At 31.7% G+C, this 71,241-nt stretch overlaps 8 protein-coding genes across 12 annotated transcripts; 3 read left to right on the forward strand and 5 right to left on the reverse strand.

The window, feature by feature from the left end:
* Positions 1-8,272: 8,272 nt before the first annotated feature.
* Positions 8,273-10,736, forward strand: LOC112706785 (F-box/kelch-repeat protein At5g60570). The gene is made up of 3 exons (XM_025758256.3): positions 8,273-8,630; positions 8,853-8,967; positions 9,204-10,736. The coding sequence occupies exon 3, from the start codon at positions 9,280-9,282 to the stop codon at positions 10,429-10,431; it is 1,152 nt and encodes a 383-aa protein (XP_025614041.1). The 5' UTR covers positions 8,273-8,630; positions 8,853-8,967; positions 9,204-9,279; the 3' UTR covers positions 10,432-10,736.
* A 5,671-nt stretch (positions 10,737-16,407) lies between these two features.
* Positions 16,408-19,409, forward strand: LOC112706787 (uncharacterized). Of its 2 annotated transcripts, none has more exons than XM_025758259.3 (8): positions 16,408-16,855; positions 17,021-17,611; positions 17,724-17,886; positions 17,980-18,280; positions 18,360-18,432; positions 18,526-18,616; positions 18,708-18,787; positions 18,890-19,409. In XM_025758259.3, exons 1-8 carry the CDS (start codon positions 16,778-16,780, stop codon positions 19,073-19,075), a joined length of 1,563 nt encoding a protein of 520 aa, XP_025614044.1. In that variant the 5' UTR covers positions 16,408-16,777; the 3' UTR covers positions 19,076-19,409. The 2 variants fall into 2 exon arrangements, with proteins under 2 accessions (XP_025614044.1, XP_025614043.1); XM_025758258.3 differs by having other exon boundaries at positions 16,437-16,855; positions 18,875-19,409.
* A 1,741-nt stretch (positions 19,410-21,150) lies between these two features.
* LOC112706788 (4-hydroxy-3-methylbut-2-en-1-yl diphosphate synthase (ferredoxin), chloroplastic) lies at positions 21,151-27,590 on the forward strand. Of its 2 annotated transcripts, none has more exons than XM_025758262.3 (20): positions 21,151-22,281; positions 22,544-22,790; positions 23,070-23,227; positions 23,390-23,496; positions 23,599-23,699; positions 23,803-23,879; positions 24,069-24,188; positions 24,288-24,518; positions 24,621-24,737; positions 24,840-24,914; positions 25,043-25,120; positions 25,204-25,263; positions 25,380-25,442; positions 25,570-25,714; positions 25,925-26,063; positions 26,254-26,331; positions 26,411-26,570; positions 26,659-26,757; positions 26,893-26,997; positions 27,123-27,590. In XM_025758262.3, the coding sequence occupies exons 2-20, from the start codon at positions 22,574-22,576 to the stop codon at positions 27,222-27,224; spliced, it is 2,232 nt and encodes a 743-aa protein (XP_025614047.1). In that variant the 5' UTR covers positions 21,151-22,281; positions 22,544-22,573; the 3' UTR covers positions 27,225-27,590. The 2 variants fall into 2 exon arrangements, with proteins under 2 accessions (XP_025614047.1, XP_025614045.1); XM_025758260.3 differs by having other exon boundaries at positions 21,867-22,378.
* Positions 27,591-29,283: 1,693 nt separating this feature from the next.
* On the reverse strand, positions 29,284-30,590 carry LOC112706789 (uncharacterized). The gene has a single exon (XM_025758263.3). It carries the CDS (start codon positions 30,139-30,141, stop codon positions 29,578-29,580), a length of 564 nt encoding a protein of 187 aa, XP_025614048.1. The 5' UTR covers positions 30,142-30,590; the 3' UTR covers positions 29,284-29,577.
* Positions 30,591-31,615: 1,025 nt separating this feature from the next.
* Positions 31,616-35,560, reverse strand: LOC112706790 (protein disulfide isomerase-like 1-4). The gene is made up of 12 exons (XM_025758264.3): positions 34,704-35,560; positions 34,390-34,519; positions 33,885-34,050; positions 33,681-33,799; positions 33,485-33,565; positions 33,142-33,228; positions 32,954-33,028; positions 32,731-32,799; positions 32,562-32,642; positions 32,346-32,480; positions 32,143-32,199; positions 31,616-32,035 (listed from the first exon to the last, which is right to left on the reverse strand). Exons 1-12 carry the CDS (start codon positions 35,267-35,269, stop codon positions 31,844-31,846), a joined length of 1,758 nt encoding a protein of 585 aa, XP_025614049.1. The 5' UTR covers positions 35,270-35,560; the 3' UTR covers positions 31,616-31,843.
* Positions 35,561-36,608: 1,048 nt separating this feature from the next.
* LOC112706791 (probable serine/threonine-protein kinase PBL28) lies at positions 36,609-39,796 on the reverse strand. 3 transcript variants are annotated; one of them, XM_072200979.1, is made up of 10 exons: positions 39,570-39,796; positions 39,159-39,291; positions 38,794-38,919; positions 38,355-38,588; positions 38,041-38,276; positions 37,835-37,961; positions 37,675-37,746; positions 37,418-37,598; positions 37,196-37,328; positions 36,609-37,114 (listed from the first exon to the last, which is right to left on the reverse strand). In XM_072200979.1, exons 2-10 carry the CDS (start codon positions 39,229-39,231, stop codon positions 36,863-36,865), a joined length of 1,434 nt encoding a protein of 477 aa, XP_072057080.1. In that variant the 5' UTR covers positions 39,232-39,291; positions 39,570-39,796; the 3' UTR covers positions 36,609-36,862. The 3 variants fall into 3 exon arrangements, with proteins under 3 accessions (XP_072057080.1, XP_025614051.1, XP_025614052.1); XM_025758266.3 differs by having other exon boundaries at positions 38,773-38,919; XM_025758267.3 differs by lacking the exon at positions 39,570-39,796 and having other exon boundaries at positions 39,159-39,470.
* A 15,745-nt stretch (positions 39,797-55,541) lies between these two features.
* On the reverse strand, positions 55,542-59,122 carry LOC112706792 (aquaporin PIP2-7). Its single transcript, XM_025758269.2, has 3 exons — positions 57,253-59,122; positions 56,670-57,106; positions 55,542-56,062 (listed from the first exon to the last, which is right to left on the reverse strand). Exons 1-3 carry the CDS (start codon positions 57,569-57,571, stop codon positions 55,949-55,951), a joined length of 870 nt encoding a protein of 289 aa, XP_025614054.1. The 5' UTR covers positions 57,572-59,122; the 3' UTR covers positions 55,542-55,948.
* A 3,294-nt stretch (positions 59,123-62,416) lies between these two features.
* On the reverse strand, positions 62,417-63,669 carry LOC112706793 (large ribosomal subunit protein uL11). Its single transcript, XM_025758271.3, has one exon. It carries the CDS (start codon positions 63,120-63,122, stop codon positions 62,622-62,624), a length of 501 nt encoding a protein of 166 aa, XP_025614056.1. The 5' UTR covers positions 63,123-63,669; the 3' UTR covers positions 62,417-62,621.
* Positions 63,670-71,241: the final 7,572 nt, after the last annotated feature.

A 71,241-nucleotide genomic window follows, 5' to 3' on the forward strand; every position in this document is an offset into this window, starting at 1 on the left:
TTTAGGGCGGCGGGTGTTTGTGGTAAGCTTTTGGATATTTTTGAGAAGACTCCTCTCAGCTCTTTGGGGTTTTCCTTGAAGGTTGAGGAGCTGGAGGGGAGGCTTCTTTCTTATCAGGAGCAAGAGAGGGAGTTGAAGGAGGAGGTCGCCAAGCTGAGGGCGGAGAGAGATAGCCTTCGGGAAAAGGAGAGTAAGCTTCTGGCCCAATGCAACATGGAGGCGAGTTTGCGGAAGACAGCACAGGAGAGTTATCAGAGTTTATTTCAAGATCTTGTGTCTGTGAAGAAGGATTTGCTGAACTCTCGAAATGCGTATGCCGAGTTGGAGGACTCTATTGCTGATGGTGCCGAGGAGTCTTTGAGGATTTTCCTGGAGCAAGTCAGAGTTATTGCTCCCAACTTGGATCTTTCTCCTTTACATCCTGACAAAGTTGTTATTGATGGTGCTATTGTGGATCCTCCTGCCCCCGTAATCATTTCCGAGTCAGAATTAAAGACTCGGGGGCAGAGGATTATTGAGTCCCCTCCTCGTTCCAAGGACGCTTCGAGTTCTTCAGTTATTCCTCCGACTTCCTCTTCATCTCCTGTGGATGCCTCTCTTCCCGGTCCTGGTGGCGCTCCTCCTGATTCTGGTAGTGGTGACCCATCTACTCTTCTGCAGAAATAACTTTTCATGGCTATATGGGGGCTCGGCCTGTGAGTCCCCCCTTTTTTAAACTCTTTATATGTTGTTGGTAGTGTTTGGACAATTTTTGGCCTTTTAAGGCCGTAAACAAAATATTTTAGAATGTGCCCTTTTTTTAATAAGGGTTTTTAATTAACAAAATAAATACCCTTTTTTGGATAAGGGTTTAAGTTACCTTATGCGTGTATGCTTTTCTGATTTTGATTTTTCGAAGTTCCCTTGATCTTTTTTCCGAAAACCTTTCCCATTGGCTTGTCTGTTTTTCTAGGCCTTTTTGTTTAAGGACTTTTAGACAGCCTTTAAACTTTTTCCTAGGTTTTTCAATCTCTTTTTTGTTTATTCCTTATGCTCAATTATGTTTTATTGAGTTCTTACGACTTAGGTTATTTTTGCGATGCGTTTTTTTTTCTTTTTCTGCTCGGTTCTTCACTCCGACTTTTGAGTCGAAGTGTTTTCGAGCTTCTCTACTCGGAGTTTTGTTTTCGACTTATGAGTCGAGTTTTTCCCGAGCTGTATACGATCGGCTTATATAACCTCTTTACGCCGACTTGTACCTCGTCGTTTTATCCTAACGACCATCTAGGTCGGTTCATGGAATTTTCACGGTTTGTCGAGCTTAAGTCGGCGCGTTTCGTAGAAAGACTTAGAAAATAGAAAGGAGTTTATAAGAGATATTGTAGATGAAAAAAGATCTTTATTATTGGGGAGGTACTTTCTTGCTACTAAGGGTTTTAATAACCTATTTTCCCTTAGCCTCTACTATGATGCCTCGTTAAAAACCCTTCTCCAGAAAAAACCCTTTAATTTTGGAAAAAAATCATGAAGTTGGGAAAAGAGTACATCAGGGAGTAGAGTTCGCTTTTAACTGTAGTACCTTTTCATATTACAAGCATGCCACGACCTTGGGAACTCAGTGTCGTTCAGGTCGGCTATTTTATAATAACCTTTTCCTAAAACTTCATTGACTTTGTAAGGTCCCTTCCAATTTGTGGCGAGCTTTCCTTCTCCTGATTTGTTGACTCCAATGTCGTTTCTGATTAAGACCAAGTCATCCGGGGCAAATGTTCTTCGAATGCCTTTTTTGTTGTACCTTGTAGTCATCCTTTGTTTCAATGCTGCTTCTCTTATCTGGGCATTTTCTTAGACTTCGGGGAGCAAGTCGAGCTCCTCTTTGTGCCCCCGTATGTTTCCGACCTCGTCATGGAGAATTACCCTTGGGCTTTGCTCATTGATTTCTATTGGTATCATGGCTTCTACACCATAGACTAGTTGGAAGGGTGTTTCTCCCGTGGCGGATTGGGGGGTTGTCCTGTAAGCCCATAGCACTTGAGGGAGCTCCTCAGCCCAAGCTCCTTTTGCTTCTTGCAATCTCTTCTTTAGCCCTATCAGTATGACTTTGTTGGCTGCCTTGGCTTGCCCATTGGCTTATGGGTGCTCCACCGAGGTGAACTGATGTTTGATTTTCATACTGGCTACTAAGCTTCTGATGGTAGCATCGGTGAATTGGGTTCCATTATCTGTAGTGATGGAATAAGGTATCCCATATCTTGTGATGATATTTTTGTAGAGGAATCTCTGACTTCTTTGAGCGGTGATGGTGGCCAATGGTTCTGCTTCTATCCACTTTGTGAAGTAATCTATTCCCACGATCAGGTATTTGACTTGTCCTGGCGCTTGGGGAAAAGGACCTAACAAATCCATTCCCCATTTTGCAAAAGGCCATGGAGAAGTGATACTGATGAGCTCTTCTGGTGGAGCCACGTGGAAATTTGCATGCATCTGACATGGTTGACATTTTTTCACAAATTCTGTGGCATCTTTCTGCAAGGTCGGCCAGTAGAATCCAGCTCGGATTACTTTTCTGGCTAGTGACCTTGCTCCGAGATGGTTTCCGCAGATCCCGCTATGTACTTCCTCCAATACCTCGGGGGTTCTTGAGGTCGGTACATACTTTAACAATGGTGTCGATATCCCCATTCTGTAGAGGATATTTCTCACCAAGGTGTAGTGTTGTGCTTCCCTTCAGATCTTTTTAGCTTCTTTTTCCTCTTTAGGGAGGATGTCGAATTTCATGTATTCGACTAAGGGGTTCATCCATCCGAGGTTTAAACCGACTACCTCAAGTACTTCTTGTTTGTCTTCTATTTTTGCTACTGAGGGTTCCTAGAGGGTTTCTTGAATCAGGTTTCTATTGTTCCCTCCTGGTTTGGTACTTGCTAACTTGGACAGGGCGTATGTCCTCGCTGAAAGGATCCTCCCCACCCAGGGACGGCTCTTCTTGTTCGTCACGGGAGTTGCGACTTTTGAGGGAGGATTCCAACTTTAAGAGTTTTCTTTCTAACTCTTTTTGTCGTTCCATCTCCTCTTTTAGCCTCTTTTCAGTTTTCTTTTGCCGCTCTCGCTCTTGCTCTAGCTGTTCCAGGCGGCTGTGGACTAATCCCATGAGTTCAGTTACATGGAATGGTCCTTCTTTTTTTGACTCGCGCCCTTCTGAGGAGTTTACCTTCGGGTTCTTTACTCCGGAGGTGCCTTCTCTGTGCTGATTGTCAATTTCCTGGTAGAGGGTGAGATCCACATCGTTATTGCCTGTGTCCAGATTCTCTTACTCGGAATCTGTCTCCACATGACCTTCTTCATGGGATCTGTCCGCCATCGGTGGATGATCTCTCGGGTCCCCGGCAACGGCGCCAATGTTACGGTGGGTAACCGGAGATTAATAGAATGGATGGTGTTGGCTGGTCCAAATGTATGAAGGAGGAGGACTCCGAATGGATCTGCAACTCGGGAGGCTCCGTCCGACTTGTTTATGCGAGGAGAGGGGTGTGGTACCTGCAAAGACACTCCGATGCCTAAGTTAGCATGAGTTTGAGTAGGTCTAGAGAGTATTGGACTTAGAGATACCTGAGGGGTGTCAGTGTATTTATAGTGGTGAGCCAATAACCACCGTTGGAGTAGTGCCATATCTTTAGGGTGTTAACCGTCCCATTATCTTAGGGAGGTTAAGATATGGCTTGATGAAGCAGTTAGAGAGATTTTAGGGGCGGTTACTCATTTGAATGAGTGTTTATCTGCCAGCTAATCTCGTGCCCGACTTCTTTAAGCCAAGTCATAGTCAACACCGACTTCTTATCACGAAAGTCGGTACTCAGCAAGGCTCAATTCTTTGGACTAAACCTTTCTTTTGGACCTGGACCTTTACTATTGGGTCAGGATATGAACATTAATATTATGTTAAATATTTGTAATGAGCCTTCCATTATATAAATTTTATTCATGTAATATGTTGTTTTTATAAACATATTATTTTATTTTAAAATTTTATCTTACAATATTCGTCTATTTTTTTAAATAGAATTTTTGTATGAGTTAACAACCAAATTAATAATATTTTTAAAATAAACATAACCCTTTACTTTTAAATATCGCATATAAATTAAAGGAACAAATGCGTTTTAACTTTAAATATATATTTTAAAATGAATAATATTGTAGAATAAAAAATACTAGTTATATATATCTCGATAAATGTCAACAAAATCTATTTTTATCTTTATATTTATATAGAGTCGCCTAATTACACATTTAAATATTTTTTATCTAAGTTCAACTAAGTTGGTCCAAACTCAACAAAAACTATTTTTATCACACCAACATGTATCATACGTGTGTTTTAATAACGTACTTCTTTTTCGTCTTCTTCTTCTCTTTCTATTTTTCTATTTTCTCCTCTTCCTCCTCCTCCTTTTTCTCCTCCTCATTCTTTTAAACTTGTGTACATAAGTTCTTTTTCATCCTCCTCCTCCTCCTCCTTCTCTTTCGTTATCATAATCACCAACAACACCAACATTTTGCTAACAAAAACCAACATTTTGAATTAAATTTGAATTTACATAATGGATAATGTTCAATTCATTTAGTATTATATGGTGGTTTCGTTTTGATAATATTTTCGGTTCATTCTAAACGTAAGTGTTTCTGAATTCGAATTTATATAATGGACAAATGTTCGGTTCATTTGGTATTATACAATAGTTTTACTTTAATAATATTTTTGATTAATTTTAAACGCAGGTGTTTCTGATTTCGAATTTATATAAAAAATAACATAAATATCCAATAAAAATGAAGAAAAGAACAATGTTTATGAAATAATAGTTAGTTTTATATTATGATAACGGTAGAATAAACTTACCTACATATTCTCTCATCTTATACTGCAATTAAAACCATGCATCGCTTGAAGAATAAGAAGCAAGTAGTTGGGAGACAAAATTTTGATTGGTGATATTAATTATAGTTATAGTTATTATTAGTGTGTATAACTTGTTGTGCAGAAACTAATATTATTGACAGGTCATTTAATTTGGTAGCAGTTTTCTACACATTTATTCTCAATTTTTATTTTAAGTTTCCTTGAAATTTGTGGAATTCAGAGTATGGTTGGATGAGATTCATATATGGTGTTTGGTTCATTTGGTATTATACAATGGTTTCGTTTTAATAATATTTTTGGTTCATTTGCAGTTCAAGTGTGTTATCGATGAATAATTTGTCCTAATGGCTTTCATCAAGACAAATTGAACAGAATGGAATGAATTCTAATACAATTGAATAAGGTGATAATAAATAATTTGACTCTTTTTTGCTAAAAAAAGACTCGATCATTAACAAAAGCACATCAAATTCATTTTTGGATCCAAATAAATCTCAATTAAACTAAGAAATAAACCAAAATTACTTAAAAAATAAAAAATTTCGTCAATATTTATCAGCAGTATCAAGTGAACCTCAATTAACAGACAAATAAACTGAAATAAATTAAGAAATGAACCGAAATTATTTAATGATGAGAAAATTAGAACTAATAAAGATGTTCGTAAAATATTGGTATTATTGGCGACGATAACAAAAAAGAAAAAAACGCAATATTGAAAAAAGAAGGAGGAGGAGGAAGAGGAAGAAAATAGAAAAAGAGAAGAAGAAGGAAAAAAATGCGTAATTTAAAAAATTGTTATAACAATTTAGTTAAACTTAGTTAAGTATTTTATTTAAATGTTAAAGCTTTATTCTTATAGATAACGAGATTCAACAACATGATATAACCTGTTGCAAAACCAAAAATAAACTAAATATCTTTTTCCTAACACTTGGATTACTGTTTTTTTTTTTTGCATAAAATCACATCGTTAACGAATTATCTAATTGAGTTACCTAGAAAATAATATAATGAAAGGAGAGATACACATATTCTACTATCATATTTTCATTTATATGATTATATCCCAACCAATAAAAATTGAATATGTATTAATTTAAAATTTTTAACAAATATCTAATGTTTACTAATGAAACATAAAAAGCATGATAATAAAACATCGTTAACAAATATCTAATTTTATTAGTGAAACATAAAAAGGCATGGTAATAAAGAGTTAATTTGGATGCGTTTTATATTATACAATTATATTCATTTTTTTATGATTATTTATATTATTAATATAAAAAATAATTATTTTTATTAATATAATATTACATAAAAAATATTTTATATTTACAATATATCAAAATTAAACAGATAATTTGTATGTATATGATTGGGCAAAAGCAAACGATATTGGTTGACATTATGAGTGCGTTAGTTTACTTACATTGAGTCATAGATTGTCCTACGAAGTACAAAACTAAGTTATGTCAGTGAAAGGACTCATGTATGTTAAGTGAATAAACAATCTGTTTAACCACTACAATCCCTGACCGTTGACCAACCACATTTTTGTTACTCTTCAACGACACGTGTCATCCAAATCCATTAACAGTTTCACACCTTCCAATTTTATCACCTTTATTTTTTTTATCTTTATTAAATTTTTTTTTAAAAAGCAATAACAAATCAAACCCACTAATGTAGTAGCCACTTCGATTTCCACTGTTGACCTGGTCGGATTTCAAACAACTTCAGAAGGTAGTTAACCCGGTCAAAGAAGATAAAATCTGTCAAAACTGGCATACTACGTGAACCAAATTGCATTCTTTTTATTTTTTTCTAAAAAAAAATCTCATATATTATTATAATTTATTTGATAAGTGCACGGTCTAAATTATTATAAGCTGATATATTTATATATATGCCTGTGCTAATTTAATAGATTTTGTGGTTAATTTGACCTTGTTGAACAAAACCTGACCATCATATATCCTTCCCATTGAACAGTTAAAATAAAATATTTTACCCTAAAAAATTATAGTAAATTCCTCTTCTTTAATTTGAGATATTATATAAACATAAGTATAGCATCTCATGTAATGTTTAAATTCTCAGAGCAAAGATAGGTTTTACTTTAATTTATTCAAGATGTATACATGCTAACATATTTATATATGTATGGGTTTCATTAATTTTATGTGAATGTGGCTATAAAGTCTCCCTTTTTTTTACACTATATATATTTGGGTAGGCAAAAGATTAAAAGTTTGGTTGAAAGAAAGAAATTAACTTTCATTTACTGTTGATATAAAAAAATTATTAACCATACCCATTTTCATTTATAACACTATTAAAATAATGAGTGGTAAAGTCAATAGCTTACTAATATATTACAAATACTTTTTTCTTTCTACACGTATACTCAATAATAATTAATTTAAATAAGAATTTGGCTAAACAATTATTATATCCTTATAAACATGTTAAGATTATTAATTTAAAAAGATTTTATGAAAAATACATAAATTTTAAAGGATAAAATATTTTTTTGTTTTTGAAGTTTGTTAAAAATTTTAAAAACACTCTTAAATTTTATTTTATTCTAAAAATTTTTTATTTGCATCAAATTTATTCCTAAAAGTTAATTTTTCAAAAAAAATTACGAGCAAGTCGGCAATAATTTTCAACACAAGCAAATTAGACATAGTTATCAATTTATTATGCATTACTGTTGAATTGGTTCTGAATTATTTGAAAATTTAGTTATTAGGGATATATTTGATACAAATAAAAACTTTAATTTCTCGAACAAATTTAAAATAAAATAAAATTTAAAAATATTTTTAAATTTTTTGATAAATTTTAAGAATAAAAAATATATTATCTAATTTTAAATTTTTAATATATTATCATATATTTATTAAAAAAATTAATTATTTTATACTAATATTAATGTATGTCTTAAAGACATATTTTAGCTAAACTCTTTAAGTTAATAATGGCAAAGAAAGTTTTGTTTGTTAGACATCCATTTACTTCAATATCTTATTAACTTAATTCTAGAAATAATTACTTAGGAATAATTTATTCTCATAGTTGTTACAAGAGTCATAAGATATTCATGAGTACAACTTGACAAGGTGTTCTCAAAAATTAATTACCCATGTTTAAATATGACAGAGATATTATAAATATAGTTTAGTATTATTGAGAATATTAAAAAAATACTAAATTGTTCTAATTATTATAAACAAAAAAGTTTTTCCCCAAAAAAAGAAAAATAAAAATAAAAAGCCCTACGAATAATAATATTCATAAATTGACCATTCCAATGCCAACCCATATTATTCCTTTAAATTTTGAAAGGAACACCCCTCAAGGCATATTTTAATTAAATTTGAGAATTCCATAATTGAATTGAATAACAGTACAACACTAATAAAAGAACAAAGTTGGAAAACATAACAGAAGTGAAAATGAAATTAGACGATAATGGAAGGACAGAATAGCAAAATAAGAAGATTTGGAAATTAAAAGTGTAAGTTATGTTTATTTATTTATTTATAAGTCACAACTCACATAAACACATTAAGACTCAATTTTTTTTCCTTCGCTGTCCAAAGTCGCAAGTTATCTTTGTCTTTCAGCCTTTCACCTCCGCTTCCGCCTCCGCCCCTTTCCGGCCACTTGCTTTGACGCCTTCTCCGTTCAATTCTGTCTGAGATCTTCTCTTTTCTTCCAGGTACATAACTCTTCTGACACATTTTTATTTTCACTTATTCCATTTTTCTCAAATCAAATTCCTTTTTTTTTATTTGGATCCGAATCTTGTCGCTGCTCCTTGAATTGGATCAGAGCATACCCTTTTGCTCAAATTCGGTTTTTTCATCATTTTTTTTTTCTGTTCCGAGAAAAGTTTACTCCTTTTTCTTCTGTTCATTTCTTATCCTGCTGAATTTTGCAGGTGATTCTGTTTCCATAGCGGCAAATCAGTCAAGCAAGTTCTGCTAGGAGTTCTTGTTGCTGCTTTTGTGTTATTTTCCAGACTTTCAAATCAAATCTCAGCCCTGATTCATTAGGTATTGCTGTTGAGCTTTATTTACATATTTCTATCAGAGATTTATTGTTTTTTCAGTTTTATGTACAAATTGGGAGGAGTACCTAAAAAGGGTGGTTTTTCTTTTCCATTATTATACAAGTATATAAGGGTATAACGGATTCTAAAAGTGAAGTTCCTAATTGATAGAAATAGTGAATGAATAGAAAGAGATTGGTTGCATGCTAATACTAGAATGGTTTTATTTTATGGGTACAGGCTGCAGCATATGAAGAAAGTCTATTTGTGAAATAAGGGTATTCTTGTTGGGATACACTGAAGAAGATTCCTTGATATGACAAAGAAGAGTCGTGTGGATTTCTCTTTACATGAAGATGGAAAGAAAGTGAAACTCAGCACAAGAGAAGGAGTGAATGATGGTTCTTCAAGACATGGGCTAAATGATTCACTTCTTCCTGGTCTTATTGATGATGTTGCATTGAATTGTCTTGCTTGGATTAGTAGATCGGCTTATGCTTCGCTATCGTGTATAAATAAGAGGTACAAGAAGCTGATTAGTAGTGGGTACCTATATGGGTTGAGGAAGGAATTGGGGGCTGTTGAGCATTCGGTTTATTTGGTTTGTGATCCAAGAGGATGGGAGGCCTTTGACCCCAATGTAAATAGATGGATTTCATTGCCTAGGATACCTTGTGATGAATGTTTTAACCATGCGGATAAGGAGTCGTTGGCTGTGGGATGTGAATTGTTGGTTTTCGGCAGGGAATTGATGGAGTTTGCTATTTGGAAATATAGCTTGGTTTTACAAGGTTGGGTGAAGTGCCAAGGGATGAACCGCCCTCGCTGCTTGTTTGGATCTGGCAGTGCTGGTTCCATTGCTATTGTTGCGGGGGGAAGTGATAAAAATGGTAATGTTCTGAAATCGGCAGAATTGTATGACTCTTCAACAGGAACTTGGGAACTGTTGCCAAACATGCACACAGCTCGTAGATTATGCTCTGGATTTTTTATGGATGGCAAATTTTATGTGATTGGCGGGATGTCAAGTCCAACTGTTTCATTAAGCTGTGGGGAGGAATATGATCTTAAGACAAGAAGTTGGCGGAAAATAGAGGGTATGTATCCTTATGTTAATGGGGCTGCTCAAGCGCCTCCTCTTGTGGCAGTTGTTGATAACCAGTTGTATGCAGTTGAGCATCTAACTAACATGGTGAAGAAATATGACAAGGAAAAGAACACCTGGGATGAATTGGGAAGGCTTCCGGTCCGGGCTGATTCTTCTAATGGTTGGGGACTGGCTTTCAAGGCTTGTGGAGATAAACTTCTGGTTGTGGGTGGACAAAGGGGTCCAGAAGGGGAAGCTGTTGTGTTGAATTCATGGTGTCCTAAGTCAGGGGTCGTGAATGGCACCATCGATTGGCAGATACTCGGTGTAAAGGAGCATGTTGGGGTTTTCGTGTATAATTGTGCTGTAATGGGTTGTTGAGATACTTTTAGATTAACTCAACTGAAGACAAATATGCTGGTATATTCAATCTGACAGAGCCTTGAAGGGTGGTTCCATGTGTTCAATCAATGTGGGATAGCTTTTCCTGCTTGAGAAATGAGAAGTTTGTTTCTTTCATTTTTAACATGGTTTATTTGAATGTATTTTTCACTGTCATGATCCATAATTTCAAATTGCTTTTGAGGTTAGGCTTTTACACAGATAAGTTCTGTTATCTTTTTTTCTTAGCCAACTATGTAAACCAATAAATCAAGTATTTTAATTGTTCAATGCTTTGATGCTCATTGTTTGTTCACAATGCTTCTTCAGTCCAAAAGTGTATCCTATGTATTGATTTGTGTCCACTATTCATGCCTAGAGTGTTGTGGAAAGGGTACCATAGGTGATAGGTGTATGAAGTAGATAATGTAAACAAGGTTGGAAATGTTAGATCTTAGGCATAGGTGAAAAACAAGGTTCCCACTTTCCAACATATTTGAAATCATTTTCTTCATAATATATCAAAATGAGGTCCCCCTCAAGAGTACAATGTGTTTGTTGTGGAACATGTCCATGCTTCCAGCTGTAGTTCCTGCATTAAGGTCTATAATTTTGTCTTCCTATTTATGTTTAGTACATACTTTATGACAATGTGGCCTAAAAATAATTTCTTTTTTTCCTTTAATTAGGAACAGCAATTGGGGCCAATCTTCACTCTCCTAGTAGTAGATTTAGCATAATCCTTTTTTTTCTGCTCTTGTGGCCCCATTATTTAATCTTTCACTGTATTATATTATATGCAATTAATCCCCAATTACACCTATGAGCAAATAATGAAAATGATTTTCAATATGACAAGGATGAATACAAGTAACTATACTGGTTATTAAGAATGCTACTGGAATGCTATAAAACAGTTTTAAATCTTTATTATATCTTAAGTACACTTCATTGAATAAAATTAGTCCTTCAAGATTGGAGCAAATATTATTGTATTTGATAGCAGTAAAGAACAGCTGGCTCAAACAAATATGAATGCCCCTTTCAGCAAGGAACTGGTATGGAGTTTTTCCTCAATGATTAAACCATACCTTATGGAAACCTCAATTCTCAAATTACATTGCCATGTTCTATACTGGTAATAAAGTTACTCATGATTTGACAAATGTTATGGTACAAAAAATAGGAGTTAGGGTATTGTTTAAATTTAGATACTCGTTTAGATAGTTTAATATTTGTTTGGATTGTCTTTTTTTTGGAGAAAAAGTATTTTTTATATAATTATAAAGGTGTTTGAATACAATTTTCAAAAGTACTTTTATTGAAAGAAAAAAAAAATCTTTTATTTGAAGCAAGTAATATGCTGCTTTTTTAAAAACCGAAAATTTGAAAACATTTTAATGAATTGTTTACTAAAAAAGTACTTCTTATATTCTCTATCCAAACATAGAATTAATTTTTCTAATAAAAAAAATATTCTTTTAATTTTTTTTTCAAATTCAAATCAAATTCACTTTTAGTCCCTGCAAATATGTTATGTTATTTGAAATATTATATTAGTGTCTTTTATGTATTTTTTTATAAAAAAATATGGAAATACTAATAAGTAGTAAGAGATAATTTATTTCTTTTTTTTTAATTATCCCTAATAATTTTTTAATTATATTTTTTATCATTATATTTTCTTTTCTAAATTTTGTACGAGAAAGAAAATTAAGGTAAATTAAACTTTTTATAATTTATTATATCTTATATTTTTTTATCATCAAACAAAATATAAAAAATATTAATTTTTTGTGTTATATTCTCAATATCCTATCTTATTATATTTCTAAAATAAAACGCAACCTATGAAGTCACTATCTTTTATACTTATACTATTGATTGGTAAAATACATCTCTTCTATCGAAAAGAGAAAAAAAAATAGTCTTTTTTTTTTTTCTGAAAAAAAATAGTTGTTTAATCATTTTTGTTTTCTATGGACTTCTCTTTATGAATGGAATGGCTACAAAGAGTCATTAGCCCATTACATTTTGAATGGAGCCCACTACAATGTTGGCCCATATTCAGTTACTTCTTTTAGCCCATAATTATTGGATCTGAGTGGTCTAATTTAAAATATTAGATATCCATTATCTGATCTAATAGTTAGCTGCTTACTAATCAAATTAAAAAAAGTATAGGAGATTCGAATTCTGTTTTGTTCATATAACAATTTATTGGCTAGCAAAAAATTTTTAAATTACGTTCAAAGCCGCAATGAATTAATCATTGACCTGTAAAATTAAAGAATACTTCAAAATACAAAAAAAGAAATCCATCACCCTCAATACCAAAAAAAAAAAGAAGAAAAAAAAAAACATATGGACTGTGGTTAATGGCTAGGTACAAAATAAGACAAAGATTTCCTATTCCTCATCTCCTAACTCTTGAACTTGTTATGTTGGGTAGACCAGAGTCTATGTTATCTTATGCTTTATATATATATACTAAAATCTCATATGATTTTTATTTTTTATTTTTCAAATTGAATATGAATGAAGCATTATCTAAATGAGTAAATGTTGTCGTGTTTTGCTTTTAGGGGGGGCCATAATAGTAGGCTAATTAAAAATTGAAAGTGACACAAGATTATCCTAATTTGTGGCCATGGTTTTTATTGTCAATTTATGTTGACGGGACATTGTGGCTTTGTCATATGGCTTGACCTCAACAAAGGGTCACTACACTAACTATCCAAGTGTCACTTAGCTTGCTTCGTGTGGATTCTTAATAACATTAAATTAATACTCCATTAAACTCGTGGTTTGAGTTACCATTTCAATTTCATAAATTGTGGACATTTTTAATTGGTCAAAATCATAATGTCTCATTAAGCACTTATTGGAGCCGAGTCCATTCAATAAATTTATTAGCTTTTGTCTAATTTACTAACCTACCTCTATTTAATTTGCTATTGAAAATTAATTAGACTTTCTAGAAGCAACGTAACGTAATTATATACTAAAATCAGTTATTAAAAATAATTATTAATATAAAATATATATTAAAAATAAATTAAACAATACATATATTTATACACAAATATATATAATAATTAATTTAATAACTAATTTTAATATACAAATTATATTTTTGAATTAACAAAATGTTCAAATTTCATCCAAATATTTAGCTTTCATTTGATTAATCTATAACATATAACATTACAATATGGCATCCAACATTAGTTTCTCACTTATTATGGTGGTCTACTACTAACTAAGAATCTAAGATGTTACATGTTATATATGGCCACTAATTAAACTAGTTTACCTTTCTTAATTACCAAATCCCAAATTTAACAATTTATTTTATTTATCCAACACACACACACACACACACACACACACACACACACACACACACACACACACACATATATATATATATATATATATATATATATATATATATATATATAACATTATTCGGTAGAGTAACCATATGTCATTGCAACAATGCATAGCAATAAATAACATGATCTGATTCACCAAAACAAAGAATAATATATCCCTCTTCATGTGGGAACGAAATGAAAAAATCGTTTTTGTTTTTGTTTTTGTTTTTTTTTTTTAATGATCGATGCATTGCATCAACTATAGTACTAGTAGATTGTTATTTCCTTGTCACGTAAATGAATTGAGTCGGTGGTGGTAGCTTCGTCTTTTGCCATATTTTTCGGTTGTCAATTTGTCATATAATTAATATAAAATGACATGTCGAATTTGGGAACACAAAAAAAAATGTATACTAACTTAATTAATGAAATTAAATAAAAAGAGATGTCAATTTTAATCTTGTTGGACTCATACACATCGAATCTGACCCTTAGAATGTAATGTGTCGTCTTCATCACGTAATCAAATCAAGGTGGTGGTTGTTAGCTATAACTTTTGAGAATGACTTTTAATTTAATTTCCGAAGGAGAAAATTGAGGTTGCTACTCTTCAATTCTTTTTTAATTTCGTCCCATGAAAACCAAAAAGCCCCATATATAGGTTGTAAGCTTCCCGTGAGAAAAGAAAAAGAAAAAAAAAAGCTAAACAAATTAAATGTGTTTGTTTAAACTTTATGATAAAAATAATCATATGGTATCATCGCATGATCATATACACTTGAAATTCCTATGCCTAGCACCATGCATGTTTTATGCTTTTAATCCACAGCTATGTGGAACCAATTAAAGTATAACAATAATCATGAATGCGTGTGGGCCTATAAGTCTATAACTTTTCTCTTAACTATCGTTTATATTCTTTATTGTATAAATAATGGATCAAAAAGGAAAAAGAAAACTAAGGAAATAAATTAAAATTAAAAATAAAAAACACGGCTGGAATATGGCCATGTTAAAATCATTGGTTCATCATTAAATTACTAACTACTAATTATTCTACTTAATTACCATCATAATGCACTACAAATAAAAAATACGGGTGATCTAAATTTTATTTAAAGACTTAATTTAATTGACGAATAAATTTTTATACACATCAAATAAAATTTAAACTTTCAGTATTTATTTAAGTGGATAAGTGAGCTGATTATTCGACTAATTTAAATTAATTATTTAATTTAATCTTTGTAGTTAGATGAATAGGTAGTTAGTCTAATTTGGTGCTGAATTGATGCTACTAGGACACGTATAAATTGGCGGTGATTGAATTGAAAGAAGAAAGTTTTGTTATTGATTTATATGATAATGATATTATTGAATGTCAAGTTAATTAAGAAGAGAATAAACTGATTTGGGCTTATTTTGTTTCCAATACAAGTATGAAGAAAGAGCAATAATGAATGGCACTGTGTTATTCTTTCCCCACATTTTTTACCTGATTACAGGAAGAATTGTATGGCACAATAATTGCGTGAAAGAAAAGGGATTTGGTGAGTGATCCCAAATAATGAATTAAAGAGGCAGAAAAAGAAGGCATAGTAGTGCTTTATTCATTCATGCATCATCATCATCCCACATTGTGAGGAAGTAGTGGAGAAGCACAAGCTTCTTAGTGTATGAAATGTGATCCAAAGCTTCTTCCTTTCTAATTTTGTGATTGCCATATATGCATGCAATAAGTGAGTGTGATTGATATGTATTTTAAAGGCAAGTATTAGTGGTTGTGAACTAACTTCTACAACATGCTAAAGTTCAATAAAACACACTTTCTTCCCTCCAAAAAAGTGGACCTTACCTTACCTTCCAAAACATAATTTCATACATTTCCGTAGTCTTTATCAATTTATAGTACTAATAACATCTAAAATTAAATAATGAATTTCAAAGTGAGAACGACATAAATTTTGACCATAGTATTATTTTTCATATTTTATTAATTTTTATTGGTTATTTATAATTTTTTTTTCTAGTTGTTAAGTTGACATTTTTTTATTTTGATATTAGATTCACAATTGTATTTTTTTGGATTATAGATTGTTAGGGGGTTAATCTTAAATGTAACACCGTTTTAATTTGGAATAAAAAAACAGACCCTTCGATTTCTGAGAGATACAAAAATTAGACCATTTAATTTCTGTTTCGAAAAGATTAAAAAAATTTGAGGTACAAAAATCGAATTCATTTATGTATGTTTCACAATTTTAAAAAATACTTTGCACCCATATATTTTTTTACCAAAAATAGAAAGACTCAAACCCGCAATTTTTTGATGAGTATGGAGAGATTATACCGTTTGAGTTATAGCTCATTGGCAATTTACACTCATGTTTACAAATATTCTACACAAAAAAAAAAACATATAATTTGCATCTATATTTATCAGAATTTTGCATACATAAATCAATACAATTGATATTCACGTTTTTTATAATTTACATATATAAATTAATAAAATTTATTTATTAAAATAATTTAATATTTATAAGAACTAAATAATAATAAAAAATACTAAAAGTTGTTAGCACAAAAAATTTCTGGTATTTAGAGAAAATCCTTTTTTATATCATAGAATATATGTGTGGAGAGTGGGAATGAGTGAACAGAAGAGTGTTTCAAAAATGCTCATAAAAACTTTAATGATAAACTTTCACTTCCCTGCTTATCTAACTTGCCCAATTTAAAGCCTTCTCCTTATTTGCCTCTCTCACATGTCACTAAAATTTATGCACTAAGAAAACACACACACTAGTCACAAAAAAGTGTTATATATATATATACATATACAGAGAGGCACCATCAGATATTCACATGACTATGATTCTTGTGTTTGTTGCCTTCAACCACTGAAATTTAATTTCCTTTATTTGCTCTTTCTTTCTCTTCTAAGTTTGTTTTGTCACCACCAAATGACTATTCAGAAGAAATATGATGCTGCTGCAGAAACTCTTTCATGCAAACGAACACTTTCACTTCCACTTCACGGGGTAATTAACTAACTAATTACTTTTCTTTTCTTTTCTTTCCCCTTAAATTTTGCTTCTTTTCTGCTTATTTCAAGCTCACAAGTTTCTTGTTTAGTAAAGTTTTAATGGTGTTGCAATCTTGATGGCATGCTGAATTAATTGATTCTTTTGTATCCTGTGATATAGTTTGATGATTCAATGGGGTTGAATGAAGAAACTACAGATGTTCATGATTGGAAAGAACAGAATCTTGTGGCGGATATAGCATCATCAAGAACATGTTCATCATCAGAAGATGCAAAATCTCAGGATTATGTAGCCATAAAGATGCCATTGACACCAAGTCCAACTCCAACTCATAAGAGAGTCAATTTTCTTGTGACTTCTCGTTCTGTTGATGCCCCAATAAATACTACTTCTTCTTCTTCTTCTTCATCATCATCTTCTTCAGGACCCTCATCTAGAACTAAATCATCATCATCATCATCATCATCATCATCATCATCATCATCCATAAGAAACATATTGCCAAAATTCACCTTAAGGAATCATAGGACACCGAATTCGGATATCGAAAAGGCTAATATTTTAGCTCCAGAATGTTCCTCTTTAGATCATCATCAAGAGAAAGACAAGTCTTCTTCAATCTCAAGATCGGTGTCCCTCACTAAGATGTTCACAACTAAGATCAAGAGAACTTCATCATTACCTGTAGAAGAATTGGGTCATGCAAACACAGATTCTGTTCAGGCTGCAATTCTTGGTGGTTCTCCATGTGTAAGATTCTCAGCCACTATAGTCCTTGCTGAAATTCCATTCAATTCAATTTCTGTTGTTGTTCTTGCAACAATAAAATCTACACTCTTTAACCTCTTAGAAACATTTGCAGAGGATAGAGACTCAGGGGATGATAGCTCGGTCTCGTTCAGTACCTATCAATACCAAAGAAAAAGGCCATAGGAGAATGGATTCATTCTTCCGTGTTGTTCCTTCCACTCCTCTATTAAAAGAAGGGAATGATTGGTTAACCAAGTACACAACAAAAGATACTGGTATTTATCTATCTATCTATCTATGTTGCCTATGCATTGATGAAACATGATAGAACTTGTTATTAAGGCATTTTAGTGTTTGTCTTGGTTCAGAAAATGGAGATGATGATGATGATGATGGAGAAGATATAGCTGAAGAAGAAGCTGTGTGCAGAATATGTCTGATTGATCTGTGTGAAGGAGGGGAGACACTGAAGATGGAATGCAGCTGCAAAGGTGAACTTGCTCTTGCTCACAAAGACTGTGCCATTAAATGGTTCACTATCAAGGGCAACAAGACCTGTGATGTTTGTAAGGAGGAGGTTAGGAACCTTTCTGTCACTCTCTTACGCATCCGAAATGTTCAAACTCAGAATAATCCTGGAGCAAGCTCTCAGCACCATGATGATTACAGGCATGTCCAGTTTCTTTTGTTTGATGATATGATCCTATGATTGTTACAGTTTTAATATGTGTGCTAAATTATTCAACAGGTTTTGGCAGGAACTGCCAGTGCTTGTGATTGTAAGCATGCTTGCCTATTTCTGTTTCCTTGAACAGTTATTGGTAAGAACTAAGAACAACACTCCTCTAACTCAGATCTACCAAAGTTACATACTTTTGATTTACATATAGTCTTACATATTCAACTTTTTGCAGGTTGGTGAAATGGGGCACAATGCAATTTCCATATCTCTTCCATTTTCTTGTGTATTAGGCCTACTGTCTGCCATGACATCAACCACCATGGGTAGATTTGCAAAACAGCTTTGATAAATAAATATTGTCAAGATACTTTTTTTCTAAGAAACTCATCATAGTTTTTATGTGTGTGTGTGTAGTGAAGAGCAAGTTCACATGGGTTTATGCATCTGTCCAATTAGTTCTGGTGGCTCTCTTTGCACACATATTTTACTCCCTGGTAATTCATTTCTCATATTTGTTACATTAAACCAATTGAATCATATAATAAGAAATAATCAGATGAAAACTGACTTGAGTGGATTAGAATGGTCAATTTCAGGTTACCAAGAGAGCAATTCTGTCAATAATTCTTGCAACATTTGCTGGGTTTAGTGTGGTGATGAGTGGAAGTTCAATTATTGGTGAGATTCTTAGATGGAGGAGAACTTGGCAGCAGCAACAACAACAACAACAACAACAACAAAGTGGAGGAGTGCAAAATCAACACAACTCAAATCACACCTGAAACTGAAACTCCCATGTGGCTTCTTTCATAGTGTTGATTCTTTTATATTTATTTTTGGTGAGCTCATATTGTTTATTGTTACACAAGTCTTGATTGTACAGCTTATTATATGGCAGCAACTTAATGTGTAATATATTAATATCTGTATAGTAATTTGGACCATAGATTATCTTGAATATTAGTTGTATATATAATATAAGCCCATCATAATTACAGGGCTTCGGTAACAAGAGCAAGATGATGAGACTCCTAAAATGGAATTGTTGAGTTGTATTTGTTGCTTCTTGTCTCTGCCAACTTGCAATGTTACATCATGTGCCCATTGTGTTCTTAACTTTTGTTGTCATGTGTAGTTTTTTTTCAAAGAAGTTATGACGATAATATCACAAAAGTTAAACTGTTTTAACAATACAAGCAACCAAATATGATGGTCAAAATATTTAGACCAAAATTCAATGCAGGTGTGTTTTGGTGATAGCACATTAGAATCCCATAACCACAATGGACATGGTTTATGTAGGCAAGTAAAATGCACCGAATTGTGTAATATAATTTCTCATTTCCAGTAGCAGAACATAACAAACAAGCATCCATTTTCTTGTAGTTTTGGTATGGGTGTATCAAAATACTTAATAGTTATAGGTGGATCATCTTGTGCACAAGAAAAAAACATCTCAACAATTTCAACTTTATAAAGAATATAAAGTTTATATTGTTAATTTCTTAGGTAACAATGATTGATAAGTGTTTTTTTTTTTTTTTTTGGTCTTGAATGATTGATAATTGTTAAGTAAGAATCAAATAACTTGAATAATCCGTGAGATCATGCACCAATATCCCTTTTTTTTGTTTAGAGAAGAGCAAGAAGCCCAAACGCAAGAGACCAATAGGCCCAAATAATCCTTTGATTAGGCTTCTTTTTTTGTAAGTAACAGACGATGGAGGAGTAGAGTGATTCGAGTAAAAAAAAAAAGTGTGATTCGAGTGTTGTGCTTGTGCATACCGAGATCTAAAATAATTGCAATATTCAATAATTTAATGAGATTTTAGTGTTATAGTTTGATATTTATATATTATTAAGTAGATTTGATTTTATATAAATAAAAATATAATATTTTTAATTAAATATTTTAATTTAGTGGTTAAAGAATTTTTATATCAAAAAAAGATTTTTGATTCAATACTCGTCCCTAACATATTTTTAATATTTTTAATATAATATATAAGTGAAGGTTACGAGTAATTTTGAAAATATAAAAAGTATTTTGGTGGCATTGTTAAGAGGATAAAAGTGAAAATTTGTTATTTTTCAACGTATTTAACGAATATAATATTTAGAAAATTTATATTTGACTTGTATTTTTATATAAATTTTTTAATGATAGTACTTTTAAAGTTGTTTTTAAAACAAACGTTGACAATTTTTTATATTTCAATATTTATTAAATACATGTTACTTTAAAAGACTTCAAATCTATTTACCAAAAAAAATGTTAAGGAATTAATATTTTTTATTAATATTAGTTAATACTTTAAATTAATAATTTATTTTTATACTATTAGAATTTATAATTTAATATTTAAAATATAGTATTAGTTAATACTTTAAACACTTGGTATAAAAACCCCTTAAAATTTTAATTTTATCACTCTTTTTTTCTTTTTTTCTTTCTTTCTTTTTTTCTTTTTTTACCTCAATTTGCAGTTGAGGGTTCCTATTTCCTAATCTATCTGTGCAGGTTGGATTGTGCGTGTGTTTCCAACACGCATCCCCAGTATTCAATCTTCAACGTTGCCTTTATTATTTTATTACTAATAATAATCCTTTTATTTATTTGGGTATAACATTGGAATATTCCACCAAGACATTCTAAGTCTAAATAGACGGATAAAACTAAAAAAGAGAACAAACAAAAAGAAATGTGTACACTTAAAATTAATTAATATATATTGTTTTATGCGAGATAATTTTTGTTGTGAATATATAACATGATTGTGAAAAAAAGATAGTAGGACAAATCATGAGAAGGTGGTCTACATTTTATTATTTTAAGAATTGTTTGAGTTTTTAATTTGACTCTTGAATTTCTTAATTATGTTGAAATGACTTCACTGTCCTTCTTCCTTGACCACCAACTCACCTAACCACCACGTTACACCTAACCGCCCTTCCCTCCAATTAATTTCCGCTGCAAAACCTGGGGTCATTCAGTCAAACATAATTTGCTACTTGGCCCCTTGCAATTCATTAATTATGAAATATTTAAATCAATATATGTTTACCTTTTGCTTTTTAATTTTGATATTAGAGTTATAGTAATATTTTTTAACAATGTGTGAAATTTAATATATTTTTTATACGAAAATTACAAATTTAACTTTTTAATTTTTGAAGTTTAATCTTTTTAAAAAAATTTAAAATATAAAATAAATTTTTTGATTTGTGAATTTTCACAAAACCAACTCTATGATGTGTAAACTTTAATTTTTAAAAATTTTTAAAACATAAAATCAACCTTTTCATTTGTGAAATTTTATAAAACTGACCCTCTAATTTGTGAACTCTCAATATTTGAATTTAACCCTCTTCAAATTAGACTTCAGTTTTCCTCCTCATCCAATTCGATGCCTCCCATTTATATTTTGGAATTTTAAAAAAAAAAATTGGCTCCATATTAATTATAAACACACAAATTCTCGTAACAACACATTCAAAGAATCTATATAAAAAATAGGCTAAATTTATTATGTATTTGTATTATTTATCATTTGTTGTTCATAAAAAATGTTTAATGCGTGCCGCACTAAAACTGAAAAAATTAATTAAAAATAAAGGGTAAATGTGCAACGTTGAATTTCTGGCTGAGGATAATGTTTGTTTAGATGCTGATTTGGTGTGTAAAGCTAAGCAGACAATTTTGTTGTCTTGTTCTGAGTACTATGAAAACGTACCCCTTTTTTTTCTTGACCTTGTAAATCTAATTCATTTCTTCATGCTCTAATAAATACACATTCAAATCTCGGTGCCTTTGAATCTGAGAAAAGAGGCACATAGAAATCAGAAAAAAATAAAAGATCAAAAGGGCAAAAAAAATAGACCATTGAATATTGTTTTACACTTTCCAGTTTCCACCACCAATTTCACTTCTTTCTTCACACTCTCCAGACCCTTCACTCTCTCCATCAATCACCTTCATTTTAACCAGGTATACCATACTTGAAAGCACTCTAAATTCAACTCTCTCATTTCTTCACAACCCACTTTCCAAACCTCCTCCTTTCTCAATTCCCAGCACTCTTTAGGTACAGATTCAAAATATAAACTTGTTATGTTAGCTCATGCTTTCTATCTGTTCCTAATTTGAAATTCATTCAGCAAGAATTCCTTGTTTTTTGTTAATTATGACATGTTTGTACTTGTTTCTCATATGCCCAAAGTTGATTTGAATTTTGTTTAATGTGATCAAGGTGAGGTGAAGGTGCTGTTACTCTTTGAAAATGGCTGCGGGTGCAGGAGCTGTGCCAGCCTCTTTTTCTGCCCTCAAGACCAGAGATTCCAGCTTGGGGTTTGCAAAAAGTATGGATTTTGTGAGAGTTTCTGATTTGAGGAGATTCAAGTCTGGAAGAACAAAGGTTTCAGTTATCAGGAACTCAAGTTCTGGGGGCCAGGATATTGCTGAACTTCAACCTGCATCCCCAGGAAGTCCTCTTCTAGGTATGATTATTGATGCAGAGAGACACTTGAAAACTGATTTCTATATGATGCATGCAAACAAAGCAAATTGTTCTATGGGAAGAATAAGTTCCATACCTCAAATCCTTCTCTTTATTTTCAAATTGAATTTATAGCTTCAGTTGCCTTTGTTGTCCATCAATTTCACAACCAAATGCATATGTAATCTATGGAGCCTAATTGGTATTTGGAGTGTTTCTGCTATGTGGTTATCTATTCATTTTAGCTTTCTCTGATGCATGGTTAATAATTTCAATGTAGTTCCTAGGCAAAAATATTGTGAATCATTACACAAGACAGTTAGGAGGAAGACAAGGACAGTGATGGTTGGTAACGTGGCTCTTGGTAGTGAGCATCCGATAAGAATTCAGACGATGACTACAACTGACACTAAGGATGTTGCTGGGACAGTTGAACAGGTTTTACATCTTTTCTTCTGCTTTCGATTTACATTACAAGCTTCTATTTAAATTACATCGTTTCCGCTATTTATCTGTGTTTCCTTTTTTTCTGTTGAAATAGAAAAATAACTATTGATGGAATTGGTGGATTGTGTTTATTTATCTGTTGTTTATTGGCAGGTGATGAAAATAGCAGATAAAGGAGCTGATATTGTGAGAATAACAGTGCAGGGAAAGAAAGAAGCTGATGCATGTTATGAGATTAAGAACTCCCTTGTGCAGCAAAAGTAAGTATTAATGTGGTTATTCTTGAGATTTATTAAAAAAGTTGATGCTGTAAGTTGTAAGTTCATCTTATGTTTTCAAATTTTTTATTTGTGTGTGTCCAGCTACAACATTCCTTTGGTGGCTGATATTCATTTTGCTCCATCCGTTGCTTTGCGAGTGGCTGAATGCTTTGAAAAGATCCGTGTCAACCCGGGAAATTTTGGTATGTGCACCTCTTCAAATTGTTATTTGTCAATCTTTTTTCCCCCTTCGTTTGTTTTAATTGTTTGCTTATATTCTGAATCCATGATTGTGGCCTTTTGCAGCTGATAGACGGGCTCAATTTGAACAGTTAGAGTACACTGAAGATGACTATCAGAAAGAACTTGAGCATATTGAACAGGTAAAGATCGTCCCCTTCCCTTGTCCACTTCTTGTTTTCAGACAAAAATCTGAGCAGGGTTTCACCAAAGCAGAATCCATGTCCAAACAAGGCCTTATTTTTGTTTGCTAGAATTGTTTTGTTCACTGATGTTTAAAAACTTTATTTCCTTCTTTTTACTGACTTACTTTAAGCTTTATTTATTGCCAGGTATTCACACCATTGGTTGAGAAGTGTAAGAAATATGGGAGAGCAATGCGCATCGGGACAAACCATGGCAGTCTTTCAGATCGTATAATGAGCTATTATGGAGATTCTCCAAGGGGAATGGTAAGCAGTACTTCCCCCTCCCATTCTGCTATATGTCTCTGGTAATTTATGTGATTTTCCACAGGGAATTTTCCTTCTCATAAAAAATGATTGCAACAGGTTGAATCTGCCTTTGAATTTGCAAGGATATGTCGAAAGTTGGACTTTCACAATTTTGTTTTTTCTATGAAAGCAAGCAATCCGGTTATCATGGTCCAAGCATACCGGTTACTTGTAGCTGAAATGTATGTCCAAGGCTGGGATTATCCGTTACACTTGGGAGTAACTGAAGCTGGAGAAGGTGAGGATGGAAGGATGAAGTCTGCAATTGGCATTGGTACTCTTCTTCAGGTATGGATATAATACTGTATTGCTAATTATAAAAAAATGGATATGTTCATTCAGCTTCTTACCATTCATTATGGTGTACTATTTTGATATGTCTTTGTTCAGGATGGGTTAGGTGATACAATAAGGGTTTCACTCACTGAACCACCAGAGGAGGAGATAGATCCTTGTAGAAGGTTAGCAAACCTTGGAATGAAAGCAGCTGAACTCCAGAAAGGAGTGGTATGTGATTCAAATGAATGCCTTTTGTTTGAAATCCTAAGTCAACTAGACTCTTCTTACATTGACAAATACCAAGGAATTCTGATGGATTTATTTCTACAGGCACCTTATGAAGAAAAGCATAGACATTATTTTGACTTCCAGCGCCGAACTGGTCAATTGCCGGTGCAAAAAGAGGTAAAGTATTAACTTGTGTAACAAACTTAACCAAAATACATACCACATGCAGACAATTAAGAAAAGTTTTCCATGTTTTCCTTATGGAACTCCTCATACATTTATAACACATTTACAATGTAATACAGGGTGAGGAAGTGGATTACCGAGGTGTCCTCCACCGGGATGGTTCTGTTCTCATGGCAGTAACCTTGGATCAGTTGAAGGTAACATTTTGGAAGATTTTTTATTAGCAAGAACAGGTGCATTACATCATTCTCAAATTTATTTCCCTTAATATTTTTTGCAGATGCCAGAGCTTCTCTACAAGTCACTTGCAGCCAAACTCGTTGTTGGCATGCCATTTAAGGTTTCTGTTACTTTTTTACATGTCAAAAAAGGGGTTTCTGTTGCTCTTTTTGTTGGATGAATATCTGTTGGATTTAAATAAGAAATTATTGACAGTGTACTGTTATATATATGCAGGATCTGGCAACAGTAGATTCAATCTTGTTGCGGGAACTTCCTCCAGTAGATGACCATGATTCTGTAAGAACCTTTACCACGGCACCATTACCTGTTCTGCCTCATTCCTCATACTACTTCTGTATTTTTCAATCAATTGCAACTGATGGCATGGTTTGTTTCCTCTTTCCCATTTTGGATACTGTATCAGCGGCTAGCTCTCAAGAGACTGATAGATATAAGTATGGGGGTTATAACTCCTTTATCAGAGCAGCTAACAAAGCCATTACCCAATGCCATAGTTCTAGTAAATCTTAAGGAACTATCTACTGGAGCTTACAAGCTTTTGCCACAAGGTACTACCCAATGACTATCCTTAAGGTTTAATGACATTGTACACTCCTTGTGAAACTTACTTGTTACTTCGAATTTTTGACATGAGCTAAGGAGGATGTAAGTTTGTTAACAAATTTATATGCTGAAATTTACAATTTGCTATAATAACATCTTTATACATCCACTTCAAAGTTCATATGTGATGTTAGGTGAATTTTTGGTTCTGTTAGGTACACGCCTGGCTGTGTCTGTACGGGGTGACGAGCCATATGAAGAACTGGAAATTCTCAAAGGTGTTGATGCTACTATGATTCTTCATGAGCTGCCTTATACAGAAGAGAAAATTAGTAGAGTTCATGCAGCAAGAAGGTGACAATGTTACTCATGATTAACTATTTGTTGCATCAATCTGGCTGCATCAATGCAATCAGTATCAATCCTAGAACCTCTTTTCTTGGCTCCTCTCTCTAAATAGTAAAATAATAAATGACCCACTTAACACTGCTACCTGCATGTGTATATGATTATGGTAATCCTGATTTATTAACATTGATGTCAGGCTATTTGAGTACCTCTCTGAAAATTCTCTGGACTTCCCTGTCATCCACCACATTCAGTTTCCACATGGGATTCATAGGTAATTCAAAGTTATGATATTTATTGGTCAAGATTCGAGAAATGCAGTCCTTGTGAAACCAAAGTCCTTCTACTTACAGGGATGACTTAGTCATTGGAGCCGGTTCTAATGCTGGAGCACTGCTGGTTGATGGGCTTGGAGATGGTATCCTCTTAGAAGCCCCAGACAAGGATTTCGAGTTCCTCAGAAATACATCTTTCAATTTGCTGCAAGGGTGCAGAATGAGAAACACAAAGACAGTATGTTGTTCAACCCTTTAACAAGACATAGGTTGAATTCGAAGGAATAGCATCTGTGATCTTTACTTCTATCTCTAATGTGTTGCAGGAGTATGTGTCATGCCCATCCTGTGGCAGAACATTGTTTGATCTTCAAGAAATAAGTGCACAAATTCGGGAAAAGACATCACACTTGCCTGGTGTTTCGGTAATCACCTACTCCTAACTCCTTTCGTCTGTAAACCACGCATCTCGCTCTTGTAACCATGCACTATGGTTTGCAAAGTTGCATAAAACAAGAAACTCTGCTGTTTTTGTAATGTGGTGTTGTCTCCTGCATCAGATTGCAATCATGGGATGCATTGTAAATGGACCCGGAGAGATGGCTGATGCAGACTTTGGTTATGTGGGAGGAGCTCCTGGAAAGATTGACCTTTATGTTGGGAAGGTAACATATTCTTCATTCCCAAATTACTAGCATCACACCTAACCAAAAAAAAAAAAAAAAACCAACTTTTAGTTTTCTATGGTGAATGAATTTTGAAACTAAGTTCAATGATATTATAATTACAGACTGTGGTGAAGCGAGGAATTGAAATGGAGCATGCAACCGATGCATTGATTGATTTAATAAAAGAGCATGGAAGGTGGGTAGACCCTCCTGCAGATGAGTAAATGTTAATGGATCCTGAGTGAAGAGTTTAGGGTCCTGGTGTACATGTGATTTTCTAGTATTGAAATTCACTTTCAACATAGTCAGAAAATTTTCTTGTAAGTGAAGTCTTGATTTCAAAGATGAAGGGGGTGGGGGTGCTCCACAGCTGCATGAGATATAGATTTATAGACCACAATGTATTTTGCTTTACCCCCATCAGTAAAAATAAATAGCAATATGTGGAGAATGATGGGTTGGAAGTTGGAACAATGCCCTGTAATATTATCTTAAGAAGGCTAAGGTTGCATGTTTAACAAATTACAGAAACAAGAAAACCACTCATGTTTGTCACCCAATATGCAAAAAATAATTCAAGTTTGCACAAATTGTTTATCGAATTGTAAGAACCTCGTTTGTACCCCTTGGCTTATTGTCTGGGTTTATTAGCTTAAATAAAAATATTCATTAGAATAAACTAAAACTAAAAACTCATACTACACCTCCAAATCTTTTTGACAATCAAATTGGTCAAAATCTGACAAAAATCAGTCTTATTTTAACAATCAAGTTCAATTAAATTGGTCAAAATATGACAAAAGTTAGTCTCATTAGTGAGAGTACGAATTCCTTTTTTTTCTCATTTCTCCTTACGTTTCTCTTCCTTTTTTTCGTGTTCCTTTTTCTTCGCATGTTTCCTTCTCATCGGTGTTCTTTATTTTTGTTTTTGTTGCTGCTTTTCTTTTCTTTTCCTCCTTCTCTTTCTAGTGATTTTGCAGCATTATACATTTTTTCTTTTTCTTTATTTGATTTTTTTTATTCTTGATAAAAGAGTAAACCAGAAGAATAATGAGAAGATAAAACAACAAAAAAAAGATGAAGAAAAGATGATAATAATTATGAAAAAAAAGAAGGAGGAGAAATTTTGAGTTTGGTACATTCTGGATTTAATTTCGGTGTATTTTGGATTTAAATAAGGTGCACTCTTAGTTTAAAATTGTTTTAAACTAAGGATATTTGTGTGCCCTCATCATTAAAGAATTTCGCTGCATTATAGATTTGAACTTAACGATAATGATAATAATGATAATAGAGGAAGGACGAGATGAAAGAAATTCAAATAAAAAAAGAAAGAGGATGAGATAGAAGTGGTGGTGTGGTGGTAGTGACGATGAGATGACGAAAAAGAAAAGTGAGAAAAAAAGAGAAGGAAGGGAAGGAGAGGAAGAAAATGATGATGACAACGAATAAGGAGAGGAAAAGTTGGGTTATCATTAAGTTATTTTGGTGCATTTTGAATTTAATTTTGGTGTATTATGGTCTGAATTTGTTTTAAATTAAGAAATTTCGATACATTCTGAATTTGAACGATAGAAGAGGAGATGGAAGAAGAGGAGGAAAAGAAAGGAGGAGATCGAAGAAATTTAAATGAAAAAGGAAAGAGGAGGAGATGGAAGTAGTGGTCACGATGATAAGAATAGAAAAAGATGAGAAAAAAAAAGAAAAAAAAGAAGTAGCAACATTAGCGGAAGGAGGAGGAATGCAAAAAAAGAGAAAAAACTTGAAGAAAAAAAAGAAGAACAGAAGAGAAAAAGAAGCGCGATGTAGTTATAACAAGTTAGTTAGAGTTAATTAAATATTTTGATTAGTTGTAGAGTTTTATTCAAAACTAAATCAATCTTAGACTTGACATCAATTGCACAAACTTTTCTTTCACGTGAAATGTCACAAACTTAAATAATTGTTCTGAATCCAAATAAAATATAAAATATAAAATTATTATATACCGAAGGCATCAAAATTAATTTTTTTTGGTCTTAATTAAGTTTGGAATTTGCTAAGAAAAATGTTTTATTAAAAATTATTGAAATAATAAATATTTTTATATTTTTAATGTATTAAATGTATTCAAAACTTAAAAAAATTCTATTATTATTTTCTTAAAATATACTTTTAGCATTACAAAATAACTAAATCTTAAGTGTAAATCATCATTTTTCTATTCCCTTTTTGTTTTCTTTACCTGCAATAACAATATTAGACCGAAAGTGTAGAAATCTGCAAATCAGAAGTGAAGTAAAATAATATAAATTCCCCACAACCTTTATTTATTATCACTATTACAGCTAGCAAATAAGAAGATCTGCAAAATGATGATGATACTCTTAAAAATGGAAGAAAGATGTTTCAATCATCACATGATGACCAACAAAACAAAGAATCAAATGGAATCAACATAGTATCCGCCACAACCAATAATAATGGAATGAATAATGAATCTAGCAGCTAGAAAAAATATTGAATCTATGGTATAATAGCAAAAACAAACGTGTGTTACATATTAACGTAGTTGTACGTATAAACCTACTACGTATATTACAGAAGCCCTCCTCTGGCAGCAGATCCGTACTGAGAGCGCCGTATATTCTCCTGCCGCTTCTTGTACACCATCCCTGCCAGTGCAACCACGGCGGCGGCAACGATAACTCCGATCACTATCCCGGCCTTCTTGCCGCCGCTCATTCCTCCTTCTCCGGATGCAGTTGCGGTCTCATCCTCGGGGTCCAAACCGGCGCGGCTCAGTGAGCTTCCATCCGCTGGTGAAGGAGAAGGAGATGTAAATGGAGAGCTCTCCGGCGAAAAATCAGGACTCTGAGTTTCCGAATAAGGCTCCGGCGGCGATGAAGTGTCTGGCGAACTGGCCGGAGCAGAGTTTGGAGCGCCAACGCCAGGAGCAAAACCCAAAACAGAAGGAGAAAGTGAAAGTGAAGGAGATGGAGATGGAGATGAAGATGACTTTACCGGTGAGCTTGCGGGCGAGTCAGCTGGTGATTCCGGTGACGGAGACGGCGGCGACTCTGCTGAGACAGTGAGGTGATGGTGCAACAATAACAAGGAGAGTAGAGGGAGAAAAACAAACAAGGATCTCGCACTCGCCATTGTTATTGGTTCAGAGAAGAACAAAGTGGAGAACAGAAGAACGTAGATCTGAATTTGAAGTTGAAATTGGAAATGAAGAGGAACGAACTATGAAGACTGAAGAATGTGTGTGAGAAAGTGTTTGAATCGAAGCAAAAAGGGAAAACCGGTAGATCCGAGTGTGTGTGAGAAGTGACAGCTGATAAAACGGTTAAGTTAGAGAAGATCTCGAGATTTTGGAAAATAATCGAACGGTCAGCGGGAATGGAGGCACAGGATCCGGACACGTAAGCGTTGGGAAAACGGAAAGAGGCGCGAATTAGAGGAAATAATTTTTCTTAGTCGTTGAAGATTTTTTTTTTTTTTTTGGTCAGGAGTCGTTGAAGATTAATAAGGAAGAAAAGATCATGTGAAATGCGAAACAACCTTGTTTCGTGGAAAAGAAACTAGTGTTTTTGAGTTATAAAAATGAAATTGAGCTGAGATAGCGTATATAAACTATATATAATATATGAAGAGTAAGTTATTTAATTTTAATTTTATGAGAGTTACGTGCTTATTTGTGGACATATTATTTCACATGTATGTACAGATGGAGACAGAGTAGACGTATAGGAATTGCATGGAACCAGGCATGTACATTTTTAATGAAGGGAAAAGCTTGCTTTTCATGCAATTCAGGAGAGAACTTTATATTTTCGTAGGGGTTAATTGTACTTGTATGTCTACGTTATGGCGGTGCACACTGTTTCTATGTATTGATGGAATAATAGAGTCAAGTTGGTTAAAAGTTAAAACAATAGTGTCTATCAATGATGGGACATACTATAATATATTTGTCATATTCCGAACACGTAAAGTGCCATTATAGTTTTCAGTTTCAAGTATTTAAGGCTCTTTTCATGGCAATAAGGATTCATGATGACTTTCATGATTAATTTCAAGTTATAAATTATAAACACATCAAAAGAGGGGAAAAGAAAGGTTACATAAACGTGATTATATTTGATTTTCTGAGATTTCCCTTATTTAACACATCCTCCCAATTACTTAGGCCGGAACGATTGACGCTTTTAATAATAATAATAATAATGTGAGTTTCATACAATTGACTTTTCGGCATTTAAAGGCACTAGTTGTTGTATAATGTTTATCTAAATAATAACAGGACAAGGCTCAATGACAATGGAAGGATATCAAATGTTAGGCATTGCTCCCTTGCTACTATTATATTTCAGTTTTGCAGGTGTTAATCAAATTGATATAGAAGTCGTCATATAACTCACCCAAAACAGAAACAATTGTCTTCCAAACTCATATGAAGAATATTGAAGATATAAGAAATTCCTTATTAAACAATCAATATTTGTCAGGAAGCCCAAAGATTATTTGCCCCTTAATTATTCCTGTGTTCATTTATAATATCTCCTTGCGTTAAATATTTTTCCAAATAATTACTGGTCAAGCAAAATTTATTATTTGTGCGCTAAATAAATAAACTAAAATATAGGTTATTCTTTCTTTTAACGAAGTCTAACCAAAATTCTAAAATATCCAAAAGAAAAAGTTGAAAGAATTAAAGATGATAGTAATACATATATTGGCCCCCATTTTATCCCACTTTCTTCTCTGGGGAAATATTCTTTTCTCCTTTTTAGTTGTGCTCAGTCGTCTTTGCCTAATCATACCTCTTTGTAAATATAAATACATAACTTAATTCACCTTATAATTCATCCTTCAAGTCGCTACTGCTACTCTTGCTTTCCTTGACGTCAGAACTCTCCTTGGTATCATCAGTACCCTCAGGTTTAGAAGTCGAGGCCGAGGCTGGTTTCTGGAGCTTGAATGGGATTGATGCATGTTTCTTGAGGAACTTGTAGAAAGCTACCACTGTACGATCTGTATCAACAGTAATCTGCAGACACAATGAACCGATAGCATGTTTAGACAAGGACATACATATCTTCCATGTAAAAGAAATGATCATGAGTCAGATCTAAAGTAAATGAAATATCAACTTACAGGGTCAAAACTCTTGTTTCCTGCTGGGAAGAAGAGTAGTGTGGGGAATCCATCAGACTGCAAAGTGAATATGAATCGATTAATTCTTGAATCCTATCATGACTGCATACAGATGTATTCATGAAAGGCAAAACAAAGTGTCTTTCTGCATCCTTGAAAATTCAAAATTTAGAATGAGTCTAGTTTAAATTTATATTGTTTACCTTTGCCCTAGGATGCTCATTTGTTGTTCCATCCATCTTGGCTATAACAAGTGAGTCAATACCGCGAAGATGTTTTGCAAGTTTGTTGTATATTGGTTCCAGTGCTTGGCAGTGACCACACCAGGGGGCATAAATCTGAGATTATGACAAACATTAAACTAACATGTCCAAGGTACAGATACAAATGTAATACCAATCTAGTGGGTCCAATTATACCTCTAGGAGAACATCCTTTGACTCATCCAAGACAATTTCGTCAAAGTTATTCCCAACAACTATTTTCACATCACCATCATTCTGTCACCAAGATAACAAAAGGTTACACATCATCGACTGATTCAGTAGAATATAATATGATTCATGGCTGGAAAACAAAACAACTCACACTTTCTGGAACTGGATCCGACTTGTAGAAAGGTTTTAGCTTGTCTTGAAGGAAATCTTCCCCAAACGCCTGACATAGAATAAAGATTTGGAATCTTTAGCCAAAATACAGTTTTCAATTCAAACCTTGTTAACTAACAGAATTCAAAACTAACATCCAAGATCCTCCCACAACTTGGTAGCAACTTCTAACAGAACCCCTGGCAAGAAGGCAAACAGAATACCTTTATTTTGTCAATAGTCATCTCCCCATCAAGCACAAATTTTCTTCCATCATCATTACCAGTGTATGCAAGTACCTGCATTGAAATTCCAATGGTTACTTAAATTCATTTCATGTAATATGTGAAATATCATAACTTTCAAACCTCAACCTCTTAAATAAATTTGAAAGGGAAGAAGGACAAATTACATTTGGACCATCCCCAGATATACCAAAGTAATCTGAAACCGGCTTTCCAACATCTTCATTATCCACTTGCACATACACAAAGATTAGCTGCAACAGATAAAACATACAATTATTCATTAACTCAATGTGACTCAACTAAATTTCATCAATTCCATCCTCCCAGTCTACTTTCATGACCCATACAGCAGTACCCTGCACCTGAATTCTGAGGTAAAGCATGTATTGTATTTAAATAGTAGTGTTCTGAAATACAAGTCATATACAAATTCGTCGACGCTCTAAAGAGAAAAAAAAGTTATAACAGATAGAAAGAAAGCCAATAACAGCCTGCAATGAAACATACCTTCCCCTTGAAAAATTTTGCTGCATCTTGAAATACCGGGAGGAACTTCTCCGAATCGTTTGAAGTTGCAAACAACAATATCTAAATGTTCAGTTTCAAAAACATAACACCATTAGAAGGATAATGTAGTGTCATTTCTAAAGAATATCTCAAGATTACAATATAATTAGATAGATAGATGCATATGGATAATTACCTGTTTCTTGATTGGATTTTCAAAAACTGATGGTGCGCTTTCTCTTGTAAAAGTTGTTACCAAGGGAAGCTTATTGGCAAACACAAAGTCTGCTAGTTCAGACTTCACAAATTGACCATCTGCAGAGATGGGGAAAAATACATCAAGTTTACTGTAACATCATGTTAACTAGCAAAAGAGGGAAGAATAAGATAGAAAACAAACCAAAATGGTTCAGTTTTTCCTCCTCTCTCTTGATCAGGATCAAAGTTGGGCGCTTAATGCTCGGGTCAATATGGAAAAGCTTTGCCACATCAGGATTCACAGTTTGATAAAAGGTGACTTCATCCTCAAGTCTTGATGCAGCAGCTAGCTCGTCACTCTCCGGATCCTGATTTTATGACAGGGTTAATGAAGCATAACAACCAACATTTTTAAATATACAATTATATAGGTTTGCTCAACCCTATCATATAATCCAGATAAATGACAATAACATATGGTGCAGCTTCATCAAGGAAAAATTTGTTGACTGGTCAATTGGGAAACATAGACTTGCTACGACAAGATCAAGTTATCATGATGAATATCATTAGTAACCATCAATTTCAAAATCCATGTTAAAAGGTACAAAAAGAAAAGAGACAAATTCCACTTCACTTTGATACCGGTCCTACCAGATCTAACCAAACAGGCGATTGTAGCTTGACGAAGACATATAAATACTTACGACTAAAGAGTTGAGGAATCCCAAAACAACTTTGCTTTCGGAGGTCAAAATGCGTTCAGCATCCTCCACTGTGGTAATGTTGTAGATACCAGGTCCTATCTTCTTCTTAATCCAGCTCACTATAGCATCTCTGCATCCCAAATTCAAAAACAAAGTAAAATTCAGATCCAACAAAAGCAAGAACTTGCATACAAAACACAACGTGACATCAAATTTCAGCTTGGATGCAATTGCAACGCTGAATTCTAAATCTGTCAAACACATAGTTAGAATCAAATTCCACAGAGATAGAGAATTGAGAACGAGATAGTTACTTGTTCCTGAGGCCATTGTAAGTCTTGTGAACTCCATCAATGAAGAAGTACACGGTGGGAAAACCCTGTATATCGTACTCCTGCGCTAATTCGTTCTCCTCCGTTGCATCCACCTTCGCCAAAATGACGTTCTCGCCCTTCAGCTCAGTGGCGGCGGCAGCGTACTCGGGAGCCAAGGCTTGGCAGTGACCGCACCAAGGCGCGTAGAACTCAACCATAACGTAGCGGTTGTTCTTGACAACGTCGGTGAAGTTCTTATCCTTCAAAATGACGACGTCCTTTTCGTCCACTTCGGCTTCTTTGTAGGCGTCAGGATTGAACTCTGTCTCGTCGAAGCCAGAGAAGTCATCGAGATCAGCGTCGTCGATTTGGTCGGGATCCGGGTAGTGACCTTCGTACTGGTGATGATGAGACGAAGAGGTGTCATCGGCCTCTTCGAGGAAACTGAGATCTTCATCGTCATCAGCGGCGGCGGTGGTGGCGGTGGCGGAGTCCTTGCAATAAGTAATTGAGAAGGTGGAGAAGAGGAGGAGAGTGGTGAGGGAGAGGAGAACGAAGATCCGCATTGTGAAGCAAGTGAAAAATCCAGTAAACGAAGATCGAACAGAAGTGAAAGAGATCTGAGTAAACAGTGAAGTTATGTGAAGCTAAGTAGCTAACACTGACTTTGTTGACTTTCTTGTTTGCTGTGTGAAACAGAATGAACCTTCTTCTCTCTCTCTACGGCGTCGTTTTGGGTCAAAAACTGTCTTAACAAAACTCGCTTGCTAATTAGTAATTGAGTCCTGGAAGTTACTGTATCATAATATCACTTATTTTAAAATTTTATGTTAATAAAAAAAGTCTGACTAATAATTATATTTTTAATACGCTAACGACGAATAATAATTTAAATGGTATAATTTTTTATAATATTCTATTAGTTCCAAGTAATTACAATTAAACTGTCCTTTCACCACCCAAAAAAACTGTGTCCTTTACTTGCGGTTTTCGGTTTTTTTTTTTTCTTTTATCACCCTTTTTCTTTTAAACAAATGCCTCTTGGAAGATATTTTTATCTGTTTTGGAATGGAATAAAAAACGAAAAAGGTTAGACAGTGATCAAAATTTATTTTTATTATTATTTGATTAGTAATAAATTATATTTATATTTATAAATATTTATACAAAAAAATATAAGTTATTATTATATTTATCAAAATTTATATACATAAATAAATATTATTTGTATTTATATTTTATAAAAATTGTACACATAATTTTGAGTCAATATTTGATAACAATAATTTATATTTATATTTATAATTTATATTTATATTTATTAAAATTTACATATATAAATTAATATAATTTATATTTATATTTTTTAAAATTTAAATACATAAATAATAATTTAATATTTATGATGACTAAAATTATAAAAAATTGATGGCCACATAGAGTTTATTAAAAAAAATTATTTAGATTGATTAGTAAATCTAATATAATATTAAGAATAATTGTGAGAATCTTGTTTTTGAATTAAGTAAAGGAGAATATTTCAGTAATTAAAAATATAGATTTCTCTTTCACACAAAATTATAATCGTAAATTAATTTTGACGTGGGGTTTAAAATTCTAAAATACTAAAATATAAGATAAATTCAAAATTTTCACAACTATGGTTGTCTGTAGTCATGCAAACCAAAATTGCCAGAGACAATTTTCTGACTAAAAATAGAAATTGACCTCGACAATTTAATTCTTTTGAAATTAAAAAATAAAAATTACAAATCATCTCCGATGATTTCTTACTTTATAAATTGCTATCCATATTTTAGTTAAACACAAAAAGTTCCAATATTTTTGCATTTCAAAGCCCATGTTTAAAAAATTCGACAACTTGTAATACCCATATCCAATATATTGTTCCACTAATTTCAATATTTTATTTACTTTGAAGAATGTAATTACAAATGAATTTTCCTTTTAGGAACGGTATGCAACAACAATAGGTGGAAATTTAGGTACAGTCGACTTCACGTAAAATTGATAGTTAAGAGCCATTAGATAAAAATTTAGTCAAATCAGTCAAATTATCCAACGACTTTCAGTCATCAACTTCACATGAAGTCGACTGCACCTAAGTTTTCACCATAACAATAACGAAATGCATAGGCTTATTGGAAAAGTTCACTCCCAAGAGTGACGACACCAATGTCCTCATTGACTTGTGAATACAAAGGAGCAATCTCTCTTTGAATCCGCTCTAGCTCTTCCACTATTTGCCCCATTGATGGCCTTCTATAACTCTTGCTTATGCATAACAATGCCAACCTCACCATTCTCCTTGCACCATGTTTTTCATGCTCTCCTAATGTTACATCAATCAACTTCTCCAACCCATCACTATCCTTTGCCTTTGCCTTTGCCTTCAAATACATCATTATCATTTACTCAGTTACTAGTGTTTATTAAAAAGCATGTAATGAATATACCTAATATTTATGTACCTGGAATACTAGGTTTTCTTCTAAGGTTGACATGTTTCTGTTATAAACTTCACAACCACTAATCAACTCCAGTAAAAAGACTCCAAAGCTGTATACATCACTCTGCTGTGTATAGTTTTCTGGTGAACTCAACCTTGGCAAAGAAAAATGTTCATGCACCATAAATCAACAAGGAAAGGCTAAAACTATAAAAAGAAAAAGAGCATAGTGTAGTTAGCATACTCTGGGTCAAGAAAGCAATCTATGCATGAAGATGAGGCTGCAGCCTGATCAACTTCTCTTTGCAATGTGCCGAATCCGTAATCCGAAACCTTGGCAGTGTAACTTCCATCCAAAAAAACATTTCTAGTTCTGAAATTGGTGTGAACCAAAGGAGGATCCAAACTGTGAAGATGTTCCAGTCCTGTTTGCAAAGCATAATAGACTAAGTTGTTTATTTTGAATTCTAAAAGGATAATCAATACTAAAGATGGACTAACCTTTGGATGCTCCTAAAGCAATGGATAACCTCCTCCACAAGTCTAACTTTCCAATAGGTAAACCTTCACTATCTGCAACAAGAAATGTTACACATTAAGCAGAATAATCAAGAGAGGTAAAACAATAAAAGCAAACTCAAAAGAAAGAGAGGCAGAGTACCATATAGGTGATTCCCTACATGGCCATTAGGGAGATGTTCATACACTAGTAATTGTTGATAGCCATCTTCATAGTAGCCTATAAGCTTCACAAGATTCATATGGTGAATGCATGATATCTTCCTCACCTGTCATCACTTATTATATATCAACATGATGTAATATGCATATCAAGCATGCCTGCTTTTAATGTTCAAATTTATCTACCTCGCGGATGAAATTCGTCGTTAGAGAAGATATTCTCCTCTTTATAGCCACAATAGATCCATCTTGAAGCAAGCCCTGGTAAACCAAACCAAATCTATCTTCACCTACAATATTACTTTGATTGAAACATCTTGTAGCTTGTTCTAGTTCTAAAATTGTTAACTGCCTTGCATTGTGTGCATAATATGGACACAGTTCGTTTACTTGCAGCGAGTTGTTGCTTCTTCCCATCTCAACTGTAAGAATCCACAACATCAGATCAAATTTTAACCAAAAATCTCAAAGTAAATAACATATGAAAAATCTCAGCTTACCTGTGGGAGATGGCATAGAAGAAGCACTCTCAGATGTTTGCCTCATCATTCTTTTAAGACGCATCAAGCAGATATACACAATTACCACAATGATAATCACCAATAAGGCGGCAGCAACGCCACCAACTGTGGCGGCAGCAGCCCTTCTTTCACCCTGCCTGTTAACTTGAGCTTCTTGAACAGGTGTAAGTGTTGGAATGTCATTGTTTCCATCCACCTTTGCTGCTATTCCACCTGTTTCTCAAGTAAAGATCTTTTCTCATCATTCTTATGATTGATTTCTTGATGTTACACTAAGAGTATAAAAACTTTAGAAAGTTAATTTTATAATCATGGTAACAAATTACTCATATCTCTCTGAACAACAAAATACTACACAGTACACACAAATTCAGAGAAACATAGAGAAGGAGCTTACAGAGAATCAGTGAAAAAGCACCTGGATCTTTTAGTTTATAGCAGTTAAGGCGACACGGCCATTGCATTCGACACGGATACTTCACAATGCTGCATCCCAATTGCTGTGATCTGCTAAGTGAACCTTTCAAAGTGAACAAAGCCTCAGCTGCAGTCAACAAATTTGTCATTGGATCTTCTCATTGACACTAATTTTATCTATATATATTGAAGATCAATATGTAGTTTACTACTTTACTTTCCATGAGGAAATGGAAACATATAGTATTTGTCCAATAATTCATAGCTTGCAAATGGAAACTTGATAGACAAATTCAATGCTTTTTGTTATGGAAACAAAACTTGCTAATGAATATGGTAAAGGGAAAAAAGATATCAAACACTTACCATATAATTTGCTGAGACATAAAAGTTGAATGAATATGAGTAGGGGCAACTTTATCCCCCATAGCAATCGCATTGTCAACAAGCATCACCCTATGAACTTCATGATAGACTCTTCTTGCTTTTTCTACACCCACTAAAACACATTCAAATAAACAGGCTTACATATTTCTCATTCTTATAAGCTCTTCAAGAGAAACAGTAACTATGCACAGTTTTATGAAACCTGAAATAATCTCAGTCAAACTAGACAGAAGAGCAATAAAGAAAAAAGAGGGAACTAGCATACAATCAATCAATAATGGAGCTACACCACAAACTAAGATCTCTCATTCTCTCATCCACAAAATGACAATGAAAGTCAATTTTTTAGTCAAAAATAGCATAGTGGGCAATTTTGATGACAGAACTTACCAGAAATACAAAATGTAATGTAACAATCATCAAAGGGAATAGACAGTAAACTGCTTTATATAATGGTGAAAATTTGAGAAGAATTTTGAAGTCACACTTTGCATGGCTCTCAAGTTACATACTTACCGAGGAAGTAGAAAGAGAAAGCAATAAAAAATGCTTGAAAAGGGTATGAATGAATGAAGATAAGAAGAGTAAGAGAGTGTAGCACTGGCAAGTAGCAACACAAGAATCCAACAGTGGAACTTGGTTGACTATATATACTAAACAGCTAAGAAAGGTAACAGGAAAAGCTGGAACATACTTTAAACAGGTTGTCTTCATTGAAGTGGACAGCTGAACTTGCTGCTTTCTTTTGATCTTTGTTGTTAAACCCACAATATATTTTCCAGCCTAATGAGAAATTTGGAATTCCAAATCCCAAAATATTCCCAAGGAATCTCTCAACCCCAGAGGAAAATGCATGCCACAATATATATAGACTTCTTTCAAGTACTACTTATATCAAATACCTTTTCACCATTATTTTTCAAGTTCCATTATTCCTCAGAGAAGCTCATAAATCTAAAGGTTTTTATCAGCATAAACCACAATTTAATTAGTCCCTAAAGTTGTGTTTGGACCTAATAAAAGAATGAAACCAAATACTTTCTTGTATTTGTCACATGTTGGCGTTTCAATACTTTATAAATAGAACTTAGAAGATTTTGATTTTTGTTTATCTCTTTCCTTTCCCATAATTTCATAGGATAAGAGCATCAGCATGATGCATTGTTGTGCAGCAAAGTGGTAAAAGAGAAGAACATGACATGTGGACCATGGAGCAATGGTAAAAGACATAACGTGATGATTCTGAGTTAAGGTAAACTACAAAGGCCAAAAACAATAACATCATCCATGTCAGGATTGATCCCCGTGGAGTTATGTTATGTATTAGAGATCTCTAGAAAGTTGAGGCTAAATCAAAGTACATAACATCATAGATTGTGGTGCTTCAACGATCAAACTTCGTTAGGAGACATGATTCTAAGGAGAAAATGAAAAGTTATTATGCAACTCATGGCAAAGAGAGATCACGTGCGTGTATATGTTTGAGCTTCGGTAAAGTACATGCATCTATGTCTTTGTTTTTCTTATATATATAATATCATATAATATAAACTACTAATTAATTTGGTTTGACTTAGTCCTCACGTTACAGTAAGGTTTTACTAGAGAAATAATGTATAAAAATACATTAAATAATATGACATATTTGATTAAATTACCATCTAATAATTTTTAACTATTATTTTCACATGAAATCAACTCGTATTAAACGATGCTTCGACTTTCTCATTACAAAATTTACACTTGTTTCTCTCACAAGTACAGAATACTTGTCTCCAAATTATATAAACAAAAAAGGGCACATGTGTAGGCTCTCTAGGTGTAGAGGGAGAAGTAGAGAAGACATAGATAGCATTGCATTGGAAGAAAAGAGTTTGTTACTTAATAGAAGCCACTACAAGTAACAGTGTAAGCAAGACAATTCCATTCAAACTTGCATCAGGGGCATGTGCTGCTTTCATTTCTTGTTACTCGTGACTAGTCTTAGTCTAGTTCACAAAATTGACCTCTTTGAATTCCTTCCTTCCATCTTTCTTAGGTTTCACATGTCTTCGGAAAGTCTCCTCTCAATATATGTACCTTCAAATAAGTTTTAAAGGCTTATTATTATTATTATTATTATTATTATTATTATTATTATTATTATTATTATTATTATTATTAATTTTAAGGGTGATGGTGTATGTGCTAGTCTAGTTAACAAAATGGAAATTAAGACAGATGAAAAGTTAGTTGCTAAAATGATCTCTCACTGTAACTGTATGGGAAAGTGGTTGAGAGGTGAAAAATGAAATGGACATAAGAGAAACATCCTTGGTCCTAATAGGAAAAAAAAGTTGCATGATGCTGACTTAAGGGTTGCTTTGTGGGGACCAATAAGAGTAGTGAAATGTTTCAGTCTAGCATATGAGAAAAAAAAAATTTGTCACATGAGAATAACAGAAGAATTGCTCAATGATAGGCCATTCTAGCCGGACTCTCACATGCCATAATATTTATGGAAATATATAGGTAAATAATTTTTACCTAGTTAAATAAATGTAATTAATAATTATTAATTTTATATTTTAAAAAAATAAAATTTAAATAATTATTAATTAATAATAATATAATTAATTAATATGGAGTATAATTTAAAAATATTTATTGATTTATTATTAGTTAAATCCTGTTAATTATCTAGTAAGATTGATCATTTATTTGTATTTTGTGATGGTGATGTGTATGTGCCTTCTACCGTTTTCTCTTTCCTATTTTTGGTAATAATGTCTTTACTTTGTCTATATAGAGTATATTTGTGCTTAATCAACTCTTTTACTTCTTACTTTTTGCTTATTTGGGTTTGGTTTGATAAAATTTTTAAAAAATGTGCTTGTACTTTTTAAAAGTTTAAATTTTTTATTTTATGTTTTGTAAATCAGAAAGGTTATATATTTGTATTTACAACTTTTAAAAGAATGAGATACTTTTTAAAGTATTTAAGATAGAGTTTTTTTAAGTTGACTTGTATTTTTTAAAATTTAAAAGTTTAATATAACCTCATATATACTAATTTTCAAATTTAATACTTATATTTATGTCTATTATAGTATTTTTAAATTTTAAAAGCTATTTTACCAAACGTAATTGATGTTATTTGTGTTTATTAAAAGTTATTTTTGATTTGATTTACCAAATATAAATGCTACAACTTTTAAAAAATCATCTTTTAAAAGTTAACTTTTATAAGGTACTTTTGAAAAATAAAAGCTTTACCAAACTAAGCCTTGATATTATCTATGATGTTACAACATCCAGTCCCTAATCTATCACTCAGTCACTCACCCAAAATAAAATTGATAAATTAGGAATAAGTATTGTTTTGGTCCTAACGTTGAGGGTCAGAATCAAAACCGTCCCCAACGTAATTTTTTATTTAAAATCATCCTTAACATTTTTTTCGTCTTTAAATCGTCATTTTTAATAAAATTCCCTTGATTTAATAAAAAAAATTGAGGGGAGGGAGAGGGGAAAGGGGAAAGGAAGAGGGGGAAGGGAAAGGGGAAGGGGGGAGGGGACGGCGCCGACGAAGCTTGGAGCTGCCGTCGCCGTCATCGAAAGAAAGAAGAAAGGAGAGGGGCTGCGACGGGGGAGAAGAGAAGAGGGGAAAGAGAGAGGGAGCGCCGGTGGAGGGGAGGACCGTTCATGCATGCTTCTGCCGCCGTGGAGTGCGTCGTCGGGAAGAAGAGCCCGACGCGAGGAGGGCAACGCGCGAAGGAGAGAGAGGGGTTTGAGGCTGAGTTGGTCTACGCACGCTCCGTCACCGGTCCGCGGGTGATGGGTGGCCGAGGAGAGAGAGGGATCCAAGGGTGGAGTGCGTCGCCGGTCCTCGCACGCTCCGTCGCCGTCGCTGGTGATGGGTGGCCGAGGAGAGAGAGGGATCCGAGGGTGGAGTGCGTCGCCGGTCCTCGCACGCTCTGTTGTCGCCGCTGGTGATGGGGGGCAAGCACCGGTGGTTCTGCATCTGCTTCTTCTTCTTAATCTGCTTTTTCTGCTTCTTCTTCTGCTTCGGCTTCTGCATCTACTTCTTCTGCATCTGCTTCTTCTTGAGTTTTTGTTTCTGTTTCTGTGACTGCCTCTGTTTCTGCTTCTATAACTGTCTCTATTTCTGATTTTGATTTGTTGTTTTCTGATTTAATTGTTGTTATGTGTTGATTTGGTTGTTGAATTTATTGAATTTGAGTTAATTTGTTGAATTTTTGATTTCTAGATTTGTTGAATCTTTATTGATTTTATTGATGTTATTTTTCTTGGTGGCGGAGGTAAAGGTGCTGGTGGTGGTGGTGGAGATAAAGGTGCTGGTGATGGTGGAGGTAAAGGTGCTGATGGTAGTGGAGGGTATTTTTGTCCAAAAAAAGTTAAAAGGACGATTTTAATACGAAAAAAATCGTTAAGGATGATTTTAAATAAAAAATTTCGTTAGGGACGGTTTCGATTCTGATTCTCAATGTTAAAGACCAAAACAATACTTATTCCTTTTTTAATTTAACAGGCATTTAACATGTTATTTATTTAAATATAAAAATCAAAATTCTAAAGTAAAGTTGAGTGTAAGAAATTAAAAAACTATTAATTTTTAATTATTTAATGGGGCCTATACATTATGTTGTAAAAATAATTGAGTCAAAGGTAAATAACAACTTATTTTCTCGCCTTAGAACTACTCACGTTCTAAATATTAATTCAACACACTTTTTTTACAAGGAGGGATTTTTTTTAATTGGATCCACAGAGCTTTTTTTTTCTTTTTTTTTTTTGTCAAGTGGATTGGATAGCTCCTATTTTTAGACATTAACTTCATCCTTTGCACACCCACACAACACACTCACACATGTTATATGGGTATTATGGATTTTTTAAATAACATTCAATCTCAACTGTCTAATGTTTCGCATACCCATACAACACACTCACACATGTTATATGGGTATTATGGATTTTTTAAATAACATTCAATTTTAACTGGAATTTGAACCAGGATACAACTTACAAAAAACATATAAATATGTCATCTGCGCTAGACCACCGTTGTTGTCGGGAGCTTCTTTTTTCAAACTCTTTTTTTATAATGGGATATTTGTATACAATGGGATATTTGTATAATGTATACAATGGGATGCTTATTTATCCCGATATGAGTTAAAAATGAAAATTATCCATGAAATAATAAATTTAAAAACTCTTATTCACTTATTTCACATCAAATTTTAAATTTCAAATTCTCTAATTTCAAATTTTAAATTTTTAAATTTTTAAACAAATCCTGTTAGTTATTTCAAATAAATAACCATCTGAAATTCTCCAATACTCTCTTCTTTTTCAACCGGCGGTCACCCCACCTTCATCAATAATCATCCCATTTCACCATCGCTACTTGACTTGCCACACGCCACTCACCCTTAATAAAAATAACCATCCACTTAAGAATAAAAATAATCATCCGCATATCTAATGAACTGAATATCTAACATATTTTAATTATATATAACTAAACTCAATCCAATCAAAATAATCATCTACATAAAAATAAAATAACTACCTGCATACCTACTAAAATGACCATCCTAAATTGGCCATTAAAATAGAAGAAGATGATGAATAGACAGAAGAAACTATTATTGTGGTGAAACATAATTTTGAGGACTAGTCATGACAAAAGTGGCACTGTTGCGAAGCATAGGGCTTAAATCATGAAAGAAGCTAACCATGCTTGAATCCGAAGAAGAAGAGCATGGTGGTATCATCGGTGAGAAGAGACTGAAAGGAATGGAAGAAAGCAAAGGCGCATAGGAGGAGGTGAGGACGGTGTTCGGAAGAAGGCACATACCAGCTGCGACGGAGGCGCTGGACGTTCAGGTTGCTGCGATGCCGTTAGTTTGATCCACACAATATGTGCGTCATCCCTTGGCGGTGGCTTATGCGGCAACTACGCCAGTCGGAACAGTGTCGGCGCAATTTCCGATGGCGACTGGTGGCCGTGGCATTAGTGTACCGACGAGACTCCATGAGAAAGGCATAGAACGCTGACAAACCATATTGAGAGAGAGAAGCGAGAGAGGGAGGTAGTTTATTTGTTTCCAAAACCGACGGTAATCCTAATATTTGATTTAAATTTCAAATTGAAAACTATTCAAAATTAATTAGTTGCCTATAATTAAAAATTAATTAATTGCCTATCAAATATTTTAAATTTTAAATTAATTCCATTATATGTATTGTACAATATCTCTGTTGTCTCCTCATACTTTTTCTTAGAGAAATTATAAAGTATTTTTAGGAATCTTATGATAAAAATACTAGAGAGTGGATTTTTTTTAGTTATTTAGTAAAGTGTAATTTTTTATTATTTAATATTTTTTTTACATATTTTTTTTAATCTCACTTAAAAATTATAAAGTGAAAGATAATTCTTTATCAAATTGAAGAAAAAAACTAAGAAGATTTATTTTAGAATATCATATTCCGATATTTGGATTAAAGTTAAAAAATATTCTTAAACAACTTTTATTCTCTATAATAAAAATACTATTAATTTAATTCTCACATTTATTTTGGTTTTTTTAATTCTAATGAAAATAGAATATAAATAATAAAATAAAAAAGATTAAATTATTCCTATCATTTTAATTTTAGCTCTCACTTTTATTATCATTTTTCTCTAGCATAAATTTTTTGTGTTTTTTTTTTAAATTTGTAGAGGTTTCACCAATGCTATCGCCATTAGAGCTCACGTCACTACCACCATTACTCTAAATAGAAGATTTATCTCTTTTTCTTTTTCGAATTCATATTTACACTGCAAATTCTTCTCGAATCTCTTATTAAGATTTGAGTTTTCTTTCATTCTTTTTGTATCATATTACATTAATCTTTTACAACAGACTACTAATTTGACTAGTTCATTTTCTATTTTGCTTGATTTTTTATATACTTGTTGTGATTATGTTGCATGCAAATAAAATGTTTGATAATTTACCTTGATAAAAAAAAGATTAAATTTAAGCTTCAGATCATTTATTTATTTAATGTTACTTGACTAATATTTCTCCTATGTATATTAGTTTCATTTTAAACTTATGTATATAAGTTTTGCTAAAATTGTTATGGCAATGATAGTTTTTCTGTCCTTAATTGTTGTCGTTCTACTTTTTTTTAATGTTTTTGTATATTTTGATCTTTAGTTGAAGTTTTTGATGACTTGTTTTCTTTTCCAGTTTTTTGTGGAAGTTCTATTACCTTACTCGATTACACTAATTTTTGGTGGAGGTGTCATATCTAATCATTCATTTGGCTTCTGAAAATGAAAAATTAATAGTTTGGAAAATTACTGATAATATAAAAAGACTATTTATAATATTATTGAGTCATTCTCTTATTTTATATTGAAGTTTGGATGAACAACATTTTAATTTTGTTTAGTATATATAATGATTGCTTTTTAAAATTTAAATTTACTTCTTCAATTTCTATATTTAGTTCTATATTTATTTTAAACTAAATATAATATTAAAATATAATCCAATTCAATATATTTTACATTAAATATAATATAAAAATTTAAATTTAGTTTCAGTTTTTCGGTGTCAATCTTCTTTTAAAATGCATCCAAATATTTTGATACATACATTCTAAAAGTACAAGAATATAGGATTAAAATATAAATATTAAAATAAAATTACATTAAATAATTATCTTAGCTTGAATTAGCCAATGAGTTATAGCTTAAATGACATAATCTCTCTATACTCATCTAAGAGGTTACGAGTTCAAGTCTCTTATCTTTAGTTTAAAAAAAAGATCTTAGCTTGAATCAATTCAAAAATAAACTTCGTAAAGACTGAACATAAGTTATCCTTTTATCTAATATTATTGTAGTTATTTGTGTATTTTATAATACTATTAAAATAAATGCAAAAAACTACTGAATTATTAGACATAAAGATAAAATTGGTTTGACCGTCTGAATTAAGAATTAGCAATAGCATTTCTTTTTCCCTAAAATAAATTAGGAAAAGGATTGGATAGTTTACTAATATTTAGACTATTAAATAGTTTCAGTAATAAAATATATTTTATAAAATTTTTTAATAAAATTTAAATAATTTTTATTTATTAATTAATTTTTTATGCATTATTTAATTCTAAAATTTATTATTTATTTTTATTTTATTATTTATCATTACTTCAATTCTAATCAATGGATACGATCACGAGATCCTTCAACTGACCAGAAACAATTATTCAAATGTTATGTTTTTAAACACACAAAGAAACCATGTTCAATCTCATTAAACGCTTACAACTCTTTGTTTGGTATTTTAATTCGGGTTCATCAAGAATAACAAATTCTAACTTATACGTTCAATTGTTAGACTGGAGAAATAATTAAAAATTTTTTTTTATTAATTTTATCATTCAATCTTATCTGTAATAACTAATAAGAAGTACCAAAAATAATCATTAAAATTATTGTAACTTTTTTTCATAGTTATATTTTACAAATATTTTTTTATACTATAATTTTTAGTACTCTTTTCAAAATTTTGATTTTTATTAATTTTTATTTAATTTTTTTTATATATATTTTTTGATGTACATTATTATATTATTGAATTTTTTAATTATTTTTATTGATATATTTTTTATGAAATTTTTTTAAATTTTGTATAATCTTACTGTGTGTTTTTGAATTAGTATATATTTTGTCTACTATTATTATTTTTTTATAATATATTTTATTAATTCTATTAAAAAGATAAATCTAAATACAAGAACATTACTAAAATAAAATACTAAAAATTTTATTACTAAAAAAATACTAAATTTTAATATATAAATTTAAATTTTTTTAATAAAAATTATAACTAAAGAATATTAAAAAAATATGATTTTAAGTGATATAATTTTATGACGAACAGAAATTATAGAATGTAATTATAAAGACGACAGCAAAGAAATAGTTGTAATCTATCATAGATCATAAAATATCTATGCAAAATCACCTATAAATAAATGAATAATTAACCACTCTCCATTCTCCATACTTACATACATACACATTATCTTTTTCTTCCTACTTGATCATGTCTAAGAAGTGGTGTAAGGAAAAACAGGAATTGCCAAAGGATTGTAAAGAAGATGAGCAATGAAAGCAATCTTCAAGTCACACATTCTCTAAGCCTTGCAGTTCGCTTTTTCAAAAAACAAGTGAGAGTCTTTGTTCGTATTCTCTTAAATTTATCCAGCACTTTGTAATTCAACTCTCAACTCGTATAGCTAAATAAACAACTTGAAGATGAGAAACAACGTAGTGAACAGTGAACACTTATTCTTTTAATTTTTATTATTAATATTTTATTAATTGAACACTTATTCTTTTAATTTTTATTATTAATATTTTATTAATTGATGATTAATTAAATAAATTATTTTTTATTTCATTAAAAAATTATCATGGCATTTAAAAAAATAATATAAAAAAGATATTTTAAAATAAAAATATTTAAAATTAATATTTTTTAATATAAAAATAAATTATATTAATATTAAAAAATGAATATAAAATATAAATACAAAATAAATAACGCAGAAATAATGGGAGTACAATTGAATTTGATTTAAAAAATGGGAGTACAAAAATTATATTGAATAAGAACACAAATAAATCTTTATATTGAAATACAAATATAAATAAATTATATTTATTGTCAATTATTATCAAATGAATTTTTTTTATATTCTTTATAAAAATTTAACAGAAATACCAAAACAAAAACTTGAAAGACATTTAAGACAGAAAACAAGACAGGACTTGAAATTAAAAAAAAAACACTGAATATAACAAAAGAATTAGAACTCAAATTTTACATTATTTAATAGTCCAATTTAATTTACAATAACAAAATAGTAAAAATTTTCAAACACAACAAAAGAAATTTTTAAAGAATTTTTTTATTTTTGAATGGAGGCAGGGAATGGAAAAACAATAGAAGGGAAGAGTAGAGCTAGTTGCCACTAGACAACTAGTAGAAGACCCATTAGTAATTGATAAAAAGAGAGATAGAAGTGTTGGTTTTAGAACTCAAACTTCACCCCATATTAAAATCTAATTTTAAAAAATATAAAAATTTTTAACCAAACCACAAAAAAACTTAAAAGAGATATTTTATCTTTAAATGGAAGAGAGAAAATGAAAAAAATAATGGAAGAGAGCTACTAAAATTGGAAAAACCACTGAAAAAATTAGAAAAAAAGAGTAAAAAAAAAATAGTTAAAAGATTTTATATTTTTGGACATAGTTCTAGTGAACTAGATATAAAAAGAGAAATGAATAATTGAATAAGTTAAATAAAAAATTTACGATTGAAAATACCATATTTTGAATTGAAAATTATCATTTTTAACTAAAAAATTATAAAAAAAATATTATTTTTAAATTTGTATTTTAAGAAAAATATTTCTACAAAAAATAATATTAAAATATTTAACTAAATATATTTTTATATTTTATTTTTATTTTTATCAAAAATAAAAAAGATGGCTAAACCAATCCACTCCTAAAAAATCATATGAAAATGAAAACATCAGTGCTAAGGGATCAGTAGAATTTATGATGTTTAGCCATCAATTAGTCATCATTAATATTTTTAATGGTGTGAGATGACATCTAATAATGTAAGATTAATAATTTTTCTTTTGATGATTAAATACTGGCCAAATTTCAACAACAGAGTTGGCCCTCTATACTTTCTCTTTTTTTTTTTTGGTATTTGAAAATGAAAACACTTAATGTATGTATACCTTACATTACTGGTCTGGGCTTGAGAAGTAGTCTTTAGTCCATCAGAAACCATGCTCCTTGTATATTAAAAAAAATATTTTTTTTTAAATCTAAAATTTTTTTATTTTTCCTCTAAAACTGAGAAAATGCTCTTGTATTATTGTTTGATAAGTAACACTTCAATTTTAATTTTTCTAGAACATTGTTATCACAAAACTAGATACATAACCGTCACCATTAAAAACAAATTAACAAGAAAGTGAAATATTAGAGTATCAAAATCAAAGTGGAGAGGCATTATACATTAATGCAATCCTAATTAATCAAAGTAAATTAATTCTAGTAGGCAATTATTATGCAGATAAAGATGGTTGGATAAAATTATTGGATTTGCCCAAGTTATTAGAGCGAGTGACCCTAAAATGGTACATACTCATACCTAAAAGCACCACAAAAACTATACCAAATAAAATGCCTGCTATCCCACCAGCTCCAATATTTTTGCTAACATTATTATCCTCCTCTGTGGATAATGAGGAGGATTTGTTTTCATGAATTTGTGTTGCTTCTTCAGATTGTGCTGTAACTGACATTGGTGAACATTTGGATGATGATGCACTACAAGGTTCTTGTGTTTTGGTCTCAGGCTTCTTTTTCCTTGCATTGGTATTGATGGGGTGAAAGAAATTGTATGCTGATGGTGAAAAAGCTTCAGGTTTCACATAAACAAGACCATGGGGTGCTCTTTCTTCTGCTGTGACAATTGAGACACAAAGGATAGTGATGAAGAGGAAGAAGGAAAGCCTTGTGAGATTCTTCATCTCTAGAATTAAACCACTTTTGGATTTAATTACAATGTGAAGAATTTTTTGGATGATGATCAAAACTTGTGGATGGTTTTAGTGGCTTTTATAATGGTGATGAGTTACTACTATATATGAGGAAGTGATTTTTCATTGGACTTTAATGTTTATATATTTATATTTTTGTTGGGAAAATGGGGAAGACCCAATTATTGTGGATTCTGATTTTAGACCCTCATTGAACTCTTTGCAATTACTAAACAGTCTAGCCTTTTGATATGGCTAATAGTAAATTGAGATATTAAGTTGGTTCCATTTTTTTTTATTTAGATAAAATGTGTTATTCACTTATTTGTACTTATTTTTATTTTGTATATGGAGTAAATATAAGTATTTCTATTTTTGAAATCAAATCATGTATGATTCATGATGATTTATATCATATCTAATGATAGATGAATATATTTTGACTTAATATATAAGAGAATAAACAATTAGATTTTTTTTTATTAAATAGGGTATGAAATTCACACAACATAAATTTCACATCTTACAGGAAAGTAAATAGTATTTTTTTTAAGTGTCTTTTTTCTATTCTGATGGTGCAAGTGTAATAGATATAACAACTCTAACTACTTTATTTTAGATTCCAATTAACAACTAACAAAGCATATTTCAAATTGAGTTGGTACTTGGTATTATTGGAGAGTGGATGGGGCATAATAAATATCATTTACATCAATTATTATTTGTTAGATCCTAAAAAGAATACTTATACAGTTATAATTTAGAGTGTATTATTCCCAATGCATATAATTAGAGTAATTAAAAACATTAAATAAAGTCATCCATCCTTATTAAATCACCAATAAAAACCCATGGCATTAATTAATGGTGTATTTGGTATTAATTAATTAATGCACGTGTTATTAGTCAAATAATGAAAATATCTTATGTAACATTTCCATGATATGAAGGTTAATTTATTATTTATGAAGGTTTATGCTTAATTAGCTTTGTCTCTAAGTGGGGTAACCTTAGCTTAGAAAGGCAGCAAAGGACTTATTATTGATTTAGCATGCCACTTCCACATTATTGCAAAGAAACAAACTGAATTGCGCATGCAAATTAAAGAGGTGAATAGCACAAAATGTGCATTTATGTTCTTCACTTAGGCCACACCATGCATGTGATATCATGAAACATTAAAAATCATACCAGCTTGGTGTTTTTTCTTTCCTTTTGTACATGCATATTATATAGTTCATGCCTAATGCATTTCTCTTATATTAGGTGACATGAATGGTAATCGTGAATGTGCTTTTCTTTTTTCTTTTTTTTTTTAACGAGCTCTCTTAGTAGCTTTTTTGGGTCGGGGTTCATGATTATGGACTATTTATATTTTTGAGTGGTGCAATTAAGAGCTATTAAATTCTGTTTAGGCCCTTATCAAGAAAAAAATTTCTGTTTAGGCATCCCTTGCTTGGGCCATAGCCCATTTGTAAAAAAAATATTTCTTCGAGATTTTCTAGAAACGGAGAAAATTGAAGTTTGTTGAAAGTTGAAACCTAAAGTTGACCCAAAAAAAGAGTTAATTGCAACAAGTACAACCAAAACCAGAAAATAATATGGTCAATAAATTAGAGTAAAATTTAACCAAGTTAGGTTGATTTAGTAGTGAACTTACTAATTCACTTAAGTAAAGGACAGTAATTCATTGGCGAGCAATAAACTCTTAATGGAGCTACAATCCACAACAGATTAGTCATTAACCGATCGGGTTAGAAGATACTATGAGAAAACAAAAAAAAAAGAATAAAATTTACATTTTTAATTTTTTTTTTATAAAAAAATCAATTTGATTTCTATCGAGATTGATTAAGAAAAAATTATTCTAAAAAATTGATAGGAAGAATTAATTATTAAAAATGACCTTTCTACTAAAATTATTAAAAATGGTTGGTTTATGTAATATTTAAGAAGAAAAACTCATTTTTTTTGTAAATAAATATATTCTTAGATTATTCTTTTTTTTTGGTAAATATGCTTTCTCTCGAATAGACTATCATACTTAAATCCTTATTATTGATATGTCTTTATATATAGTAAAATATTTTGTTGATGTAAACTACCGATTCTTTATTCATAAGTCATTTAATTTTTAATTTAACTCTTTTATTATTGTTAGTGATAAGAATTATGACCAATATATGATTTGAAAATTTTCTTATTTATTGTTGTTGGATTTAAAATTATAGGACTTGTTAAATTTCTTTTTACTCTTTGATATTTCTATGTAATGTATATTTATATAACCCCGCATACACGTGGGTTTAACAATCCACAAGATTTATATTTATCCCCTAATATTTGAGTGATGGATATGCGGGTTTTGTGAAGAGAATATGCGACAAACAAAACAATCATCTATTCTTATGCTCTATGCTACACGTCTATTCATTGTTTTTTTTACTCCAATCAAATAACATAATTGAAGCAATTATGAAGCCAAACTTTCATTTTCTGCAATTTTCGTCAATATATACATCAACATATAGAATTGCATTTCATTATTCTTAACCCAACATATATGCAACAAGAATATGTTCTTGTTTCGGTACTTGTCGAATTCATTTATTGTTAACCGGAAATGTTATATAATGTGTGTTGGCGAGAACCTTATATGAATTATGATTTCTAATTCTATCTTATCACATGATGATAATGATGACATATTTCGAAAATGCTCAAATCATGAAGGAACTAATTACAAATAGCATAATCATTAAGTCGCTATAATTTTTGTTGTCTGTGATGTCAGAAATATACTAAAATAATACATATTAAAATATAGAGTAAAGTGATTATTAGGTGATTAAAATTTTTTATATTAGACTAGTTAGTCTTAAAAAATAAAAATATCAATTTAGTTTTTTACGATAGTAAGCGGTGGATACGTAAAATTCTTCTATCAATTTATCACGTAAAATTTAAAATATTGTCTATATGCACCGTTAATTACTGTGACATATTTATTCATTAAAAATTGTTTAATAATTTTTGGAGTAAAATTTTACTGTTTCGTTAGGATTTATGATAAATGAATAACAGTTGATAAATATTATATAAAAAACTCAAAAAAATAATAAATATTTTATAATCTAAAACTAAATCGTTTTTATATTCATGCCACAGTACTAGGAGAGACATTACAGTAAATAACGAAATACATGAGTAATTCTATTTTGTTTTGAACTATTTATTCATAGATTGGAAGGATATACATCCAATTTTTACTATTATGAAAGATTTTATTAATATTTTATTTTTCATTAAAGATTAATTAGTTCATAATCAGAATTTTTAAAGATTTAATTGTTATTTTACTCTAAAATATAAAAGCACATTAAATATAAATTAAAATTAGGTGATAAATTGATTTTTAGCGACTAATTTTTAGTGGGTAAATATTATTTTTATTCTTTTATTGATAATATATATATATATATATATATATATATATATATATATATATATATATATATATATATATATCAATTAATTTCTAAATCAGAGATGATGAAATTAAACTTTACATGCATCATCATGTAAAATTGATAGGAAATTTATTTGATTAGTCCCTACCAGCCACCATATACATCATTCCTATTAAAAAAGATGATATGCTTAATTGTGACCATTAATTAAACAAATAAAGTACACCTAATGGGATACATTAAAAAAAATAATAATAAGGTAAAGACAGGTACTTCAGCTCACTAATCTATTATGTGGAAAAAATTAAGGAACCCCGTTACCTAACGTGTTACTATTTCTTTCCGTATATTATTATAGCATATCCTGAAACGATTTTTTTTATTATGTTTTATATAAAAAGGGAAACATAAATACCATCCACAAGCTATAGTTTTATATGCAAAAAAGGAACAAGTCACGTCCAATAATATCATCACCATCAGACAAGTCGAGCCAGATGATAATATATTAAGCCTTACTTAATAAACTTTTGTCCAAAACGATTATTTAATTTAATTTATATATTTAATAACAATAATTAGGGTACCCCCATCCTCCACTATTTATTATGATCCTTGCAATAGTTTAATACATTCGGATAAGGATCCAAACAGTTGACAATAATGTTAAACCCCTAATGCTAGTATTAAGGCTAGCTTAATTAATTAAGTGAAAGCTCGAGAAACTTGTAGCTAGTTCAATTTGCATATTTATTTAGCTTAATAATGAAAGCACAACAAATTTTAATTTTGTCTAGTGTTGAGTGACACAACACTTTGGCTTTTGTCACTATCGGTTTTCAAATTAAAGCACAAGACACTAAGATGGATAGTGAGTGATATGTTACGCTTACCGAACTAATAACCCTAAATTAATATACCAGAGATATATAACACTGGCTAATTCAGGAAGAACATTCCAGAATTATGTGTACTTCTTGGCTAAAATAAGCTTCGGCTATAAAATTTCACTCTTTTTTCTATAAGGAAAATTGGTATTTAATTTTTAAGAAAAGTTGAGTGACCAGAAATTTTTATAATATCAACTTATAAAAATAGTATAAATTTGTATTATTATGATAAGTACTATATTAGCCTAATTAACTTTGCATGTAGAAGAGATCAAGCAATTATCACAAGAAGCTTATAAATAACACATGCAATGTACTAACAGTTTGATGTGAAGTATATAATGAGAAAAAGATAACGAAAAAGAGTGAAAAATAACTTAATAATGAGGATAATGCACAGGATCATAATACAGAAGGCAACACATAATGATGAAGAATACATGAAGAAAAAAAAAAGAGAAAGAAAGGACAAAAGGGGATAGAAAATACACCCTTAGAACACAAAAGCATGCGTGCTTATCTACAATTTTGATGTGACCCCACATTTTGTTTTGGCCTGTTTTGCCCTCAAACCCACCACACAGCTAAGCTTGAAATGGAAGAAAGCCAAAACACACAAGAAGAGGGTCCCATACACAGCATATGGGATAACTGGGAAGAAGATAGACACTAGCCATAACCTCATAATAGAGTTTAAGCCATAATAATTATTGAAGTTAAAGATGTGTCTGAGAAATAGTAAACTAAGGTGTGATTTTGATTAAGCGTTGCTCCTGAAGGATCCAAGAGCTTTGATTGCTGCTGCTCTAAGAATGTGTTGGTGGTAGATTGCTGCTGCTGCTGCTCCAACGAAGGGTCCAACCCAGTAAATCCACTGAAAATCAAAATAAACAATTACCACTGTTAAACAAAAAATTGCTAGGAAGTAATATTTTTGGTAAAAAAAATTTAGTTGTTCAGTATTTATTCAAATATAAAATGAAAATAAGACTCAAATTTCGGATTTTTTTTAACACTCATGTTACATATATATAAAAATTTAAATATTAAGTCGAATATTAGTATAAAATATATATTATATATAAATTTAAAAAATATTAAAAAATATTATTTTTATTATTAATTAATTATTAATATTTCAAAGTATTAAATAAACTAAAAAAATTAAATTAATAACTAAAAATAATAAATTTTTATAGACCTATAATATTCTCAATATATAATAATTTATTTTTTTGGAATAACATATTTGGTTTTGAAAAATATTATACGATTATTAAAATTTAGTATTTTTAGTGATTAATTAATTATTAATATCTAAAAATATAAGATAAAAATATTATTTAATTAATAAACAAAAAAAGTTAAACAAAAATAATAAATTCTTATGGCAGCTGGTATTTCTCTTTGATTTTCTAATAAGCTCATTATGAATTTATGATAAGTAAAGTATGGAATTGAAAGTGGAAATAATAGAGTACCTGGTCATCCCAAGCTTCATCATTGTTGAAGATAACAGCGGGTCCAAAACTCCTTGCAGGGTTAATTCCAGTACCAGTGATAGGGATAGTGGCCAAGTGAACCATGAAGACGGCGAATCCAATGGGGAGTGGTGCCAACACTGGAACATGGGAGTCCCTGGCGTTCCTCTTGGGATCAGTGGCAGAGAACACGGTGTACACAAGGACGAAGGTGCCGATAATCTCAGCACCTAGAGCAGTGCCTTTGTTATACCCGTGGCTGACGGTGTTGGCACCACCACCGTATCTGTTGTAGAACGATTTCTGAAACCCCTTGGCAAGTCCGGCACCGCAGATGGCACCGGCGCATTGCCCAATCATGTACAGCAGTGTCCTTATTAGTGACAGTTTCTGCCCCACGAACAACCCGAATGTCACCGCCGGGTTGATATGTCCACCTACACCAACCAACAAATCCGTTCTTTTAAATGATCATTCACACACATCTTTACTTAATTGAATACGTGTAAAATTATTTTTTATACCAAATAATAGGAAGTATACTTTTTATATCAAATAATAGGCTGTAAGTATTATAAATTACCAGAGATTCCTGCCGTGCAGTAAACAAGGATGAAGATCATGCCACCAAAGGCCCATGCAATACCCAAGATTCCAACGCCGTCACACTGATTGGTACCAGCAACGTTTGGGTCCGTCTGATGCTTGTAACCTATGATGGTCAAAACCGTTATATAAAGGAATAGAAGCGTTGCTACGAACTCGGCAATCACTGCTCTGTACAAAGACCACTTTTTCAGCTCCTCAAAGTCTATCAATGGCGCCGGTGGAGGGTCATTATAGTCTTTTGCACTGTACTCTCCTCCTTGCCCTTGCTCTGCTACCTCAACATCCTTCGTCATTTTCTCCCCCTCTCTCTCTTTCAATTCAATTCAATTCAATTCTGTGCTTTCAGGTTTCAGCAAAACAGGGTATTTAAGGAATCAGAGTAACAGAGCCACTACACTAGGTTAAATAATTAAACACAATTAATTAATTTCTTTGATGACATGTATTAACGTTATTTTTTTGCCGCCCTTATTAGCTTGATTTCGCTTGCATGGACCCACCTTACGCCTTAATAATTAACCCTGTGCATTGCCCTTAACTTTTCCAACGACTCTTATTAATAAAAAAAAAAGAGTCTATAAATCAATGTTTGTTGGTTTCTGGAAATTTCCTTAGGGTTTAGGTTTATGTGCTCTGTTTCTATGGGCCAACGTAACCTTATAAAAGGTTCTTAATAATTCAACCGCTACATGTGGTTTATATGGCCTAGCTATAGCTTGCTACTGTGGAAATTATGTAATAATTAACCATCTTGAATGAATATCAATTCCATACGCAAGTTATTTGCAAGAAAGTAAATACAACTGCGCCTCATTTTCTCTTCCCCTTATTCGGGAAAGATCTTTTGAATAAAATCAATAGAAAATCTATTTATTAGCATAAATTACACTTATCTAATGCAATACTATCTGGATTGTCTTTAAATCAATTCATCATGTCTATATTTATCTTGCAAAATGAAAAATGAGTATTACGTTTTTACAAAATATGAAGAATATTGAATGTCATATAATTTAAATTTTTTAAAATATAAGATATAATATGTATAAACTATTTATGTATTTCTTTTTGTTTGTTTAAATTTTTTAAAGAAATAATTATATATATATAAAAGTTTCTATAATATAAAAGTTTAAAATTCGATTTATTTTGATCTAAAAAAATAATTTCAGTATAAATCTAATAATAAAAAGAGAAAGTGAGTCTAAACAAAAAAATTAAACAAATAGAAATCGTATTAAAAATATAATTATTTAAACATCTTCTCTTATAAATTTAAATTTTTAGAAAGAACAGATTTATAATATATGGAATTAAATCTAAAATTACATCGAAAATTTATAGCAGGGGATTAGGCTAATATGGAGCTAACTTCATGGATCGGAGTGACTTTTAATCCATCTAACTTTTGCCATTTCTATGAAACTATATGAAGCAAAGCATCAAATTAAAGTTAATTAGTGGCCACGAAATATCGTCATAAAAAAATTGCAAGAGATAAACGCATATATATTATTATATGGAAGTAAAAGAAATTAAAGCTATCAATCATTGTTCTCGGCATCATTAAATATGTACGTAATTGATAATGTGATTAAAATAAGAGGAAAAGTAGTTGTCACTTTTGTTGGGTGACGAATGCTTGCCAGATGAACTTATCTGGACTCACCTAAAATTCAGATAGGTTCAGAGCAAATTCCAGAACAAACTACGGACTCATGGCCCTCGCAACTATTTTGATCCCACCATTTCTAATTAATTAACTGCAATATGTAATAAATAATTAAGCAAAATTAAATCATAATCATGGCTAATTTTAACTTGTTTTTGGGAATCTCCTCAAATATTATTATACGAAAAAGAGACTGCATATTTGAAGTTTAAACGCACCCTTAATGTAAATGCTACAATGCGAATTCATTATCAATATAATTATGAACAAGGTTTTTACAAATAAACTCTACATGCATGCAAATTTATACATCAGATTTGTTCAACAAAATTCATGTTATTAATCAAACACGACCAGTTTCCCTTCTGAGCACTTTATATCTTGTGATTAACCTTTTCTATCGCGTGGTTAGTAAAAATAATTGGTTTCATAACATGATATTCGAAGAAAAATTAAAAAATAAGGAATTATTGGACGGCGACATGATTAACAAACAAATTAACTTTGGTCCATAATCCATTACATATTTTTTATGAAGCAATTGAATACATTTCTACATAAGCGCATGGATAAGCTAACGAAATTGAGCTATTAATTACAAAATTAATTGGAATTCAGGCACCGACCAGCGAAATTGTCATTGCCTATCTTAATCAAGGCTAGCCAAAGAAAATTTGTACAAACATTGATCATCATCTCTGGCCAACAAATGTTCGACACGTGGTGCTTTTTCAGCCACAACAACATTCTTTCATTCTATTATTTTCAAATATATATCATATTGTTCAATTACGTTCCATTCATTGATTCATAAATTTCACGCATGATATTTGAAAATATATCATAGAACAGATTTAAATAAACCACATATATACCAGAGTTATGCCCAATATTCTTGTCAATTCATCAGTCCGGAAATTTGATTGTTATGGTATTCATCAATCATCATCATCTTCCCATTACATGTATCATTTTATCATAAAATTCTACTCAAAAGCATAGCTTGAATGGCACATTTGTTGTCCATGTCACGAGAGTAGTACTGTAGCAGTGGTTGCAAAATCAACATTAGAGAATATTTATAATAAAAGATATGTTATTTATATTCATCTAATTCAATCTTATAAATTGAAATAGTACTTATCTTTTTCACTGAGTATACTATGAGATATTATTTTCTGATATTTTAATGCATAAGGATTAGTGGCTGTTTTGGAATTATATGATTAGTCAGCCTGTCATCTATCACTGCATACTTATATTAGCAAATCATGACCGACCGAAGGGCTGACGACAATTGTTTTGATATCCTAATTGTCAGGGATTAAACGTTCGTATTCTAATGGACATTTTATAATGTTCTAATTAATCTCCTAACTCCTTGGGATCTTTTTTTTTTTAATTTTAGACTTTGGTAAAAAAAAAAATTATTCCTACTGTATTTTCCAGGCACACTCGCACTTGGTCTATGCCAAGTTTTAAGGTTAATTTTTTTTTGTATATTGAAAAAATTTTGATGTAATACTTAATAATTGAATTTTATGGTATTTTTTAAAATTGTGGGAACAGTACAATATACCTTCTTGTATTGTATATACAAGGAAGACGTATTGTCAATATAAGAAGGGCGTATTGTACTGTTCCCACAATTTTAAAAAATACCATAAAATCTAATAATTGATTATTACACTAAAATTATACTAACATGTAAAAAAATAAACGAAGTTTCAAATCCGGGTGGAACGTATTAAGAGACACATAATTTTGTCACTTAAATTAAGTCTCAGCTGCGTTCTTGTCCTATTTAATTTGTAATTAGGTTCTTTTTTCAACGTTAATTCTGTTTTAAAAAAAAAACAAAAACTTAGCAAGCCGGAACAATAAGCAAGGATAAAGCCCAAAATATTCGAAGGTAAAGTCATCAATATTCTTAATTAAAGCTTGTTTCGGCCCAAATAATTAAAAAAAAAAAAAACCTCCATGCTTTGTTTTGTCGAGTTTCTGCCTTTGAATTGTTTAGGTAAATTTAACTAAAATACGAATGGTACACGAGTCATGAAGGTCTAGAACAATAAAATAAAACTTAAATACATGAATTTTAACTTTGATTGAGAGATGTTCAACACATAGCACGAAGCACACTCATTTGAGTAGCTTGGCATTGTTTTATGGTACGTTACAGCATTATTAATATGTACAACTTAATAAATGACTGATATACTAAATCATCATAGATCCAAGACAATTGCATATACAAATGCATCATCTCTGATTATTCCCATCTGCCGCTGTAATTGTTTGTGAGTGCCGTCTCGCTATTCATATTCAAATACAGAAAGAATAGGGACGCTAGAAATGGGAACTGGGCACTGCCCTTGACTTTGCAAGGATACAATGCCATTGCCAGCCCTGTCCTAACAAACAGTTCACAATTAAAGGTCGGCGCGACCATCGTCTTCACCATCAAACTCTTCAGCTCTTTCTTCGAAAATGGTCTCGAGTTTGGGAGAGTTGGAGGGCTTCCAAGGGAAATCCAGAAGCAAGGGTGCAACCTCTATCCAGGGCTGCATTTTCTGCCTGAGCTCTCTTGCCATTGAAGACAAACGTCTTACTTGAGAGGTGGCTACGGCCTCTGTTAATGGAAGCTTTTATTATTGTGTGGATCTCTCTCTAAGTCCCTGAATGAAACGAAGAGAGAGAAAGCAGAACCAAACGAGGGACTATTGAAATGTTGGCTTGAAGGATTCCTAGGGAGAGATATATTTGAAAGTGCTGTTGATTGAATTGATTTGAAATGCAATGAGAAATCAAGAGCTATATATACACAAACGGGGAAGCAAAAACTTCGGAATGAATGGGAAAACGAGTGGCAGCGAGAACAACACGAGACTAAAAATGGCTTCAAAGCCAAGAATAGTGCAAAAGATCAAACAACACGAATAGTGAAACGAACATTGCATCATCATAGAAACAAACCACGTGGACAACACAACCACCTAGTAGAAACAAATACGTTTCACCTCATTCACCATATTGTAAAATCAAGTCCAATATGCACCAATGATAAATCAATTTCAGATAAGAATATGAGACATGTAGGATAAAAAAACTAGCCTTGTAAAAGACCTAGTGAGAATAACGAAATTAGAATAGCAACAATCCTCAGAGAAGGTAATACCGATTTGATCGCAGTGACACAATCCATGCAGCAAACTCCACACAGAATTCAAATGGAGAAACATATATTATAATAGCTATTAAGAATAAAATAAAGTAGATAGCTAGGTATCATTGGATATTCATATGCTTCTAAATGGACTACTACAACTAATAAACAATAGGCACACGAATAAACGGAATATAATTATGCAATAATAAAAGAGATATGTAATAATAAACTAACAAAAACAATGCAATCTAATCCACCCTTAGAAGGAAGATACACTAAAAATAATACACATTATCCTTGTAAAACTGCATTCCACATTAAACAGGATCACAAAAATTCCTCAACATCATCTCAATTGTCAATTACCTCAAGAGTAAATTGAATTTGGAATTATCCTTCAGCAGTTTCCCAAAAATTATATCAGAAGAAAAAAACACTAATTAAACAGAGATAACAAAAAACAATATAGAAAAAATAAAAAGAAATAGAAGAAAACTCTTCATCAATCGAGAGGGATCTCAACATCTCCGTCCGTGATCTCCTCCTGCAAATCCTTTGGATCCTTCCCGTCGACGGTGCACCCGACGGAGACGCACGTGCCAAGAATCTCCTTAACGGTGCCGCTCAGCTCCTTCGCCATCGACCTTGGCCGCATAACCCTTGCAATTTCGATGACGTCATCCAGCGAGATGTTCCCGTTGTGCTTAATATTCTTCGTCTTCTTCCGGTCTCTCTCCGGCTCCTTCAAAGCCTTGATGACCAGCGCCGCCGCCGACGGAACCACCGAGACCTTAGCCTGACGGTTCTGCACGGTGAGCTTCACCGTCACTCTCAGTCCCTTCCAGTCCTTTGCTGTCTCCTTAGCAATGTCTTCTCCGATCTTCTTCGGAGAGAGACCTAGCGGACCGATCTTCGGAGCGAGCGAACTCGCCGCGCCAACCTCACCGCCGGTGACTCGGACGTAGACATCGACGACCTGCGAAGGGTCGAACTTAGGCGGCATTGTTGCTGCAGAAGAATCAAACGGCTAGGGTTTCAGAGTCAAAGAGGGAAATGAAGGCGCAACGTTTGGGAGAACTAGGGTATATATTTTTTTTTTTTTTTTGGTTTCCCACGGTATCCCCCAACCCGGCAGGTCAAGGACTAATCCGTCGCGGTACTGAGCTCCATTTAAGGGTTTGCCGCTGGCCAATGGGTTGCTGCATGCACAAGGCGGGATTCGAACCCCCGACACTTGCTTAAGCGGACTAGTGAGCTAACCACTAGACCAACCCAACTTGGTTAACTAGGGTATATATTTGTCACTAGGGTTTTGCATTGACTCGTTACTGAAACTTAAAATGACTATTTTGCCACTCAAAATCACTTTGGTTTCGTTGGAATCATGCGTCTTTTGCATCAAAGATGAGGGTAAATTTGTACAATGGAATTGCAATGACGATTTTATGCGTTTTTTCTTGTGTTGAGTTTAGTGATTTTTTTTTTTTTGGACATTGTGTTTAGCTTAGTGATGAGCTGATGGCAGTAAAAGGGTAGCAGGGCCGATTCGTTTTTTTATTTTTGAGATTTTTGTTGGATATATTTGTTTTTGTTCGATAGTTGGGTTCTCTTTCCCTAAATATGATTGTGATGAGGCCCAATAGAAACACCATCTTTCTGGGCTTGATCCCAAAACATAAAAGGGAACTAAACACGGCTCCCCGCTTGGATTTTGAAAACATGCTATCGCATAATTAGGGTTTTATATTTTGGATATAAAGTATCATTTTAGTCTTAACCAAGTTAGATTGGTCTAATAGTTAGTTTATTAGTATGCTTAAATAAGTGTTGGGAGTGTGAATCCTATCTTGTACATTCAACAACCTATTGGTCAGCCAACAAACCCTTAAATAGAGCTTCAATCCGCGACGGATTAGTTTTTAATGCTTGGATTAAGTCTTAATTTGATCTCTAACGTTTTAATCGTCTCATTTTAGTTTTTAAAAATTTCAGACATTTTATTTAAGTCCAAAAAACTTGAAACGGATTTAACATTGTCCTTTTGTTAAATTTGACACAAATAATTATTATATTTAAGAGTCAATAATATTTGATGTTAACATGTAAGTAAAATTGATCTACTAACATCACTAGTGTAAACGCTTTTTTTTATTATAGAACGTTGATGATTGATTAGTAGTATTTTTTTATATATAAAAAGGATATTCATAAAAAATGTTACAAGAAGATTTTAGTTATATTTTTTTAACATAAACAAAAATATATAACTTAACAATAACATTATTAACGTCCATGTCATTTACTCTACTAATTATTTATGTAAATTTAACAGTAAAAGAATATTTAATCTGTTTAAAATTTCTTACAATAAAAATAAAATATTTAAAACATTAAAAACTAAATTATAATTTAATCTAAACATTAAAAGTTAAAATAATATTTTACCTTTATATTGTTTGCCAAACAACAAAAATAAGCTTTTTTTATCCTTTTGGGGTAAGAATTGTATCAAAGTATCAAAATCAAAAAATAAGAGGTGCAAGATACAAGAAGTACATAGAAGTAGATTTCAAGCAAAGTAAGATCCGAGGACCTATCAATCTAAAAGATCAATTAAATTACTATTCTGCCAGATTAAAAAAATTTACATATACCTGAAAAATGTAAGACTACACATCCAAAATCTGTCTTAATTGATTATTAACTATTTTATTATTGTTACCTATATTTGGGATACAAAGTGGAAAAATTTGAGGCATGATTAAGACATAAAGAATTATTTAATTCATTAATTAGTCTATTAAAAGAGGCAGTCCAATAGCTGCTAACTTGCAAAGCATACACTTCACAAATTTTTATATCAAAATTTTGTAACTTGAACTTAACAACCAAAAATCTTCTAAATACGATTCTTATATTGGATAATTTATTCTCTCATTCTCAAAGACACAATTTTCAAAAGAAGATACAAAATGAAGTTACCATGTGAAACTAGAGGAAATTTAAAATAGAAGTCTTCGATAAAAATGTTAAAAACATATTTTTAAAAGATATTTTTTAATAATTAAATTTGATATATATATTGTATTATTTTTATTAAAATTAAATCAGACAAATCAGTTTAACTAAAAAATTAATAAATTAAATTTTAAATTAGTCTAAATTAATATTTTTTATAAAAAATTATTACAATATTTTTATTATAAAAAATAATTAAAATATTCTTATTATTTATATATATATATATATATATATATATATTAATTTTGAAAATTTTAAATACTAACCTTATAACGACAAAAAAGAAAAGGGCTAAAATTTAAAATTTTTAAAATTAATATATATAATAGAAGTATTTTAGTCAAAACACCATCTGATTTCAAAGTGGCACGGTCTAATTAAAAATTTTCACCCAATTGAGCACGTCTAGCATATTTTTTCACAATAGCGGGATTTATAATAGGAGTATTAGAGTCATTTTCTATAAAAATAATATTAATTTAGATTAGTTTAAAATTTAATTCACTATTTTTTTTGATTAAATTAATTTATCTGATCTAATTTAATAAAAATAGCACAATTTAATCGATTATATATATTAAATTTTTATTCTTAAAAATATATTTAAAAAAAGACATTTTAAACATTTTTATCTGAATAGCTCCTATTCAAAATATTATGGTTCACTACAAGAAATATCTTTAAAATCGACGGCCAAATCGACGGCTAGGCCGTCGATAATATCAAAAATCGACGACAAAATCAACGGTGGATGTGGTCGCTATTAATCTTGTCGATTTTTCAAAATTCTGATAAAATCGACGGCTTACTAGGCCATCAATAATAATTCATTAAAATCGACAATCTTTTCGTCTATAATATGAGTGTGAAAATTTTACCTTCTTAATAAAATCGACAGTTTTGCCGTCGATATTATTATACAAAATCGACAATATTTTTGTCGATATTTAATTCAATAAAATCGACACAAAAGCCGTCGATATTATTATACAAAATCGACACCATTTTCGTCGATATTTGATTTAATAAACTTGACAAAAAAGCCGTCGATTTAATTATTAAAATACCGGCAAGCTCGTTGTCTATATGTTATTTTCTTTTGTCTATTTTAAATTTAAAAAGCAACAACTTTACCGTCAATTTTAATAGCCACATTTTTTTAATTATTTTTTATTTGAAAAATAGTATACAATTAATACAAATAAAATTTATACAAATATAAGATAACAAGAAAAATAAATTTTTAAATATAATTTATACTAAATATTATATAATAAATTTATACATAAATGGATTGATGGACTACTAATATAAACTTATTACCCTTCAACATTCTGTTTCTCACAGTAGCTTTTAAAGGAGATACAGACTCTTAATTATATACAAGTCACAGTCAAACTAAACAAAGGTTACTCAACAGCTAAATACATAACCGCTAATATAATTATAAAAAAATAGACTTTCTATGCATATAACAAGTTACAAGACAATCTAATAATCATAAATTATCAGTTATAACTTATGAATTTGTCCAAAATTGCAACCATTTTTGACTATGCAAATTGATAAGGATGAAGACAGAGGAATGGAATTTGGAACCTGAAAGAGTGGACTAAAGCTATGGGAAACGGTTGGTGGTGGTGGTGTCAAGCCACCACAAGTGTGAAGGTTGATTTTTGGTCATTTCATCCATCATCTTCTTCTTCCTCTTCTGCTTCACTCTTTTCTTGTTGATTATCATCAACAAAAACAAACATATAAATATGATGGCAAAATAACAAAGAAGAACCTCGGTTTCTCCAAACAAAAATTGTTAACTACTTGTTACGTTTTAAAGTCTTCACATACATTTTATATACACATATGTCGGCATAGTAAAATACACAAGAATCTGTTTAATACTCAGATAGCATCAATCATGTACAATTCTTTCAATGAACTTTTGATACACATTTCTAAGTTCATGATTTATGCTAAGACGTCCCTGCAAATAATCACACTTCATAGGATTGAGATCGGAATTGAGTACCTTGTCGACTTTTGAGAGAGGGAGTACACTTCCTCCGCTATCTCAGATCTGATAGCTTGCAGCACCGCCTTGCCATTGATTACGGAGTGACAGCGACGCAAGTGTGATGGAACGACGACGAGCACGGAAGCAACAGAGCGACGATGGTGCGGAGGTAGTGGAGTCACGACGGCGAAGTGGCAGCGGAGAAGGAAGATTGGTGAAATGGTGGCAGTGAAATGGAGAAAGCCCAATTTAGAGTTAGTTAATTATTTTGGGTAAAATGTAAGCGAGGAATTGAGGGAAACGAGAGGCGCGGAAAATTTTTTGTTTATAAAAATCGACTGTAACTTCGTCGATTTTAATTAAAATAAAAATCAACAACTTAGCCGTCTATTTTATTTAATAAAACTATATCCTTTATTTAGCTTCGAAAAAGAGATCTCGATCGTTTAAAATTATCGACAATAAAAGTTGTCTATATTATAATTATTAAAATAGACGGCTGGTGTGTCGATTTTAAAGAAAAATGAAAATGCGAAAAATAAAGGCGGAGCGATTTTTTTTTATAAAAATCAACAACGTAGCCGTCTATTTTATTTAATAAATCTATACCCTTCATTCAATTTTTAAAAGAGATCTCGATTGTTTAAAATTATCGACGAAAAAACTGTTATATTATTAATTATTAAAATAAACGTCCTGTGTGTCAATTTTAAAGAAAAAATTTTCAGCCCGCCCCTCCGTCTGCAATGTGACAATAACAAGAAAAGCTTTAAAAAGTTATCAAAATAATAGTCAACATGGTCATCAAATTTAATATTTTATTTTTAATTATTTTTTTATTTTATCGACGACTAATCGACGACATTTTGACTGTCGATTTTTTGCGTCAATAATTACACAGTTTTTTGCAGTGATTTAATATTTAGTAAAATACCCCAGACGCGTATAATACACATTATGAGGATATACTTAAATCTAGTTATTATCCTCCTATGTATATCCATTAACTATTGGATTAATTAAATATGTTAATATATAATATTGTTAGATGAGAATAATTAATGACTTGATAAATCATTTCGGTGTTTATTTGATCCACGCTCATCCGGATATCTCAGTCATAATTTAATTAAGAAAATATTTATACTATTTTGTATGTATATCTTTTTATATATTTTTTGTGTTATCAAACTTTAGAAAATTTTATATTTTCATTTTTAATATATTCAAAAATAATAAAAATATATAGATATAACATTTTTTTCAGAATTTATTTAAATACGTGTGGGATGGGCATATGGGACAATCTTGGACACTCTATCGAGATATGCCCACCACACACGTGTTATTGTTGTTTTAAGACTTGGTCCACGTACAATTGTGAGGCCATTCTACCGGGCCATTATCTATTCATTTATTATATCAAGAAAAAAAATTCAGATATTTGATATTGTGGATAAAAATTAAAATACTTCAAGGTTGTAATATACTTTCATTACATTTTACAAGCAATCAACCAAATTTTCTTACTTTACGCAATCAACAATACTTACTATTCAGCCATTCATACATATATGTTCTGTGATTTGTTTGAATTGTTGTTATTGAGGGGCACCTAACCTATACCAATTGCAGACATAATATCTTATATAAATTTCCGACATATATCATCTTATGTTTCCTAGTAGCTTATTTTGACCAATTGTGCTTTAGGTTAAATATCTGCACTATATGTTCATTTAATCATTTGCATTTGAAAATTAATTGTTGTTTGTATTTCATAGCGTAATCTTGTCTAGCTAAATATTAACTTAGAGACCATCTATAGTATACACTACCACACTGGGGATGATGAATGCATGTTATTAGGTTAAAAATGTTGATAAATGAGTTACAATACGTGTGCGTTGGGACTTGGGATAAGCATAAGGAGGAGGGTGGGGGCCATTATCAACTTTCAACTACTAATGAATGCTATCATAGTTCCATACGCATAAAGCCATAGATATATCTAATAATGGTGCACTGGAATGGTGCTTTCAATCCGCATCAATTTTCTAATGAAAGGAGAGGCTATTGGCTATTATAAGATGCCAGTTTTCTCCATTGAGTGGTCAATTAACCATACCCCACTTTCATCACCATTCATATATATTTTATCATGTCATTATCTAGCTAGCTAGCTAGCTTTAGATTATTTCAAAACACCAATCAAAGATATTAGGGGCAAGTTATGGCCATCAAACCAGCATTCTAAATAACAGGCATAATAATTACATGACCATTAATATAAGCATATTAATTATGTAAGCGATATAACCATGCTCCATTCCAGCTAGGATTTTTTTTTCTGTCTTCTTCACCATCATGGAAAAAGTGAAAATACCGAGAGAGAAATATAATACACAAAGGAAAGTAAAAAGGATTTATATGTGTGTGTCTGTTTAATTATAGATACTTGCTATAGTTTTATAGTTTTACTGAAATGATATCAAACCATTATAAATGGATGGAAATAATACTATTCATATGATCCAAATAATTAAAATTATAGCTTAAAATGGATTAATCTTCTAAAATAGGAGCAAATGTATTCAATAGCTAGTGGGGATAAGCGTTTATAGTGGAATTTAAAAAATTATCGAGTGATTCTTAATTTGAAAGGTTAGTTGTGGTAAGTTAAGAAATTAACTAAATTAATTAGTGATAACAAATATTATTTTTGGTAAAATAAATAATTAATATTGATTAATTAATAATTGTATGCTGCTAATTAGTTATTATATGTTGCAGGCCATAATTCAAATTTAAGCAGCTCAATTAGTACAAAATAAAACAACAAGGCTGGGGGCTAGTAAATCAAGCGAAGCCCAAGAGAAACAAAGCCAAATAAATCAAAACGGGCCAAGCAAACCATATCCATATTCAAGCCCGATTTGATTTCATCAAGCAAACCTCTCTCACCTACTCTCACAAAATCAACGTTCATCTTTTTGCTCTTGGTCAGAAAACACAGAAGAAAGAGAGAGAGCTTCTCCCACACGCCATTCACCAAAGAAGAAAGAAAGAGAGAGATTAAGTTTGAAAGGCAGATGTCAAATCAATGAGTTCAAACCAAATCAAGCTTAAGAAAAGATTAAATGTAACCCATTTTCTTTTACATGCAACACACTTTCTTCTCTTCATCTTCAACATTCTGCCACTCTGTTTTGAGCTATATAGAAAAGAGGATTTATGTTCTTCTCTGCTGTGAATCCAAGGTCTCAAACATGTCTTGGGGACCAAGTTGGTTTTCAAGGGTTCAGATTCGGCTTATCATTGGAAGACTCTTGTGGTTGCTGTTTTATGGTTTTCGATCAAGATGGAGAAGTCAGAAGCAAAGTTACTACTCTGAGGTTTAATGAGAAAAAGTGAGTTTGTGGGTTGGTGAAAGTCAAGGCTCAAGAAGTTGACCTAGGGAGAGCAACCAAGATACATACAAGGAGATAAAAGAAGACTTTCTGCTCATTCAGAAACCAAGGAGAGAAAACCAGAGTTTGGTGAGTTGAGTTCAGAGAAGAAGTTCCTTTACTTGGATAATGCTTTCTTTCAAAGAAGCATTCGGCCAATACTGAAGAACTGTATCTGAGGTTTGCAAATCTGGTTTTGCACATAGCAAAGAGGCTGTTGATGAAGTCAATCTCCTTCATGTTTTACAGATTGTGATGTACTTTTCTATGTTTATCTTTCTTGTGGGAAAAGACATATTAAGAGAGCTCAAATAAAAGCCATGAGTGGAAAAAGGCTGAGTGATACACTTGAGAGAAAAGCCTAGAGTTATTTTCAGAATTCTTTAGGTATGTCAATGTCTTGTATCTTGTACTTGTGAGGTATCCCTTTCTTAGTTGGGTTAGCACTAAGAGTGAAGAGTTAGGTATTAGCATAGCCAGTGTGAAGTTAGGTTAGAACTTGAGTGTGAAATTGGTGTATGTAATACTTTTAACTATAGTGGAAATTCCTCCATTGTTGTGGAAGAGACTTGACATAGGTTGCATAGCACAAGGCAACCGAACCAGGATACATGCTGGTGTTAGCTTTTCTCCTCTCT

The sequence above is a fragment of the Arachis hypogaea genome, chromosome 8 (genome assembly GCF_003086295.3).
Source record: "Arachis hypogaea cultivar Tifrunner chromosome 8, arahy.Tifrunner.gnm2.J5K5, whole genome shotgun sequence".
Taxonomy (NCBI): Eukaryota; Viridiplantae; Streptophyta; class Magnoliopsida; order Fabales; family Fabaceae; genus Arachis; species Arachis hypogaea.

Coding starts and splice junctions, on each gene's coding strand:
- LOC112706785 (XM_025758256.3), top strand. CDS start 9,280: ATGACAAAGAAGAGTCGTGTGGATTTCTCTTTACATGAAGATGGAAAG.
- LOC112706787 (XM_025758258.3), top strand. CDS start 16,778: ATGACTATTCAGAAGAAATATGATGCTGCTGCAGAAACTCTTTCATGC. Junction 17,887..17,979: donor GTACACAACAAAAGATACTG/GTATTTATCTAT, acceptor GTCTTGGTTCAG/AAAATGGAGATGATGATGAT. Junction 18,433..18,525: donor GTTTCCTTGAACAGTTATTG/GTAAGAACTAAG, acceptor AACTTTTTGCAG/GTTGGTGAAATGGGGCACAA.
- LOC112706788 (XM_025758262.3), top strand. CDS start 22,574: ATGGCTGCGGGTGCAGGAGCTGTGCCAGCCTCTTTTTCTGCCCTCAAG. Junction 22,791..23,069: donor CCCAGGAAGTCCTCTTCTAG/GTATGATTATTG, acceptor ATTTCAATGTAG/TTCCTAGGCAAAAATATTGT. Junction 23,880..24,068: donor AACTTGAGCATATTGAACAG/GTAAAGATCGTC, acceptor ATTTATTGCCAG/GTATTCACACCATTGGTTGA.
- LOC112706789 (XM_025758263.3), bottom strand. CDS start 30,141: ATGGCGAGTGCGAGATCCTTGTTTGTTTTTCTCCCTCTACTCTCCTTG.
- LOC112706790 (XM_025758264.3), bottom strand. CDS start 35,269: ATGCGGATCTTCGTTCTCCTCTCCCTCACCACTCTCCTCCTCTTCTCC. Junction 32,200..32,345: donor ATGAGCATCCTAGGGCAAAG/GTAAACAATATA, acceptor TTCACTTTGCAG/TCTGATGGATTCCCCACACT. Junction 32,036..32,142: donor GAAACAAGAGTTTTGACCCT/GTAAGTTGATAT, acceptor TTGTGTCTGCAG/ATTACTGTTGATACAGATCG.
- LOC112706791 (XM_025758266.3), bottom strand. CDS start 39,231: ATGCGATTGCTATGGGGGATAAAGTTGCCCCTACTCATATTCATTCAA. Junction 38,589..38,772: donor TGCTTTTTCACTGATTCTCT/GTAAGCTCCTTC, acceptor CTTGAGAAACAG/GTGGAATAGCAGCAAAGGTG. Junction 37,329..37,417: donor GATTGCTTTCTTGACCCAGA/GTATGCTAACTA, acceptor TTCTTTGCCAAG/GTTGAGTTCACCAGAAAACT.
- LOC112706792 (XM_025758269.2), bottom strand. CDS start 57,571: ATGACGAAGGATGTTGAGGTAGCAGAGCAAGGGCAAGGAGGAGAGTAC. Junction 57,107..57,252: donor CTGCACGGCAGGAATCTCTG/GTAATTTATAAT, acceptor TGGTTGGTGTAG/GTGGACATATCAACCCGGCG. Junction 56,063..56,669: donor ATGAAGCTTGGGATGACCAG/GTACTCTATTAT, acceptor TTTGATTTTCAG/TGGATTTACTGGGTTGGACC.
- LOC112706793 (XM_025758271.3), bottom strand. CDS start 63,122: ATGCCGCCTAAGTTCGACCCTTCGCAGGTCGTCGATGTCTACGTCCGA.